General features: G+C 41.6%; 1 protein-coding gene across 1 annotated transcript; it reads left to right on the forward strand.

The window, feature by feature from the left end:
- Window positions 1-24,179: 24,179 nt before the first annotated feature.
- LOC145613354 (adenylate kinase-like) lies at window positions 24,180-35,998 on the forward strand. Its single transcript, XM_081668449.1, has 4 exons — window positions 24,180-24,601; window positions 33,031-33,171; window positions 34,637-34,909; window positions 35,549-35,998. The coding sequence occupies exons 1-4, from the start codon at window positions 24,308-24,310 to the stop codon at window positions 35,690-35,692; spliced, it is 852 nt and encodes a 283-aa protein (XP_081524575.1). The 5' UTR covers window positions 24,180-24,307; the 3' UTR covers window positions 35,693-35,998.
- The last annotated feature ends 18,094 nt before the right edge of the window (window positions 35,999-54,092 follow it).

Below are 54,092 nucleotides of genomic sequence, written 5' to 3' on the forward strand. Positions count from 1 at the left end.
CTCGTCATATTTCTTTTGAAGTTCCTTTATAGCCTTGAGAGTTTCACGTAGCAAATGCAATCCTTCCATCATAGACAATGTGAGCGATTGTATGTCCTCTTTACTTGCTGGTTCTGGAAGGTTATCCATGGCGTTGAAAAAGATCTCCTCCTCTTCTTCGATGGCATGGATTTCTTTGACAGGTTTAATGAGAGACGAGGGGTCAACCTTGTTTTCCTCATCAGAGATAGCCAAGGCATGAGCGAGAGGTGCATTATCAATACTTGGCTTCTTACTGGCAGGGGGCAACGGCAGCTTGTTGTTATCGATTAAGTCTTGGATAGCTTCTTTAAGCTTCCAACAGTTCTCGGTAAGATGGCCCCTACCTTGGTGATACTTGCAATGTGCATTGGGGTTCTAGTTAGCCGACCTCTTTTCGACTGGTGGGTCCCCAAATGGTCCAATGGGAGTTATAAGACCTTTTGCATTTAATCGATCAAATGCGGTGTCATAACTCATTCCAATAGGAGTAAAGTTCCTCCTAAATGGTTTCTTTTGTCCTTGATTATTCATAGCAAGGACTTCACTTAGGTTAAAAGTGCTAACATTATTTGAGTGGGTGGTTTTGGAAGAAGAAGGATTGTCGTTCTTCTTTCCTTTCCAGCCACTGTTGGAGTTATTGTTGGCAGCTTTCAACTTAGCCAGGTCGTCTTCAATATTGATTCCAATGTCGTAGACGGCCTTGAAGGTATGGAGATTATTTTTATACTTGAGATGCTTGGAGTATTTTTCTTGAAGGTTTTTGATGAATAACCTTACAGACTCTTTTTCACTTGGCACCTCAATCATCTTAGCCTAGGTTTCTCTCCATTTGTTAAAGAAGGAGGTGAAGCCTTCGTTATCCTTCTGCTTGAGGATTTTAAGTTCCCTATGGTCAGTCTCAACTTGAATGTTGCACTTGTATCTATCAACGAAAGCGTTTGCTATGGACTCCCAGGTGGAGGTCTTTTCTTTCTCGAGAGAAAAGAACCATTGTTGGCAAACGGTCTCGAGAGATAGTGAGAACAGAGAGGGGAACACCTTTTTGTCGATACCCTTAATACTCATTATTGTCTCGAAGGCTCTCAAATGAAAATAAGGGTTATCGATTGCTTTGAATTTCGGGATGTCGTTGGCATTGAATTTCTGCGGAAGAAGATCTTTGTCCACTGAGACCCTTGTGAACTAATCTCTTGAAAATTGTAGTCGCTATATAGCTTGCTTAGACTCTCTTGCATGAGTTCCATCTGTTGTTGTTTCACGGGATCATCAATCTTAAGCGTTAGGAGCTTCAGTGCCTCAGTCATGGTAACCTGTTGGTTCCTAAGCTCATTGACTTCTTCTTGTGTTGCCATTACTGTCCTAGCTTTCCTCTTACAGCTATGGGTTTGTCGAAAATTGGACTTGTACGAAAAGGTTGTCTTTGATTAACCGTCCTTCCTTTCTTGACCACGCGCTGTAATTTAAACCATTTTGCGTTTTATTTACTTGACTCAAATCGACTTGACTTTATGGTTTTAAAGAGGAAAAAATAAAAAAAATTGGTGCATATTTTTTGGCAAAAATAATGCATATATTTTTAGGGAACTAAGTATGGTATTTAAATTGGAGGATTAATATCCGACTTACCCCTCTAAAAAAATGACGGAAAAAACGCGCATACAAGACTCTCTTAGACATGGTCAAAGTATTTATTGGTGTGTGCGTTGAGTGTAAGTGACATGCTTTGACTCTTGTGTAAGACCATGGGACTTAGTGCCTAGACTCAATTAATTACTTGACAGAGTATTATTGACAGTAAAATTTAACCGAATTAATTAGTAAACTGGTTAATTAGACATAAGGTGATGACTCGATCAATAATCCGAACTGTCGTCAAAACGACAGGACTGGCGCCTCTCTTTGCAGTGTAGCGCCAGACGACAGAGCTGTCACCAGGCGCCACACTCCACAGAGTGGCGCTACAGTTCAGACTTTGGCGCCATTGCTGGAGCTTCAATCTGAAACTGTTTACGATGTTATTAATCAGCAGGGGTATGCCTAAAGTCGTACTAGGTCAATTCTGGTTAAGATATTAGACTTTATTTACTCAAATTAATTAATTAATTAATTAGGCAAAGTTCTTTTAGTCATTAATTTATTTAATCTCAGCACAAGTCAACAAACGGTTAAGAAAACATCGTATATGCACAACAAATAATGTACAATTAGTCAAGTAAGCACGATATGATGCAATGAGTTCGCAACCTAACCATGGCTCTAGTTCTCTAAAGTTCGGGATATGGGTTAGTCAATAGAGGGTCCATGGTTAACTGTCCGGATGCACCGCGCGGAAGCCTTACCGTGAAGGGTTGGCGCGAGTGGATGGGACACCGCGAATTTAGAAAAACTCGCTTCCATGGTTTGGTGAATTCAACATTCTCGGATGTACCCTTTGTTGCTCAGAACGTTCAATCAGGTAAATGGAGCATGAATTCCCATAGGGTTATGTCCATATGTAGAACACATATGGGTTTCAGAATAGTGAGAAAAACTCAATCAGGAAGTAGGATCGAGCAAACAATGCGAAAAACTGGTCGAAATTAGAACGCATATTTATGGCTCAGTATTGGAAGAATTTGGCGCCAGCAAACAGAGATTGGCGCCAGATTTTGGCTGTAGCGCCTGGCGACAGAACTGTCGTCTGGCGCTACAGTCAAATTTCTGGCGCTAATATTTTGTTCGCTGACGATAATTCCTACATGCCTCAGCAGCTTTCTGTGCTCGATAAAATTTTCCAGTTTTCGTGCAGTGTTATTTCGATCCTAGTTGTGAAAGATATTTCTCAAATTTCCTACGTGTAAAATCCTATGTTTTAACTCATTACGGATGGTCTTTCCAATGAGATCTTTTTTAAGCATATGACAATAATGAATCAAAATTACGCACATGAAATACTTAGAACATTTCGAGTCTCATCCACTCATTCTAAATCATTGCCGAAACAAATTAAGGAATTAAAATAGAAATCCTCCCCAGTGAAGTCGCCAAAAACTGTAGGGAATATTTCAAGCGTTAATCCCCTAGCTTGAACCCCACTGTGATCATACACTAAAGTACGGTGGCGTCCAAAGGGAAAGAAGATAGAGCAAAAGAGTCGCCAACAAGTTTTTTAGGAACTTGCAAACCGTTCACGAGGTGAAGGTTACACCCCTTAACCATCCATGAGATCGTCAACTCCATAAGGTCTTGAACCAAATAGGGTTCGGGGATGAAGGTACAAATCCAACCTAAAAGAGATTGAACCTGCCCTAATAATAGGCCTCTACTTTATTCTGATCGTATTCATGTGCGCTTTCTGACTAACATGCAATCAATAGGATTACCCTAAACCTGTTTATCTATGTTGGTTGAATATTAATGCACAAATAAAACTATTATTGGCGATCACTTGAATTATAATCAAAATTAACCCTAAACAAGATTATTAATTATCTTATTAAGCGTGATTACAAGTACCAATTCCCTTTAAATATGCATAAAAGGCGTGATCAAGCAATAACAATAAATATCAAGCAACATAATAAATAATCATCATAAATAATAATAACCATAATCATAAAAATAATCATAATCATGTTAAAGCATAATAAAAATAGCAAGATCCTAGGCATGATACTAACAAGATTAATAACAAACCCTAGCATGTCACTAAGCAATAAAAATCAAAGCTTTAACCCAACATGATACTAACAATCATAAATATTAGGAAGAACATAAAAGGCATCATACTTTTAATCATACTTAATATTAAAGTTACCCTAGACATGACACTAGGAAGATCAAAACACTCTAACATGACATTAGGAATCATAATAACAACCTAAGCATGATTTCTATATCATAATATCAATAAATCAATTAAAAGCACTTACTTGGATGCCTCGTACCTCTTTCTAATAACAAAATACACACGTTAGTAACTTCCAGGAAAATAATAAACAAACAATTAAATTAAATAACTAAATAATTGAAAGAGAGATTTGGGACCAAACCCTCAGAAATTAAACCTTTCACGTCTAGCGCGAAGGCAACTTCGAATATGGCTAGGTGTTTCTAAATCTAATGAGTGCGGAATTTTATATTTGAGAAAAGGTATTTTAGAAAAAGAGAGAGAGTAATCAAGAAAATCTTGATGAGAGTTGGTGAGAATTGGTGAATGAAAACGGGGTTTTTAGGAAGCTATTTATAGAAAAAATCAGCCAAAAAGATAAAACATCAAAAACAGAGTTCTGACGCGTAAAACCAGGTTAGCGCCAAATGTTGACGTTAGCGCCAAACGCTAAGGCTAGCGCCAGGCGCCAAGCGTAGCGTCAGGTGCTACAGCTGGCGTTTGGCGCTGACTAAGAAATTAACGCGTTTTCTTAAAATCAGATAGAAATTGCCGTACAGGAGGATAAAATCGTATTTTCCTCAAAAAGTTCTTTTATTCTGATTAAAACTCTAAAAATTCAACAAAAGTCAATTTATCAATGCTAATTGAATTAGGAATGAAAAGAACCTTCTAGAAGACTAAAAACATTCCTAACTGCATTAGGAACGATAAATCTACATTAGGCCATCCTCTAGATCATTGGGTCGCATATAAGGCTCAAACCAGGCCCAGTTCAGTAATTTAGCCATAACTTCCTCAATATTCATCGGAATTGGGCTTATAATATATCGTTAGAAAGCTCTTTTCAAACCATATCCAACTACACTACTATTGGACCCATATCATGGACCAACCAAACTGGATTATATTGGTTGTTTTCTTAAAATAGGTTTTCAAAAACACATAGAAGAGAAAAGAAATTAAAACTATCCGCAACACTAAACTTTCCACACTTTCATTTTATTCGATTATGATTCGACGCAAAAGGTACTCATTGCCGGGGTTTGGTTTGGGGAGACACAAATGGGCGTCTACAATAGGGTCATTGGAGGACGTGCCCTTTCTAGGTCATTTGACCTAGATTTGGTGGGCTGCGTCGTTTTACGACGTTCTTGGGAATTGGGCCTTAAAGGCCGCAATTTCTGGAAAGCATCTGAGGCCGACATGTGTCAGCTGGCAACTGGCCCAAATGGGCTTGCCAAGGTTTGACACGTGGCCCTCTCTGATTGGTCCACGTGGATAGGGTAATTTTACCCAAAACAATAAGAGTATTCTTTTTTATTATTATTATAGATGACGATTTATGGATGAGTTTTTGAATGAACTATTATGAATGATGTGTTGGGGTTGTTTTTTTTCCTTTTGAAAAAATAAAAGAAAAAAAATAAAAGGAAAATGATTTATATATTCATTAACGTGTAAATTGTTTAAATAATAACTTGTTCGTTACAAACTTCAAGTACGGTGAAGCTATATTAGATATGTTTATAACTTTATGTAATGTGAATAGTTAATGTTGACTTAATGTTTTGTTTACTTTTTTTTTTTGACATGAATTAAACTATTATAATTGTATGTAATTTTAACATGTAAATTGTTTGATTAATTATCCGTCGTTTCAGATGCTTAGTAATTGAATATTTGTTAAAATAGATAGTACAAGAAAGAAGAAGATCAATAGTCGAGATAAGAGCGGTCAGAATAGCTATCGCCCGAATATTGGGTAGCTGTTGTCAAACCAGGTCGAATACTTAAAAGAGTATTATTACAGAAAGTGAATTTTGGTTTTCTTTTTGGAAAAAAAATTACTTATTTTTAATTGTTGTTTTCTATGCAAGATCAATTAATTTGGCGGCAGAGTTGAGTGTGAAAGGTGAAAGATGTCCCTATTACTTTACAACCTTTGGTCTTCCTCCAATCTCTGCTTCCAATTCTCTGAACCTTTCATTCCATTCTTTTTTTGCTTATAAAAGTTGATTTGCTCCGCCTGTTTCAGTTCCACGATTTAGATTCAAGTTCATTTATTGTACATTGAAATTATGCAACATCTTCAGAATACCTAGCCAATCTATTAGCTCTTTTTACCTCCTATATCTTCCGAGTGTATGGTCACTTGAGCCCATCAACCCTTAGTATAGCCTGTAGACACAAACAGTGTGAAAAATACAGGCAAAAGTATCCTTGCCATTTCAAAAAAGAAAGTCATACCTCAGATAGGAGGGTTAAGATGCGTTCTAGGTTGAACGTCTCTATGCCCGGAATGGCATCCTTCTCCTTCTTGGAGACAGCTACAAGCATGGCCTTGGCATGCGCCTGCACGTCTGGCCATCGGGGGGATTGATCTGCACCATATGAAATAGTGGGTGAGTGAGCTATATAGGATGCACCAGCTTGTTGCCGGCTGTCCGACGAAGAGGTTTGTTGATCAGAGTGAGATTTCACTCGCAAGGGATAGCCAAGCTCAGGCGGTGTTTCAAAAGTATTATATATACCTTCAGAAGCCTGCAGGTTTGCATCACCTACAAGCGTAGAGAGGCCGGATGGAGTTAGAGACCCCTGGCCAAGTCCGAAGCCTCCAAGTGTAATGTTTTCCCCCCGATGCACAGATAATTTTTCCAGACGAAGCATCTAGAGCCGTCTAACCGGACGAAGTCTTGATAGACTTAGAAGGGGTGGAGGCGGTGTCGTCTCATCCCCACTTAAACAACCTGCTGAAGGATTTGGGAACCTCCCCACCCTGCAAATGAAATTGTTTATCAAACATACAACCGACAAATCTTCTCTAGTGAATGTCGAAACAAAGGGCTAGACGGGTTCTTACCTTAGCCTTTATTTCAGCTACTTTAGCCTCCGCCAGATCTTTGCAAATTTGGGCGGCGGATTATTTGGGGGTCTTTTCTTCAGGAAGCATCCTCAAAGCCTCTTCTACAAAAACAAACAAACAAACTCAGTTCAATAGCACAATAAACTGGCAGAGCAATAGTACAAACGACATTTTGCTGGATGTGCAGTAAACATACGCTTTGTGAACATTGTGCTCAACCCGCAGGCGGACAAGAACGCCTCGTCTCTCAGCCACATACACATGGGTATCCAATTCTTTGGAACCTCTATTATGTCCCCGGTTGAGAGAGTCTTAGTGTTAAGCTTAAAGAACCCCGATTCTATGATTTTCTCATAATTGTCCTCTGGAATCCGGGGGAGGGCACATTTCTTACTAAGAAGGTCAGGCTTCTTATTATACCGGCGAAGTTTAAGATTTTCACGACGGGTGGGGGCAGGCAGTAGATAGAACCGGGGCTTCCAGTTGTCATATTTGGACACCTTGTCTAGGGTCATTTGATATTTGGGGTAAGTGGTCAGAGTATACCACCCCCTCCAACCGACTAGGCTGCGGCTAAGATAGTGCATGTGTGCAAAAGCCTCCTAGCTGGGATTCAGACCCTACATTTTGCAGGCGGCGATGTATCCAAGGATGTTAGCCCACAAGTTTGGGATTAACTGCCAGACGCCTAGGCCATAACCTCTCAGGATGGATTTCACAGCATCATGGAGGGGGAACCGAAGGCCAGCCAGAAACGCCGCCTCATAATAGCCAAAGTAGGCATTGGCGTTCTCCTGATCGTTTTTCCAAGAGACGGTGCCTAACTCAGGCGGCACCCGGATCGTATATCCTTCCCCCATGGGCCGTTTCAGTTTAAAATTTTCAAGCCCCTTCACCATGCTTTCTCTCTCTTTGGCAGAGACGTGGATTTCGAAGGGGTCTGCCTTCTTTTCCTATTTTTTCCTCTACTCAACCTCACTATCCTCAAGCGAGGATAGAGGAGCATCGCTACTATCCTTAGAACTAGACCCTGAGGCGGTGTTCCCCGCGTCTTTCTCCTGAGAGACTTCTTCGCCATCCTACCCTGAGTTAGACGCAGATCCCTCCCCGTCTCCGTCTTCGGAGCCAACTTCCTCAAGTTCAACTTGGGAGACAGCTTCCTTACCGTCTCTATCCTCAGCTTCACCTAATATTGTATCACTAGGGTTCTTAGGGATCCCAAACGGAAAGTACTCTCTTGAATCATTTTGCATCTCTTCCCTCTCAACCGAGGTCACTTCATCAGACGGCACAGGCACTTCCAATGTACAGTCTCTCCTTCGCCGTCTGGTGGCTGTTTGTTTGGTACTAGCCATTGCGTCCTACACAGACACACAGAGACGGTCGGTTGGGGGGATGTACAAAATTGCTCCATGCACCCAGAGCCGGCACTCCTAGTCCTAGATTCAGCCGTACCAGGAGATCGGCTAATTACTGACCTAGGTTGTGCCGTGTGTGTTGGTGATAAATCCATTTATTGAATGAAATTATACGAATGAAAAAGTAAGAATGAGCTAAAGGGGGTAGAGACGGTACCTTTAGAATCTGACTCTGAAGGGGACAAGCGTTGACCGGCTGCAGTAAGCTGGTTGAAGGTGATCTTGCTTGTATATGGCATAAGCGGTTACTAAACCGGCTGGCAGGCAGAAAAGAAACGAAGTTTGTGTTTTAACACTGACGGTAGTCAGACTCTCTCTCTCTCTAAGAATTTTTTGACTTTCTCTCTCTAAAAAGCTTTGGAAACGTCCAAAATAAGGAGGGTAAAACCTGTATTTATAGAGGGGTAAATATAGGGGCATTCTTGTAATTTCCCCGGAATGTGAAAAGTTAAATTTCACAGTAAAAAAAAAGGGGTGGCTGAGTGACACGTGTCACAGATGCCACATGTCACATATGCCACGCGCCACGTCACATTTGTGAGGGGCAAATATTTTGGGTAATTTTACCCATGCCACGTGGCCCACTAGGGGGCGACACGTGTCAGATCTAAATTCGTCCAAATTGAACCAATCCCCATTTGGCACGTGTCATTCTTAGAATTTGGGAGAAAAGGCGGCCTTTAGGGCCCAAATCCCAAGAAAGCCGTAATTCGGCGCAGTCTTACAGAATTAGGTCAGAGCAGGGACACATTTTTTAATGACCCTATAAATAGGGAGATTCCCCCCATTTTGGAGACATCTACAATTTATTACAGCGTACCCTACCTTCTATCACATCAGAGAAAACACCTGATCTCGGAATCTGAGAAGATCCCACTTCACTTTCCGCACCTTTTTCACATTCTCCAACGCGTTCTAATTTGATCGTCGGAGGCAGAGCTCCAACCAATCGGAGTCTCCGTTGTTTTGCAAGTACAGGCGGCGCCGGACAAGTCTTGGAGTTGTAACTCTCCCGAGGGACAAAAACACCCAAAATAATTACTACTACTACTACTACCACTACCACTACCACTACCACTACTACTACTAATAATAATAATATTAATTATTATTATTATTATTAATTATTATTTTTAAATACTATTAAAAATTAATAATTAATATATTATTATCTTTAAATACTTCCTCCGATTCTATATAGTTGACGCGTTTGATTTAGGCACATATATTAAGGAAAGGAGAGAGAGTGAGAGAGAATGAAAAATTGAGTGAGGTATCTTGTGAATGCAAGGTAAAAATTTACCCCAAAAGGAAACGTGTCAACTAAAAAAAACTTCCTAAAAAGGAATACATGTCAACTAAAAAGAAACGGAGGTAGTATTAGTTATTATTTTTAAAATATCAATTTTTATTATAAAAATCAATTATTATTATTATTACTATTACTATTTCGGGGGTTTTTGTCCCTTGGGAGAGTTACAACACTGAGACTGGATTCAACAAAGGACGCCTGCACCTGCAAAGCAAACGGACCGCCGGATGGTCGGTGGTCCGCCTCCGAAGATTAAGTTAGTAAGCGTTCGGTAATAAAATGTGCGGAAGTAAAGTTTATCTGCTCGGATTCCAAGCTCAGGTAAAGTGTTGTGTGTTCCTTGAAAACGACAGCTCTGTGGTAAGTGACGTGTTGTCTCGTATTGCGTGTATATTCTCTGTCTTGTCATAAATGTAAGAATGTCCCTATTTATAGGGTCCTTTTGGAAAGTGTGCCCTCCCTAGGATCTGGTGACCTAGGGATTAGGGCACGCCATTTTTTAAGGGCCCCTTGGGATTTGGGCCTTGAAAGCCGCCAATCCCAGGGGGCAATATCTGCTCGACACGTGTCACCATCTGGATGGTCCAAATTTTTAGGGTTTTAGCCCCCTATAAATAGTAAGGTTTGACCCCCCCCCCCCCTTAGATTCACACCTTTGCGAATCTTTGGAGAATCTTGGACTTTTTGACTTAAAGAATCTCAAAATTCCCTAAGTGTTAACTTTTCAAGCATCCGACACTCGGCCAACTGTCCGACCGTTCTTCAGCCAACCAAGCGTCTTTCACCCTTCTTCTAAAGGTAACGCCTGTTTTTTCTTCATTTTACTCTTCATTTTCTCTCTCTCTTTTTTTTCGAAAAAATGGTTTCCCAATCGCATGCGGCACGGCATAGGATAGTGATCAGCCGGTGCCGAATGCTTGGCCAAAGACCCTGCTTTGCGAACTTCTCCGAATCCGACAGTTTCCGTGTCTGTGCAGGACACTATGGCCAGAACTAAAAGAACAGCAAGACAATATAGCTCCGATGGAACTTTCTAGCATTCGGATGGGTCGACTGTATATTCAGACGGCTCAATAAGAGTACCTCGAAGTGAGGTGTCGGAGCATCCTAACAGCCCTTCTTATCTTCCTCCAACCCCCCCTATTACCATTCGCCCACATCTAGTGGAACTCATAGTGATGGAATCCTGGAGGAGGCGGATGAACAATATCAACCCGGGCCTTCTGGACAGGCGCCGAAAGAGAGTCTGGGGGAGGACCCCGCTGGCACCAGTCGACGGTCCCCTAGTTCTGATGAGAGGTCTGATGACGAGTCGGCCTCGTCATCTTCTTCAGAGAACGCCTCCATAACTTCGGATGAGGCAAGAACGAAAATAGATTCTGCCAGGGAGTCCCTGGCAGTGGATAAGGGGGAAAGTTGGGCCGAGCCGAGCGCTTCCAGGCGCTTGGAGAGAGCCCCCTACTATCATCATGTTTCGCACAGCAGGCGGAACTCCATGGAATCCGGCCTTGCCAATTTTAGGCGCAAGGTCGTTCTGGGCTATGGCTATACTTTGTCGGTCCCTAACAAGGACGACACCATTACCTGACCGAGCCTGGCCAGCTATGAAGCGGCCTTCCAAGCTGGCCTCCGCTTCCCTCTCCATCCGGCCGTGGAGAGGATCTTGGATGGATACCAACTGGGTATCTGGCAACTTGTACCCAACTCCTGGATTAATATTCTGGGGTACGTTGCCGCCTGTGAGATGCTGCAGGTGGAGGCGAGCTTTGAAGCGTTCGCCCACATGCACTATCTGAGCAGGACGCCTGCTAGGGGCGGTGAGGGCTGGTACACCTTGACCACTTGCAAGGGGTACATGATGGCTGTTGGTAAAGAGAACAAGTGGAAAGACTGGAGGACTAAGTTTTACATAGTCAAGTCTGCCGACAGCCGCCTGAACCAAAAGTATAACAGGTGGAATAAGAATCCACCTCTCCTAGCAGGCAGGAGTGCATTGCCGCCTCTTCCTAGGCGGGCAAAGGAGGAGATCATGGACAAAGGGTTGTTTACCGTGTCCGTGAGGACGAATGATGAGGGGGACAAGGAGGTCACCCCTCAATGCTATCTCCCTTTGTACAAATGGTTTGATGAGGGAAAGTTCTTAGCCGCCTGTGGGCTAAGCTCTGAAATGCCGAGAGGTAGTCGGCCGTCTGTTTAATATGCAATTTCATTTTGCTTTTCAATACTTGTTTGATGGTGCTAACACTTGTTCATTTTTGCAGAAAAGGCAATGGAGAAGCTTTCGGCCTCAAGGAAGCCGGCTGTATCTGCTGCTTGATACAAATCAAATGTCCTAAACAGGGCAGAGGCAACCACCCACATCAAGGTGGATGAGCAGAAAACTGGCGGCACCCCCAAGGTGAGAACTTGTTATGCTTGCCATTTCTGACTAATGCTAAATTTATTTGAATGATTTCTGACTTGTTTTATCTTGTGTTGATGTAGGGTGCCCCTACCAAATCTCTCTCAAAACCATCCGACCCTAAAATCCAAAAGACAAGGGCGGGTGATGTGAGCGCATCCGGCAAGGGCGGCCGGAAGCACATTGCTCAGAAGCCCAAGAGAGGCCTAGACGCCTCTTCTCTCGAAGCTGATAGGGGGATCAGCAAACCGGATGTCCAGAGGACATCGAAGGGTGGCTTCAAGCAACCCACCACTGCTGTCGGCTCAGCAGGAGAGAGGAAGGGTCTGGGGAAAGAGGAGGAACCACAGGACGACGGTAAAAACCATTCGCCTTTTTTATTCTTCCATTAAGATGTATTTGTGTTATTTTTCTAACTCTCTTTCCTTCTCAGTCCCTGTGCTGAGGCCGACTGTAATCCAGATGGCCAAGTCCATGCTGAGGGCGGTTGATCCTGACGACAAAACATCTATCAGAGGGGTCGGCACTCTGGACTTGGATGGCATCTTGGGGAACCTCTGCGAGGTATGAGTCTTAACTTGAGCAATTCTTCTCTTTTTTTTTTGTTTTTTTTTTGCTCGTCTTTATCCGCCTGGTTTTAACCATTCGGCTCTTTTTGCAGGCCATGTTGCGCGTCCAAGGGCTCAGGCAACCCCTCAAGGACAAGTCCAAAGAGGTAACAGCCGCTAAAGCTCGGGCCGAGTCCGCCTTGGATCGAGCTCAATTTGATATTGCTCAAAATGAGCTTCTGACGCTTGATATGATGTATTCGCAGGCGGAATCCAACATGCAGGTGAAGAAGGATCTGGACTCGGCCCGCCTGCACATCACTTCCCTTAAGAAAGAAATCACAAGTCTTAAGGAGAAGCTCGAGCCTCTTCAGGATGCCAAGGAAGAGGCCGAGAGAGCCAAGCAAAGGGTGGGCCGCCTAGAGCAGCGCCTCACCAACCAGGAGCATCAGCTGAAGACCAAGTTTGAGTCCGTAGCTGAACAAGAGAGATAAGCTCTTGTTAAGCAAATGATGAGCGACTATGATGCCATCATGCGGGACACTTGGGCGGTTGTGCAGCCGAACTCGGACTATCAGACTTGGAAATCCAAGTTTGATGAAGCCAGCAAAGCATACGACGCTCGCCTTCTTGACGAGGCTGAGAATGAAGCTAGGGCTGCTGCTGAGGCCGAGGAAAGCTCTGGGTCCGACTCTTCTGGGGAGTCGTCCTCTGGCGGAGAGGAGGAAGATCAAGTGGAGGAGCGAGAGAAAAATGATGAAGAGCAGCCGAAGGGCAACAGGCCGGCTGCCAATGAAGAGACTCTCCCCTGATCACTTAAGCTTTTTATTTTTTCTGCGACCGAATGGCCATGTACTTGCTTTTCCGGCCTGTGTTCCGAGTATGTTTCTTTACCAACCAAGGGGTCGGGTACTTTGACAATTTCTCTGGCTTTGCCAGAAAACAGTCTTAACCAGTCGTCTGATGGCGATTGGTCTTTTTAATTTAAATCATTCGGCCATTTGGCTGAAGTTATTCATATTGTTGTCCTTTGCATTTTTGAATATTTCATTGCATGTTTTTGGCTAAGTATTATAGCATGTATACCATGCGAATGTTCTTGCCCCTGGACGGATGTCGAGTGGTTTCGGTTTATTGGATTGATTGACTTAGAAATTATTGATACTTAGAAGAGTATTCATGGTTTCTGAGTCAATCAATCACTATAGTGATTTCCCCAAACCACTCGGCAGACGTCCATCCAGAATTGGCAACTTAAAGTTTTCATTCGGCCATTGGCTCAAACAAAACTCAAATTTCCAACTTAGCAAATTTTGCTAGGGGAAAACTTCCGCCTGTTTTGCCCCGTGAGCTAAAAACAGGCGCATCCAGCCATAGGCCTCTTTGAGATAAGATAAGTTTATAACTTAGCAAATGGTCTTTAAAAAGAATTGTCCGCCAGTCTTGCCCCAAAAGCAAAGAACATGCGTCATCCGGTCAAAAGCCTCATTAGGTGCTTAAGTAGTTAATTTGTATATTAACAAGAATGTTCCGCCTGCTTTGCCCCTGGGCAAAAACAGGTGCATCCGGCTTAATGCCTCTTTAGCCTCTACTTATGAAACAGTGACCATTTTTTAGCTGTGCTAGAACAGTTAGAAAATTCAGGCCTTTTAGATTTCACTTTCGATTAAAACAAATGACTCCGAATGCTGCCTTAGCATTCGGTAGGGCCGCTTGTTATATTTGTAGAGCAATGTGCCACCCAAATGGGAGATGCTTCTCCTCGACGAATTCGCCCGAATGGACGTCGCCGGTTATCTGACTCATGTTGGAGCAGACGGTCATACTCATGTTGGAGCAGACTGTGACCATTCGGTCTCTTTTTGTTTATTAATATTCGGCCATGGGCCTCATCATTATTTTATCTGGCCTTAGGCCTCTTAAATGGTTGAGTAAATATTTGTTAAGTGTCGATATTAACTTAATGAATTTCGTAGGAGCGACTGTTCTAAAGCAATCGGCTCCTTCCGAAGGATTGGGGCGTCTGCTGTTGGGACAGACGCTTTCCAAACGCATTGGACGTCTGTACTTTGTACAGGCGACACTAAGAAACTTAAATAAAAAGACTAGGAAATGAAGGCATATTCTCATTAACAAAACTTGAGATAACAAAATTGAAGTCTTTACATTCGTACTTAGAAGTAGTACTTTTTCAAGTTGTCTACATTCCAAGTTCTAGGCAGCTGCCTGCCGTCTGGGTCTTCCAGGAAGTAGGTGCCGTCTCTTACTTCCTCATAAATTCGGTAGGGGCCTTCCCAATTTGGGGTTAGCTTTACCTGTTCATTCGCCCTACCGACTGCCTCCATTTTCCGTTGCACAAAGTCCCCCATTTTGAGAGGACGCTTGTGTACTCTCTTGTTGTAAGCTCGAGTCATTCTCAGACGGTATATCTCATGACGCAAGGCAGCATTGCCCCTGCGCTCCGGAAGTGAGTCCAATGCTAGGCGCATGGCCTCCCAGTTCGCCTCTTCATCATACAGCATGATTCGAAGAGTTGGCTCATAGTGCTCAATGGGCAGAACAACTTTTTCTCCATACACCATGAGAAACGGGGTTTCTCCAGTTGCCCCTTTAGCAGTCGTTCTGATGGACCAGAGGACGTGTGGTAATTCATCCGCCCAGAGACCACCAGCCCGTTCAATTTTCTTTTTAATCCCGTCTGAGATTAACTTGTTGAAGGCTTCGACCTGGCCGTTTGCTGGAGGCCGGACGACTGATGCAAAGAAGCTTGAGACCCCTTGCTCTCCTAACCAAGTCTTGAGTTGAGGCGTCTCAAATTGAGGACCATTGTCAAAAACCATAGACATGGGCACCCCAAAGCGAGTGATAATGTTCCTCCAGATGAAGGAAATGACATCTTTTGTCTTGATGTTTTTGACTGCCTCCGCCTCTACCCACTTGGTAAAGTAATCCACAGCCACTAGTATATAGCGCTTGCCGCCTGGTGCAGCTGTATATGGCCCCAGAATGTCCATGCCCCATTTGGCAAAAGGTATTGGGCTGTGGATGGCCGTCAGGTCTGTGGCCGGACGATGGATGAGCTTGCCAAATTTTTGGCACTTGTCACATTTTTTACCATTTCCATTGCATCCGACTCCAGAGTTGGCCAGAAGTAAAGCCGCCTGGCCTTGGCAGCGAGGGACCTGCCGCCTATATGGGAGGCGCAGAATCCCGAATGCAACTCTTCGAGGACTTCCTTACCCTTCTCAGGGGTTACACACTTCAACAGGGGTTTCAGAAAACCAGCCCTGAAGAGTTCTCCTTGTCGCAACTCGAATTTAGCCGCTCGTTTTTTCAGAACAACCGCCTCTTGTGGTGAGTCAAGGAGCGTGTCGTCTACAAGATAGGCCCGGATGTTGTCCATCCAGGTTGAGCTTCGGTCAAGAATTCCAATGGGGTCTTCCTCAGATATACTTCTTCTTTCCATGACCTCCCAGAAAACTGACCGAGGCGTTTCATAGGAGGCGGATGATGCCAGCTTGGACAGAGCATCCGCCTGATTGTTTGAAGACCTGGGCACTTGACTTAGATTGAACTCTTCAAGTATCCCAACTTCATTCTTGACCGCCTGCAAGCATTTAATCATGGCCGGATGAGTGGCCTCATACGTCCCATTGACTTGGAGTACGACCAGTTGTGAATCCGAGCAGCGTCAATTTTCTTTGCCCCTGCTGCCTTACAGTACCGAATGCCGGCAACCAAGGCTTCATACTCGGCCTCATTGTTAGAGACCTGGAACTTGAACCATAGTGCATACTCGTATTTGTCTCCTTCAGGAGACTGACAGATAATTCCTGCACCACAGCCGTTCGTAGTGGAGCTCCCATCCACATACACTTTCCAAACCTGACTAGTATCATCCGGAGCAACCGGCCTTGTCATTTCCACAATAAAGTCGGCGAATGCTTGCCCCTTTATTGCTTTCCTTGGTTCGTAAGTGATTTCCAATCCTTGCATTTCAATCTCCCATTTGAGCATTCGTCCAGAAGACTCCAAGGTTGTGAGTGGCCGTTTGATCGGTTGGTCAGTATAGACTTCTACCGCATGCGCCAAGAAGTAGGGTTTAAGCTTCTTGATGGCCATGTAAAGGGCAAGGTCGAATTTCTCAACCATGGGGTACCGAAGCTCCGCATTTCTCAGAACATGGCTAATGAAATACATCGGGAGCTGGATGCCGTCTCTTTTAGCTAAGAGAATGGCACTGAGGGCATGATCAGAGATGGCTAAGTACATGAAGAGCTTCTCTTTTGGCAAAGGGCTGACAAGCCTCGGCAAAGAATGCAGATGAGTTTTCAGCTTTTGAAAGGCCGCCTCTGCATCATCCCCCCATTCAAAGTTTGTCTTCTTTTTTATTGCCTGGAAAAAATAGAGGCACTTGTCGCCTGACCGACTGAGGACTCTCCCCAAGGCCGCCAGACAACCTGTTAGTTTTTGCACTTCCTTTACAGTACGGGGCGACTGCATGTCGATTACCGCCTGTATTTTCTCAGGGTTGGCCTCTATTCCCCTTTGGTCAATAAAAAATCCGAGAAACTTCCCAGACTCAACACCAAAGACACACTTTTTTAGGTTTAGCATGACCTTGTGCCGCCTCAGTGTGGCGAATGTTTCTCGGAGATCAGCAAGATGATCCGCCTGTTGTTTGGATTTGACTATCATGTCATCAATGTACGCCTCTACATTCCTTCCGATTAGATTAATGAAGACCGTGTTAATCATTCGTTGGAAAGTAGCAGGCGCATTCTTCAAACCAAACGGCATCACCGTATAACAGAACAACCCCTGATCAGTGACGAATGCCGTCTTTTCTTGATCTTTTTTCCACAGGGGGATCTGATGGAAACCTAAATAGGCGTCCATAAAACTCATCAAGGCATGTCCGGCTGTTGAGTCGACCAGACTGTCGATCTTAGGCAATGGATAACTATCCTTTGGACATGCCTTGTTGAGGTCTGTGTAGTCAACACACATCCGCCAAGTTCCATTCGGCTTTTTTACTAACACAACGTTAGCTACCCACTCAGGGAAATTGCACGGCTGAATGAACTTGGCATCTAACAACTTTTTTATTTCGGCAGCTGCCGCCTGACTTCTTTCTTCGCCGTGGTTTCTTTTCTTTTGCCGGATGGGCTTCTTTTTAGGATCTACGGCGAGTTTGTGGACGGCGAGATCCGGGCTGATGCCTGACATCTCCTCCACTTCAAAGGCAAAGATGTCTTTGAATTCTCTGAGTAGCTGGTGAAGGCTTTCACCCAGCTTTGCAAATGCAACCGTCCCCACCTTAACAGTCTGTTCTGGACGGCTGTCGTCCAGAGGGATATCAATGTGTTCACCAGTAGGCTGGGGACGGAGGTCATCCGACCGTTCCCCGGTCAGTGATTGCTATTGTTTTTCTTTTTTGACCACTACCAGCTGATCAGTCTTTCTTTTCTTTCCGGCTGGTGGGGCCGACTGTTCTTCCTCGACATCGTCGAGGTCGATTGTTTGCTTGCCCCGACCGGATGCTACGGCCGCGGGCTTGACGTCCGAGAGGTAACACTCTCGAGCCGTCCGACTGTTCCATCATCCTTCTCATACTTGAGTAGCATGAGAGCAGGGATGATGACGACCTTACACTCGTTAAGAGTGGGACGACCAAAGATGAGGTTGTAAGCTGTGAGCTCTTCAACCACTAGGAAACGGATGGTCATGTGCCGACCGTCTCCCCTGCTTCCCAGGCGGACAGGTAGGTCAATTCGTCCGACTGGGTGCACAAGTCCTCCCCCAAACCCAACAAGGGTGTGGGAGACCTCCATCATGCTATCCGGTTTGTACTTGAGATTGGATAAGCATTTGAGGCTGATGAGGTCAGAGGAGCTTCCTGTGTCAATTAGAATTCGGCCAACCAACTGGTTGGCGACCTTGCACTCAATGACAACAGGGTTATCATGCGGCCGACGGACTTTGCCTCTGTCCTGCTCGGTGATGACAACTTTAGGGAAGGTGGATGTGTCTACCGCATCCCCTTCCTCAACAGAGTTGACCATCTTTCTCATATGGTCCTTGGTGCCCCGAATGGTCGGGCCACCACCGGCAAATCCTCCTGCTATGGTGTATACCGGATCTTCATCAGTTTCGGCACTCACAGCAGGCTGGGGAGTCTTTTTCTTGGACTTCCCCGGATTTGCCTTTGAAGTCACTTTGGACTTCACATAGGACTTCAGCTGTCCTTTGTCGGCCAGACGGTCGAGCTCCCGCTTGAGACTAAAGCAGTCGTTCGTGTCATGGCCAACATCCTCATGGAAATGGCAATGCTTGTTTTTGTTCCGATTTTCAACGGAACCTTTCATAGGAGTCGGCTTTTCAAGAGTCAGCCGATCCTTAATTTCCAAGAGGATGGAGCAGCAGTCCTTGTGGAATTTGTACCTTGGAACGTACGGTTTCCACTCCTTTTTCTTCTTCTGGGCCGGTTGATCAGAGTTATCAATGGCCCAGACTTGCTTTTTCTTTTTGCTCTCTTCTGGCTTAGGAGCCGGCTGAGCAGGCCGACTCTCTTTCTGCCGGTCGGACTTCTTATGGTCCGACTGCTTATTGGAGGAGCAAAGTTCGGTCGCCTGTATATAGGCTTCCGCCTCTCGCAAGGCTCCTTGCAGAGTAAAGATTTGTTTGCGGACGAGTTCGTACTTAAAAGTAGACCCGTCCTTCAGACCCTTGAAGAAGTCTGTGAAAGCGACCTCATCAGACAGCCCATGAATCTGGATTCGGACCAGATTGAACCGCCTGACGTAGGAACGCAAGCCTTCTCTATCTCCCTGCTGTACATTGCCCAAGTCAAGACTTGTCTTTTTGGCAAGGATGTTCATAGAGAAGTTTGAAGCAAACAAGATCGCAAGCGTCTTGAAGCTATTAATGCAGCCAGCCGGCAGATTGCCAAACCACTGCTGGGCTATGCCCTTCAGGGTGGCTGGAAAGCAACGACACCATGCGGCATCATCCAACCCCTGTAAATACATGAGGTGGGAGTATGCTAGCAGGTGGTCTTCTGGGTTGGAGGTCCCGTCATAGGCTCCAACCAGAACAGTTTTAACTTTAGCCTGCTGTACGGCTTCAGTTATTTCCCTGGAGAAAGCAGAGGGTTGATCTCCAAGGTGTTGCAGCCTAAGCTGCCAGTCCATCGGCTGATAGCCGTATGCCGCATGTCCTCCAAAGAGGGCAGGTTGCATGTAAGGTAAAACTGGCGCCTGGTACAATGGTTGTGCCATGTACTGGGCCGACTGAATCATATGAGGACCAGACTGAACCCGTTGGCTGCTTGCTGGAGTCTCATGTACAGATTGGGAACACCTCACAGAGGTATTCCGAAAGCTATCATGATAAGTCGACGTTGAAGCCGACTCTGATAGCTGGGTTCTCTTCTCCTCAATGTATTGCCGAGCGTCAGAGAACGTTTTCTTGCTACCATCCGGCTGTATGTGCCGGATGGCTTTTCTTGTGCCCATTTTTGGGAAACGGAGCCGAGTAAGGTCAAACTGGGGCCGGGCCTTCTCCTTAGGGGCAGGATGAGGAGTTGGCTGACGGTCCCTGACCGACTTCTGTTTGCCAGCTTGGGCTGGCTTCTTAGCCGACTGCTCCTTTCTAGGAGCAAGCAACTTCTTTGAGGCGAGTTGTTTGATTTCACCCCTGAGGCTGCTCAGGAGTGTCATTAGTTCATCTCGAGTGACGGGAGTCGATCTTGCCGCCTGGGAAGGATCAACTGGCCGCCCCGAGGGCTTCTTTGGCTGACCAGCAGTTTTGCTTGGGCCTGCCTGGTCATGGTGGCGCTCCCGCCTCTCCTTACTGCGGATGCGTTTAGAGATGAGGGATCCATTTGGATCCACATAGGTTTCGACATCAGCGTCGTCACCTGAGTCATGATTCGTTTGGACCTCTACGTCTTCTGGAGGCCGATTGGCCTCTGGGTTCGGTACAGGTGCTTGTGAAGCCATTTCAGAGGTACTCTCCCCACAGACGGCGCCAAATGTTTCGGGGGTTTTTGTCCCTTGGGAGAGTTACAACACTGAGACTGGATTCAACAAAGGACGCCTGCACCTGCAAAGCAAACGGACCGCCGGGTGGTCGGTGGTCCGCCTCCGAAGATTAAGTTTGTAAGCGTTCGGTAATAAAACGTGCGGAAGTAAAGTTTATCTGCTCGGATTCCAAGCTCAGGTAAAGTGTTGTGTGTTCCTTGAAAACGACAGCTCTGTGGTAAGTGACGTGTTGTCTCGTATTGCGTGTATATTCTCTGTCTTGTCATAAATGTAAGAATGTCCCTATTTATAGGGTCCTTTTGGAAAGTGTGCCCTCCCTAGGATCTGGTGACCAAGGGATTAGGGCACGCCGTTTTTTAAGGGCCCCTTGGGATTTGGGCCTTGAAAGCCGCCAATCCCAGGGGGCAATATCTGCTCGACACGTGTCACCATCTGGATGGTCCAACTAAGTGCCCCTTCCAGTGACATGTGTCATGCTCTGATTAGGCCACTTGGCAGGGTATAAAATACCCAAATCAATTACTATTATTAAATATTATTTATTATTATTAAATATTACTTATTATTAATATTATAATTATTAAATATTATTTATTTATTATTATTAATATTATTATTATAATTCCTATATTACTTATTATTATAATTATTAAATATTATTTATTTATTATTATTATTAATTATTTTTTATTGTTATTATTAAATATTAAATATTTATTATAATTATTAAATATTAAATATTTATTATAATTATTAAATATTAATTATTTATTTTAATTATTAAATATAAATTATTATTATAATAATTTAATATTAAGTATTATTTTAAACGAGAGTGAAGAATATCTCAAGTGATTAGAGCTTCACTCAAAATTATACGAAATAGGAGATACTGGGATTAATTCTCACCCAGGTTCATAGACCGATTAAAAATAAAAAAAATAAAAAAATTTGTTTATCAAATAATATTCCTCAACACCAAGTACATATCCCAAAGAGGAGAATGCGAATAAGACCCCTCAGAGATGCGAACAAGACTTTTATTTGCCTAATTCCTAAAGAGGAGAATGCGAATAGGGTAGACCTCTTCAGGCCTATCGGGCTGTGTAACACGATCTACAAAGTGATTTCCAAGTGCTTGGTGAACAGACTAAAGCCAATTATGGGAGATCTCATCAGTGAATTCCAGAATGCTTTTGTCCTAGGGAGGCTGATGACGGATAGTGCAATTTTGGGGCATGAGTTGATTCAGTATGTGAAGGGAAGGAGGAAAAAAATGGAATATATGCAGGGGTCATGAAGGTGGATCTGAACAAAGCGTATGACAGAATCAAGTGGGAATTCATCAATAAGATTCTCAGGCAGATGGCATTTCCGGAGAGGTGGATTCAATGGATAAACCAGTGTATAACCACAGTTAAATATGTTGTCTTAGTCAATGGAGAGCAGACAGAATGGTTTACCCCAAGGGCAGCGCTTCGGCAGGGAGATCACCTGTCACCTTATCTGTTTATCCTATGTATGGAAGCCCTATCGAGAAGATTAGATTGGCTCCAGGTGCATGGGAGAATTGTGGGCCTTAGAGCCGCGAGGAGGAGCCCCGAGATCACTCATTTATTTTTTGCTGATGATGCCCTGCTGTTTTTTAGGCCGAGCCCAGACGTGTGTAAGGAACTTCGTATAGCTCTTGATGACTTCTGTAGGGTCTCTGGAGAAGTAGTAAGTTCTAAGTAATATTTTGTTATGTTCAACCCAAACACTCCTTCAACTTTTGTCAGGTTTCTCAGAAAGGTCTTGGGCACCTCGAGCAAGAATGAATTTGGAAAGTACTTAGGGTGTCCAATGGAGGTGGATGGGAGGAATCGTTCACAGTTCAGTTGGATAGTGGAAAAGGTCTATCAGAAGATGCTGTCTTGGAAGTTCAGCGCCTTGTCACAGGCAGGGAGGTTGATCTTAATAAATTCTATCTTGGTGGCTATGGCTTCGCACGTTCTTGCTCTTTTTCTACTGCCGAAGAATATTTTGCGAAAAATAAGCTCCTTGTGCTTGAGGTTTTTTTGGGCAGGAGTGAAGGACAGGAGGCCTGTTTACTGGGTCAAAAAGGAAATCCTTGAAAGGCACAAGGCAGAAGGGGGCTTGGGACTACGAAATGTGCATAAACTCAACCGAGCACTCATCGCAAAACAGGCATGGAGAATCCATAGTCAAAGGGACCTTTTAGTGAGCAGACTCTTAATTGGGAAATATGGCCACTCACCGATGGAGAAAGCGGCAATGGATAAGACCCCTCAGAGATGCTCGTGGATTTATCGGGGAATGATCAGGGTGACAAGTCAATTGAAAGGTGCTTTTTGGTACAGAGTAGGGAATGGTAAGGGTGTGGAGACTGAAAACGACAGGTGGACAGCCTCAGGGTTGGTCAGGATGGATCCTAGTGTTTCTGCGGAGGATAAAAATAGATACAAAATGGTTAAGGATCTACTTAATGACAAAGGGGAGTGGAGGGTTAGGGAGATCTGGAACCTGTTTAACTTCAATGATGCACATAAGATCTTAAGTGTAGAACCGAGAGTTGGGAGGAAAGATGAACTTTTATGGGGAGAGACGGAAAATGGGGAGTACACGGTCAAGTCGGGGTACAATTGGTTGAGGAGGGGACCAAGTGCAGATAGAGGGTGTAGATTTTGGAAAGAATATTGGAAGATAGACATTAAACCCTCCTGGTTGATGCTCGGTTGGAGAATTATGAATGGTGCATGCAGTAGTAAGGCTGAGCTTCTGAGGCGGGGAATGAATGTGAACCCGTTATGTGTTCTTTGTATGAAAGACCTGGAGACTACAGGACACCTTTTTAGGGACTGCCAAATATCTAGAAGAATTTGGTCGAGTTGCCAATTAGGAATTAGAATCCAAGAGGAACGACAGGATATCAGGGTTTGGTTGCGTAACTTCTTATGGTACGCCATGAGGATGAAGCCTGTGAATCCTATTCTTGCAGGCTCATTTCTAGCAGTAATATGGAACTTATGGATACACAGAAATGAAGTCATCTTCGGAGGGGAGTTTGCTCTCCTAGCCAGATAATGAAATCCTGCAGTATGAGTCTTACTGCAGTTTGCAAGGACCGGAAAAGAAAAAGGAAGATGAGCACATGCAGCCTAACAAGGTTCTTGGGTCCGAGGACTTAAACTACTGGCACAGAGGAACGCATGAATCCAGTCAAGTAATCATTGTGGCTGTGGATGGAGCGTGGAAGAAAACGCTTGGGAAGCAGGTTGAAGTAGCAATTGGATGGGTAATGGAGAAGGACAGATGGGTTCTCGGCAAAGGGAGCAAGCAAGTTTTGGGTTCATCCGCATTGCATTGCGAGTTATTAGCAATAAAAGAAGGGATTGTTGAAGCAAGTGCAAGGTTCAACCAGATCGAGGTCAGAACTGATAGCAAGCTGGCGGTTATGATAACCAGAAACCCGAAATCAAGCCCAAAAGAATTGAGGACTCTAGTGGAGGATATCCTTTTGCTGATTGAGAATTTTTCGTATTTTTGTTGTTGCTATGTTTCGAGGAGTGGTGTCTCTAAAGCCCATGACCTGGCTACTAGGGCCAGGAGGAGGGTGTAGGAGATCAGTCATCTCTCTTTTGTTTTCCCGCTGTCAAAAAAAAAAAAGAAAAAAAAAAAGAAAAGGTACATCCCAAAACTTCCTCAACAATTCCAAAAATAGCAAGTACACATTAACCTGTAAAATCCAGGACTAGGAGAAAAGGACGCGCCATTACCCTTTTCTCTTCCCACCATTCTCACCTTCATTCTCTCTCACTCACCTCAACAATGGCCGCCATTACTCGCCTTGCTAACCATTCAAGGTCATCCACCTTCCCCTCTATTTGGAAGGCCATGATTACGACATCCGCTTCCGCCTCCGCCTCCGCCTCCGCCTCATCCTCTCCGTCATCTGGGTCAGATCTGAGCTCCAGAAACGTGCAGTGGGTGTTCTTGGGTTGTCCTGGCGTCGGAAAAGGCACATATGCTAGTCGCCTTTCTAGTCTCCTCGGCGTCCCTCATATCGCCACCGGTGACCTCGTCCGACATGAGCTCTCTTCCAATGGCCCTCTTTCTCATCAGGTCCAACTTTTCTCCCTTAATTTATATTTCATTCTAACTGATTTGATATTGAATCTCGAAATCAATGTGATATTGAAACAATTTTTATTTTTTGAGTTGTAAATTTGTGCTTTTCGTGCATTTTCGGATGGAATTGATGATATGCTTCGCTAACTGAATCGATTTGATGATGTAGGATTAGGGTTATGTTAATAAAAATTTAGTGAATTCATAGGTAGTTTTCATGGGTTTTCGGAATTAGTATGGAATTTTAATTTTACTCTTGTACAGAAATAGAATTTGGGCTCTTAGTCTGTAATTTTTGTACAATTTAAAGTCCATTTAATCAGTTTAATTGTTTTCATTAGCAAAAGAATCATTTGCAAATGATTATGAAAATACAGAAATTGCATTTTATTTTTTGAGTGATTATTAACAATCTATCTATTTGGAATATACAAAATGGGTTTATTTGGCTGCTTGGAGCAAAGGGAGTTACTTGATTGGATACAAGCTTTTTGCATTATTGGTTTGGGTCATTTTTTACTCACAAGATTTGGGAATCCAGTTTTTGGGTCATTTTAATTTTCCCATTTCCTTTGCCTTATTGTTTCCTCCACTCCTTTCTACAATAATTCCCCACTGCCCAAGCGTTTCATTATAATATAATGGCTCATTTGACATTGACCACCGCCAAGACCTACAATACCACCCGACTGCTCAATGGCCTACCCAACGAGAGATTGTTATACGCACCCAAGTGTACGGTATGTGTTTGTTCATTTGATGATTAAATGAGCAATAATCATCTAAATGAGCAAAAACTACTCTTGGGTGCACCGTGTACCCGAGTGTATAAAACAATTCTACAACCCAACCCTAGCCTCCCCACCTCTAACTCAATCCAGGCTGCCAACCACCCTGCTGTCAGCCTGTCACCCCATCATTGACACCACCCTTCTACCCTGCAGGTTCGCAAAACTCTAGATACCTTGCAGCCAAACCACATTGCTGCCAACTAGTTACCCCATCCCCGACTTCACCTACCCATTAAACCACCTCAACCAACCCAAAACCAACCAATGCCAACCACTTCAAGTTCAAATCAAGATATCTATTAAAAAATAGAACCTAATTTCTTATATATAGAATTTACACTTTCATGGAAATTAATGCCACAGATTATTATCCAAAAAACAATCCCAGCTGTTCTCATGGACAAGGTATAATATAAAGAGCTCAGAACTGGAGTTCCATAAAGTCCAAGTAAATAAGAGATAAGCAACCAATGTCTATATATTGTATTATTGTAGTTCCTTATTCCAAACAAGTCCACCAGGTTCTTGGGTATATTAAGAACAAAAAAAAAAAAAGAGATATAATGTTCTTAGGTGGCCTCTACCCCTCTATCCTTCCTTGCCCATTGTTCTCTGCATGTAGTTGCAATTTTCTATCTCCTCTCTCCACTCTCCACCGTAACAGTTTTCACTTTAGAAATATAAGAAGAGATGAAGTTCTTAGACCATTCCATTCTTATATAAACCTATTTCTAAACAGAATATATCCTATCCATCCCCAAACAATAGTCATGGTATCCTACAATCGACAAAAACAAGCACAATCTCTATATATGCACCGTATAATAAAATAGAATTTGTTTAAAAAGCATTTAACAGAAAATTAAGAAATTAGAAATCACTGGCTGAATTGTTCACATTGAAAAAGAGGTAGCTGAGCCTAAATATGATGATATGTTCAGGCTTTATTTTTTCCCAGAACTGACATAGAAATCAAGCATAGCTTAAAATGAGAATTAGCTGCCTCATTAACAAAATTGTTTACAAAAACTTATAAATCAACTTGGCTCTAAATTCATAAATGTTGCTCAACTTTATAAGTTCCCAATAAAAAAATAAAAAAGACCATAACAGAACATCCCATCTAAACAGTTACATTCCTCTCTAACAGCCCCGCGCCTTGTTCTTTAGAGAATGGATTAACTCCGCTTAAAATACAACTCACATAAGTACACTATCTCTAGACATCCAACTCAATCACATCAAATCAATACCAACACGATGACAATTGGAACAAACAATTTCTTCTTACAGAAAACTTGTAAACTCAATTCACATCCTCAGAAAATCAACGAACATATATGAACAATAAATAGCAATAAAATCTCAGTAAACTTGATATTAATCCAATAAATAGCATCATATAATTCAGCAGTAAAATACCAAAGTCCAATACTCATCTCATCAATCAATAGAAGAAAAACACTGCATAGATTCATCCATTGCAAGAGATCGAAAGTGAAAAAAAAAATTAAAAATTCAGCATAAATAAAATTAATTAATTTAAACGGACACTAAAATTTCATAAGAACATACCCTCCTTGGGTTTGCCGAAAATACTCGCAAACATGATTAACTATGGCGGTTTGATCCCTAACAATCAACTAAAGACACCCAGAAAAGGAGAACAAGATTTAGAGCGGGAGGAAACTGTGTAAAATTGAGAAAATGGGGCTGGATAAAAAAAATGATTGATTTGATCAGTTAAGAGAATTAATTTCCTTGACAATATGCATCTTGAATAGTAGCAAATCAATCAATCAATCAATCAATCAAAGCCTTAATCCCAAAAGTGGGGTCGGCTAACATGAACCAAATTTGATTATTCCGTGTAGTCATCCACATAAATCTTTCTCCTCCATCCCTTACGATCCAAAACTTCATCCTCACGTAAATCCATGCACTTCATATCCTTCCTCACTCCTTCCAACCAAGTCATCTTTGGTCTCCCTCTTCCTCGTTTAATCCCTCCATGGTCCCACTCTTCCACTCTTCGCACCGGTGCACCCTCGGGTCTCCGTCTTACATGTCCAAACCAACGCAGACGATTTTCCCTTAATTTATCTACAATGCCCGCCACACCTACTTTCTTGCGAATAACCTCATTTCTGATTCTATCTCTTAAAGTGTTTCCACACATCCACCTTAACATGCGCATTTCCGTAACCTCCATCTTTTTAATATGCTCTTTCTTAGAAGCCCAACATTCTGTACCATAGAGCAACACTGGTCTTATGGCAGTCCTGTAGAATTTTCCCTTCAACTTTAAGGGAATGCTGCGGTCGCATAGCACTCCCGTGGCCGCTCTCCATTTAAGCCACCCTGACTTAATCCTGTGGGTCACGTCTTGATCAATGTCACCATTCTTCTGGATGATCGACCCTAGGTACTTAAAACATTCACTCATGGTCAAATCCTTTCCATCCAAACTCACCACTTCATTGCTTGTCCCCCTCTGAGTGCCAAAACGACATACCAAATATTCAGTCTTACTCCGACTTAGCTTAAACCCTCTAGATTCCAACCTTTGCCTCCATTGCTCCAACTTGACATTAACCCCATCCTTAGTCTCATCCACCAAAACGATATCATCTGCGAACAGCATACACCATGGAACCTCATCTTGAATTGGTCTAGTTAATTCGTCTAGAACCGTTGCAAAAAGAAAAGGGCTTAATGCAGACCCTTGATGCAATCCGATTGTAATAGGGAAATCTTTTGTCAACCCTCCGCATGTCCTCACATTTGTTGACACATCCCGATACATATCCTTAACTAGGTCTACATACCTTCGTGGGATACCTTTCTTCAACATTGCCCACCAAAGTATCTCTCTTGGCACCTTGTCATATGCCTTCTCTAAATCAATAAAGACCATATGAAGATCTTTCTTCTTTACCCTATAAAACTCCATCATTTGTCTTATCAAATGGATTGCCTCCATAGTAGATCTCCCAGGCATAAAACCAAATTGGTTATCTGAAATGCTTGTGCATGCCCTCAACCTTTGTTCAATCACCCTTTCCCACAACTTCATAGTATGGCTCATAAGCTTAATTCCTCGATAGTTAGAACAATCTTGAGCGTCTCCTTTGTTTTTATAAACCGGGACCAAGGTGCTCTTCCTCCAATCTTGTGGGATCCTTGTAGCCGTCCATATCTTATCCTTGAATAGTAGCAAATGATAGTTAAAAAGGTTTGAGAGGAATTTCAATTGTGGAAAGATAAGAAGCTAACAAAAAAAGCACAAATCTGGAAATTTCGTCAACTTCAATGCAACAACAATGAAAACCCCAAATCAATCCAAATCAAATCAAGCAACAAATCAATCCAAATTTAGGATTCTTAAAATCATCGCAAAAATCAGTTGTTTTCCTCTAAATTCAAACACAAAAAAGGCTTTTATTTGGGGAAAATCGGAAATTAGGGCACCTAAATCTATGAAATTGAGGCAAGTCCTCAAAAACTGTATATTAAAGAAAGGAATAGCTGTTGTAGCTACCGCTTTCTAAGAAGTGAGTGAGACCGGGGAGGGCTCACGAACGTTTAAGTATAAGCTTGAAAGAACTAAGCTGGGAGTTCGTTTTGTGTCAATAAGTCGAGGAAGGATTATGTTATGAGCCACTTCTCATTGGATTTCACGAGCCCGGTCGCTTGTTTCAACTTTATGAGAAACGTACCTGTAATTGTTCGACGGTATAAGGTTTAAAGAAATGGGCACCTCGATTTTGCTTCCAATTGAAAAAAATTTAATCACCTTGATCTTAATCTCCTCTCAAATCCCCAAAGTAAACCATATCATTTTTAAGAAAATCGGCGAAATGGGTAGCTCTATTTTGCATCCTATTTGATAATACTTTGAATTACCAGCTCGATAATTGAGAAAAATAAAAGAGGAATCTAGGGTTAAGACATGAATATAAAATCTGGGTTTTAGGAATTTGCCAGTCATCGTTTTTTTTTTTTTTTTTTTTTTTTTTTTTTTTTTTTTTTTAAATTTTTCCTGAATAATCAAAAAAATTGGGAATTGGGTTTAATAGGAAAGATAAGTGCTTTTCATTAACAACAAAGAAGAAAGGGGTTAAAAAAAAAAAGTAATAAAAATGGGTTTCTAGGATTGGATTTGAGCTACGCCCAAAGACATAGTCAAAGAAGTGAAAATGAGGGAAATTTGTTTTAATGGAAGTGAGAAAACCAAGCGTATTCTTCAATGGAAGATAGAGATGAAGAGAGTAAAGAAAGCAGTAGGTGGAACCATGGAAGCCAACTCATTGCATTGTTTGCAATGGCAAAAAAGGCAGTTCACTATTCATTTTCAACGGCGAATTGTGAATACTGATCATAAGACAGTAGCAATTGTTTGCAAATTTTATAAAAGAGTTTTAGATATCCACTTTTTATATTTTTACAATGTCGAGAATTAAAGATATTAATTTTTAAAATAGTGCTTTGGCAAGCGTGAAAAGAGAATGATGTCAACTAAATAAAAATGGAGGTAGTTTTATTTTTTAAGGTGAAGTGAACAGGACCTAACACTTAATGACGTTAATACATCTCTTATCCCTTCTAACACTTATTTTTTTCACTAATATTTCCCCATCAATCACATCCACTTTAGCATAACGCCTTAAACTCCAATATCCTTTCTCCTTTAACATCCAAACTCTCTTAATTAGAAGTCAAAAATAATTTAACAAAACCTTTAAAGGCAGTGTTTGGGAGTCAACATTTCATTTCAAATTCTTCATTTCAATGCGGGGAATTATACTGTTTGAAACACCATAGAATTTTAATTTCATATAATGTTTTTCTATGTTGTTTGGTAAAATCATGGAAGTCCAATTCCAATATAGCAAAATATGAACATTTTGATTAATTTTTTTTGAAAAAGTGATGAACCCTATATTTAGAATCCCAAAATAATTTATTTATTTATTTATCTATTTTTTTTAAAACAAGGTACCAAATCCAATCGAGATTTTGTATGTACATCTATTTTGAGGTATCATCCCTCAAATTCCTCTGATTAAAGTGCGTCGGTTATAGTGGAAGATTGGTGGCTTGAATGCGACGGCGGCAGACATTGATGTTGTGGTGGTGGTTGCTAAAACTAATGTCATCGTGGTGGTGGAGTTATGATGGTGGTTTTGGAGGAAAGAGATTAGTAGAGTAGAATGAGAGATTGAAGAGAGAGAAAGAGCACAAATTGCAAATACTATCTTTTAGAAGGAAGAAACAATCAATGTATGAGAGCAGGGACCTCATGGAATTCAAATGATTGGTTTTTATTTGTCATTTCCATTTAATCTTTTATAAGCTATTTCTGATTACCTTAGAATTTGAACTAATCCTATCATTTCAAATTCTTGGCTCTCCAAACAATGGAATTAGCCCAATTCCAGAATTTGAAATGAAATCAAATCCAAACAGAGCATAAATGAATTCAAAGTTTCAAACATAAATCTTGAAATGTTAAATCAAAATTCAATTTATATCTTACCCACTAAACCCTACAATAGAGTCTATCAATCAAGGATGCCACCATTTCAAAAATTCTAACAGTTTCCATGGCGTCTTTCATCTTTCCCTCTTTACTCCTTACCCTATATTCCATTCCTTCCTCCCCCCCCCCCCTTTCTCTCTCTCTCTCTCTCTCTCTCTCTCTCTCTCTCTCTCCATTCAACCCCACTTTATCTTTCCTCTTGCTAAAAACGACCATGGTAGGAACATCTTATCCGGTAGTCCTCAGATCTACATTACCAAAGCCTTAATTTCTCAAATTTCCCTTCAAAGTCTCTATCAATTCATCAATGACAACACCTATAACAATCACACAATGCATTGGGGAAGGATAACAATTGCTCAATGGATTGGGGAAGGATAAGGTTGGTGGTGGTTCCATTGAGAGGGTATACAACATGGAGGATGAACAGGCAATGCATAGATAAATTTTCGGGAGAAGAGATATGATTTTGGTGTTTTTATTTTTTAAATCGGTATCGTGTTTGGTTGGTTGTTACTTGGCAGATTCTAGCCAATTGTCAGCGAGAAGTGGCGGCATCATGGTGATCCAAAAACATAGAAGATAATCGGAGAAATTGCAATTGAGCGGGAGAGAAGTAACATTTGAATTGGTGAAATTGAAGAGAATTCGAGAATTGGAAGCATATCGTGGTTCTCTTTCAACAGTAGAGGGAGATAATGATTTATAACAGTAGTGGCGATTCTGGGCGTATGTGATTGGTATAGTGGTAGTGGTCATGTGGAGAGAGATGGGAGCGAAGGGAAGGAGAAAGATTAGGGGACGGATTAGTGGTTTATTACTTTATTCTAGGATTCAGGTCACCTGGAAGCATATTTAGGCTACAATACAACAAATAAAGAAAGAGGGGGGAATAGTTAGTATTGATTGATGAGTGTAATCTTCTCAATACACCCTTTCATTCGAGTGGAAAGGAGCTCTCCAACTAAGCAAAAGCTTAACAATGTTTTATCATGATTATTACAATAGATGAATAGAATATCCTCCCTTAAATACACTTAGCCTGCTAACAACTTGCTAACAGATTCTTCTCTCTCTATACCAAACTCTTTAACAGAATTATTAATATTAATGACTCCCTTGCCCTTGCATCATTAGTTGATTTTACTGCCCTTGCCATGCTTCTTACATGCATAAGTGATCACCATTTGGAGGTCTAGGAACATCTCTAGCAGTTTAACTAGGGATTTGTGGGGATAGTTAGAGATTTATGGATTGATTATGGGCTATAGCTAACAAAGTTAATGTCCATTGTCCATTAAGGGTATGTGATGTGTTTTTGTAAAATTGAGTGCCATATGGTTAATTTGAAAAAGTTGCGCGTATATTGTGAATAAATCGAAAAATTTAGGCTTATATACTGAAAACATTGAAAAATTTAAGATTGCATGTTGTAAACCAAAAGTTCAGCAACCATACCCATTTTCTCCACAATAGAGGGGAGACCATGGACAAAGGGGTTAAGGGGGAGGGAGAAGAGGAGGAGGAGGAGGAAAATGTATGCCACTAAATCCAACAACTTTAGGTGTTGTAAGCAGAGGGAAATTGAGAGGAGATGGAATATAAAAAGGGTAAAAAGGGTGGTGGTGTGGGTGTTTGAAGAATTCACTTTCTCAACCTATCACTTTATATTAGGTTTGACTTTTTACGTATCTGCCATTATAGGCTTAAAAGTCTGAAACCAAAAACCATATGATTTGTTTTAAAGGAATAGTTAGATGCTTTATTTCATATCATGGGTGTACTACTCTCTGCTATTGCAAGATAGTTATTTTTGATGTACTTCTGTAATATGTTACAATTACTCAATAAAAATTGGTTTGTTAAATTAAGCACCTGCTATGGAGAGTTACCATCACTTAGCTACATCCCCCATCAAATATATATATAAACCGTATTCTATTATAGACACACAACAATTGACTATTAATGACTACGTATAGCCCCCCCCCCCCCCCCCCCCCCCCCCCCCCCCAAAAAAAAAAAAAAAAAAAAAACGCCCAGGCTTTTCGTCTTCCTAACATTTATATTTTGTTCATTCTGACTTCCAGCTTGCTGAAATTGTCAACCAAGGTAAACTAGTATCCGATGAAATAATAATTTCTCTGTTATCAAAGAGGCTTGAGACTGGAGAAACAAGAGGTGAATCAGGTTTCATTCTTGACGGATTTCCACGTACTATTAGACAAGCAGTAAGTTTCTTTTTATTGTTGGAGCAAACCTTTTTATACAATATTGTATCAGATATAAACATGTGGGTTAATTTGTTTCCTATTTGAGTTACAATGCCAGGCTTTATTTTTTTTCAAATGCTATATTTATTTATTTAATTATTTCTGTTCCTCACATGTTATCAGATTTTTGTTGCTCTCTTTAGTTTAAACAAAACATCCTACTTCATTATGTAGGTTTTTAAATTTCTATATATTGTTAAATTCTATGATGTATTGTCTTGAGATGTAAACCACTCTAAAAGTTTGATTTTTTTTGGGTTGCAATACCTTCATTGGTTCTTGTATTATAGAATAGCTGCGTAGTTGTATCTGTATCTCCTTGTAGCATATTGTACTAACTTTATTCACAATCTACTTCTTGAGAGGTAAACATTGTATACCACTATAAAGGTTTAATTTTTTTTTTTTTTGGTTTATGCAATACCGTAAATGGTTCTAGTATTATAGAGTAGCTGTATAAATGTATTTGTAACCCCTTGTAGCATATTGTATTAGCTTTGTACATGATCTAGTTTTCTTAAATATTTATTCTCAAGTGACCTGATGTGAATTATTGATCCGAAAATCAACAAAACACAAGGGATATGTTTAAGTCTAATTCTATACAGGAAATCCACCAAGAATTAAACAAAAACTAAGATTAATCAATTAAGAATCCACCTAATTAATCAATCCAAACGAATGTTTTAACTAAAACAAGCAAAACAGCAATTGATCACAATCAACAAAAACTCAAGTATGCAACTTAAGAAATAAATCTGAATATTAATCTCTGTGTTTATTCGTGTGTTTTACAGCCCTATTTATAAGACTTAGTTTACCTAGGAAGATTAGGACAAGTTCCTAATTCAATCCTAATTAAACTAGAATTCTAACTTGCTTGAAGAGCAAGCACCTTGGCGCACAAGCATACACCAAACTCCTTGGAGAACAAGCACACGCCTAAACTGATTTATTTTGCTAACTAACTGATTTTTAAAGCAACTAAATAAATAAATAAATAAAAATTAAAGAACTAAATAAAGATTAAAGATCCTAATGCTTGAACCAAGAAAAACCCTTTCAAGTGAAAGGTAAAAACTTGTAAGCAAAAATCTAAGTAAAGAAAATTCAAGAAAGTTCAAGAAAGTGAACTAGACTCCAAGAAAAACCTCTAAGCAAACCGTGGCTTTGCTTTGATATCCAAGAAAGTGTCCATGCAATGCTTGGCTTGAATCAATGTTTAGGGATAAACTATCTTGATGCATGATAAGCAAATCTTCGAAGTTCTCCATGCTTAGACTTGCATCATGACCTTATTCTACTTTTGTAGTTGTGAAAATTTGTTTGATGCCTCTTTGTTTTGCATATTAGAATGAGTATCATGTATTATTATTTTTGTTTTTTTCCTTGGGGTCTGCTCACACCTTGGTTCTGATTTCAGGAAATATTGGAAGGAGTTGCTGATATAGATTTGGTGGTTAATTTGAGATTACCTGAGAAAGCTTTAATAGAGAAATGCCTTGGTAGAAGGATCTGTGGCCAGTGTGGTAAAAACTTTAATGTCGCCTCTATTAATATCAAGGGTGAGAATGGAATGCCTGACATAAGTATGGCTCCACTGATGCCCCCTTTGCAGTGTGCTTCCAAACTGATCACCCGAGCTGATGATACTGAAGCAGTTGTGAAAGAAAGGCTTCTTGTATACAGTGAAAAGGTAATTACTACAATCATAGTTTGTTGAATTTCTTAAGGTTTTTATCGATAGTTTCATCATATATGAAGCGTTATCTAGCAAAAACTGAGGGAGTAATAGTCATTTTTTCTTTCTTTCTGATTAGCATGCTTTTGTTATTTACTTTCTCTTAGTTTTCTCTTTTGTGAACAGAATTGTTAAAGAACAGTTGAAGAGTGCTTCTTATACTTTCAAATTATATAAATTATTGAAGAATCTGGCTGTGGCTATAATTTACTGCCAAGAGCATAACTTTCTTTTTTTCCCATGTAAAGATCCTTGTCTAATACTCATCTTCCAATAGCAAGTTGGTCTAGTATTTTTGTAAATGAACTGAAGTCTGGGATGATCAAGCTGGTTTATCAGAGCAGAAAGGATTTCAGGCTTGTTACTCAAACTTGTATTATAGAAAGAGGAATGAATGGGGTATTAGGGAATTAGAAAATATGAAACTAGGGATTAATTATAACTGCCTTGGCCTCAAATAGGATTTCTCAATAGGACCTGATATTTTATAGCATTTGCCTTCCTTTTCTCTCGTATGTACCTTTTTTTTTTCATCCTCTTTGAATATGATAAATTTACCTATCTGACATAATAGCATTTGAAATATGATTGCAGAGTCAGCCACTAGAAGAGTTTTATCGCAATCGTGCCAAATTATTGGAATTTGACCTCCCTGGGGGCATCCCAGAATCCTGGCCTAAGTTGCTGGAAGCTCTTAATCTTGATGAGCATGAAGAAAAGCTCTCTGCCGCAGCATGATTTTCCATACCATGAAAGTTTGTTATTTTTTGCATGTTCTTGAAGCATGCCAAACAATTTTGTTAGTGGTAACAGAATTTAATTAGTTGCAATAAGTAACTCATACGTGCAATGTGATCATGGCGGATGCCTGGAAAGTTCCTGTACCTTAAAGGTGAAAGAGTTAGACAAGCATTGTTACATAGCCAATCATTTTTTCTTCAGGTCCGTTGTTGCAGGAATGGGTATGTAATTGTTATGATTATTGAGTGTTGCGTTAAATAATGATTGTTAGTTTTGATTGATTATAATTGTCTTTGTTGAGTACTGTTTTGTAATGCTTATGTTCTTATTTGGTCTTGATGTGCACTGTTTCCAAGGGAATTGGCAGTTTGGAGTGTTGAACTGTAGACGTGGTGAGTAGGCACCCGAAAAAAAGGGGCAAAGTTTGCCTCAACAACATAAATTTTTAACAAGGTCCATATAACAATATGACAGCATGAATAGTAGCCAAAACAGGATCAACTTCATCATCGGGTGCCTAAAATATCAATGAAGCTTAGCACCGGAAATTTTGTCAAAGACGTTGAATCTTTAATATTTTATCAACTTTTTGAATATTTTGACATCACATATAGTCTTTAACTAGATCAGTGCCCGTGCATCGCACCCCAATAATAATTTTTTTCCATAATTAATTTGTGATATAATATAAAAGTATGAGGCAATTAATATGAAATATACAAATGTAATGTATATAAGAAATTGAAATAATAAGGCCAAATTATTAAAATTTGTTTGGGGTAATTTTACCCTAACGTGTGGTCCATTCAGAGCGTGACACGTGTCACCCTAGGGTTAATCCAAAATGGACCAACCCCTGTTTGACACGTGTCATCCCAAAGAAATGGGAAAAAAGGCGGCCTTCATGGCCCAAATCTCGAGAAAGCCGCAATGCGGTGCAGCCCACCAATGATTAGGGCTTGATGACCTAATCAAGGGCACAATTCCTGAGAACCCTATAAATAGGGAGATTTTCTCCATTTGGAGACACGTTTTTACCATTTAATACACATTTTACTCTTCGAAAGAGACATCTTGAGCTTGGAATCCGAGCAGATACCCACCTAAATTTCCGCACCTTTTCTGCTCCTATTCAAGTTACTAACTTGATCGTCGGAGGCGGAGCTCCAACCACCCGGAGTCTCCGTTGTTTTGCAGGTATAGCTCACGCCTGGACAAACTTTGTGACGTAACTCTCCCGAGGGACAAAAACACCCAAAACATTTGGCGCCGTCTGTGGGGAGAGTATCTCAAAGATGGTTTAAGAGTCTGTACCACCTCCTGAGCGTCCGGTAGACGAACCAGAAGTTTTTACTGACCAGGAGGATGATGATCCTCAGGTCGAAACCTACATAGCCAGTGATGGCTCTCTGATAACCAAACGCGTCTGGCCCAGAGACACTCTGGAGCGGGGTGCCAGCCAGGCGGGTACAAATCGACCCCCTGGACAGCTAGAAGGGGAAACCCATATGACCAGTGGATCAGCTCCTGTCACTCGAGACGAACTCATGAAATTCATGACAAGTTTCAAGGGTGAAATTAAAGATCTGATCACGAACAGCCGGGCATGCCCAAGCAGGGGTCAGTCGGCAAGAAAGACTCCTCTGGAGAAGGGGAAGTCAGTCAGAGATCGATAGCCAACTCCTCATCCAAAGGAGAAGGCAGCCGGGACCATTGATTGGTCCAAGATTCTTCTGCCTCAGAGGAATACCAACAATCCCTGCCGGACTCAACAGCCGGTGGGAAACAAAAAATCAACTCTTGACGCCTGGGAGATCATCACACGCAAGAGGAATCAGCAGCTGTTTGAGTCAGCTTCTACATCAAGCTTTCCAGACAGCTTCAAGAATACATCTGCAGGGAATGTGCTTTCCTTGCATGAGAGCCATACAGGCGGCAATACCGTATTCTGGCCCTCAGATGATTGGGAATGCACCGTATGTACCACCTCTGGTTTACGGTCCGTATTCTCCTCATTTCATGCAACCAGTCCTCTTCGGAGGTCAGGCGGCATACAGCAATGTCCAGCCACTAGACTAGCAGCTTCGTCTGCTCCGCTTGGGTGAACAACCTTCTGCGTTCACCCAGGAAATAACCGAGGCGGCACAGCCAGTCAAGGTTAAAAATGTGTTGGTAGGTACCTATGACGGTACCTCCAACCCGGAAGATCATCTCATGGCTTACACCAACCTCATGCATTTACAGGGGTTGGATGATACCACCTGGTGTCGATGCTTGATAGGTTGTCGTACACCTGTCAAAAATAAATTCCTAACAAAACCAACTAACAATGTAGTAGGGTAAGTAGGGTCGAATCCACAGAGAGATGGTTATTCAATCTAACTTCTAAGGTATGGAAAAACTAAACTATGTCACGAAATTGGGATAGAAAAATAGTCTAAATTAAAAGAGGGATAAAATAATTAATAAAAAGACCTAGGGTTATGGTTCACCATGTTTATAGTTCTAAATCTATCAAATATCAATAAAAATTAAATCAATCAATAATCTAGAGCAATTGCTAAGCCTACGGTCGGGTCTTAACGCTCTCAATTCAACATATGTAGTTCGGTCGTTAACATAATCAGAATTGCTAATTGTAGGGAAGCCTCTAAAAGTAAGATCTTTCGATTCAAACTCTTATATATTAACATGAATTAATCAAACAATTGATCAGGTTGCAAGATTAACAATAAAACACTATCAATTAGAGAAATTAATAATCAAAATATTAAAAACATCAATCAAGATTCATTGTATAAACATGGATTCCCAAACCCTAGAAATAAACTACTCTAGCATGAAATAAATGATAAAAACTAAATCTAATGAAGAAAGCATAATTAAAAGCAAGAAAATAGAAATAAAATACCTCAATGAATTAAAATAGTAAACCCAAGAATCATCCATGGAAGAATCCATGGAGATGCCATGAAAAACTAGGGTTCAAAAGAGAAAACTCAAAAGAACGTAAAATAATAAAAGATATAAAGTGCATAAGGGAAAAATAATATTCCTTGGAGTAATTATATTATCCTAAAACTAATCTAAAGATAAATAAAGAAAAAAAAATAAGAAAATAAAAAATACATAAGCTGCATTACTATTGGACCATAGATGATGACGTGGCACGAAGATGATCGATGCAAAAGGGACGAGTGAAGACGTGACAGCGAAAAAGCCTCGTGGCTACTGTTCACTCGCCAAAACCTGCAGGCGCAGGTCAGCCCCGCGCCATGGCAGTAGCTACGAAGCCTCGATTGGGCGCGGGGTATGGTCGCAGGCTACCTAGCTCGGATTTAAACGGCCATAACTTCTGTTTTAGGAGGCTTCTTGGGCCATGTGACCTATAATTGGAAATCTCTTCAAGTCTAGTTTCCAACGCAATATGAATCGTATGAATCCGATCTGTAGAACTCAAGTTATGATCAAAAGAGTGGACAAAGGTTAGTTTTGCCACTTTGTAAAATATCGTTTAACTTCGTTTCTAACTCAAATTCAATTCCGAAAATTGCATAACAACCCTTGTGGATTCTATATTCATTTCTCATGCATATAAATCTCAAAATCAACATTCACGAACATGTTATCTACGATTAATAAGCTCGATTCGTTGGCTTCTGTCTAAATATTATTCGAATCAACTCCAAACACTTCGAAAGCGTCCAAATGACTATAAAATCACCTGAAACATCAAAACAAACACAAACGGATTGAATAGAGCACAAAAAAACAACTTATGCATTTGCGTCCTAAAAAGCAACAAAAGACCTAAAAAGCTACTATAAACTTAGCATAAACGTGCCTATAAACTCTATATAAATATGACTCATCAATGCTTTCCGGCTACATTGAAGGGCATTGCCCAAGAATGCTTTGGCAACTTGCCAGCCGGGTCCATCGATAGTTTCAGAAAGCTTGCATTCCTGTTTGCTTCCAACTTCTCGATGAACATCCCTGCGAAGAAAACAAGTCTTGACTTAAGCACCATTAAGTAGGGAGAGAGAGAAGGATTGCGCTCCTATGTCAGGCAGTTCAATCTGATCAGAATTCAGATTCAAGGACTGTCTGATGAGGTAGCTTTTATAGACTTTTTTAAGGGTTTGAGAGACGGGTCGACCTAGTCAGAAAAGGGGCTTTCACTTTACAGGCGGCCCTGAGGGAGGCGGAAAGCTATATCCAAGCAACCGACCTTTGCTCGCCTGGTAACCAGTCAGACTCCAAGAAGTCTGACAGGCAGAAAGACAGTCGGCCTACTCAGCTGGCCAAGAAAAAAGAAGAGAGAAAAAAGAGAAAAGAAGTCTGGACGGTTAGTGATTCTGACCAGCCGTCCCAGAAGAAAGAGAAAGAATTTAAACCATACGTTCCTAGGTATGAGTTTAACAAAGACTGCAACTTTATCCTCATGGAGATCAAGGACCGGGTGTCTCTAGAGAAGCCGAATCCAATGAAAAGTTCTATTCAATCAAGGAACAAAAATAAATTCTGCCAATACCACGAGGAAGTTGGCCATGACACCAACGACTGCTTCAGCCTTCAACGGGCGTTGGACCATCTAGCTGACAAGGGGATGTTAAAGTCCTACATTTCCAAGTCCAAAAGGACTAATAAGAAGAACCCGGGGCAGTCATCTAAGACACCCCAGCCTGCTAGTAGTTCGGACACTGATAAGGAGCCGGTCTACACCATAGCAGGCTGGTTCTCATGCGGTGGCCCTACCATCCGGGGCACCAAGAGCCATCTTCGAATGGACAATGATGATGATGATTAGGCGGCAGGAAGCTCCTCATTCCTAGACGTTCTGATCACTGAGAAGGATAGGGGCACTGTCCATCGTCCCCATGACGACCCAGTTGTCATTGAATGTAAGGTCGCCAACCAGCTGGTAGGTCGAATCCTTATTGACACCGGCAGCTCGTCGGACATCATCAGTCTCCGGTGCCTGCAGAAGCTGAAATACAACCTCAGCAGCATGCATCCGGTTACCCACCCCTTGGTTGGCTTTGGGGGTGGGACGGTTTACCCAGTCGGTAGGATTGATTTACCAATCCGGCTGGGTGAAAAAGGAAAAGGACGACACCTGGTCGTCAAGTTCTTGGTCGTTGAGGAACTGACCGCCTATTACATTATCCTAGGCTGGCCAACCCTCAACGAAGCCAAGGTTGTAATCATCCCTTCTCTCATGCTCATTAAGTATGAGAGGGATGACGGCTCTATTGGTTCCTTGAATGGGGATCAAAAGACGGTCCGGGAGTGCTACCTCTCAGCCGTCAAGGATACTGTACCCCAGGCGGCCAAGGCCCGGAACCAATAGACCTTGACAACGTCAAGGATGCCGCCCCAGCCCCACCAGCAGCCGGGAAGAAAAGAAAGGCCCCTCTGCTGGTGGAGGTAAAGAAAGAGAAAAAATAGCAATCACTGACCGAGGAACGATCAGATGAGCTCTGTCCCCAGCCGGCTGGAGACTATATTGATATACCTCTGAACGACAGCCGTCCAGAGCGTACTGTTAAGGTTGGGACGGCTGATTATGCTAAGTTGGGTGCAGACTTGCACCTATTGCTGAAGGAATTCAAAGACATTTTTGCCTTTGAAGTGGAAGAGATGCCAGGCGTCAGCCCGGATCTTGCTGTCCACAAACTCGCCGTGGATCCAAAAAAGAAGCCCATCCGGCAAAAGAAAAGAAATCACGGCGAGGAAAGAAGTCAGGCGGCAGCTGCCGAAGTTAAAAAGCTGTTGGACGCTGGGTTCATTCGGCCATGCAATTTCCCCGACTAGGTGGCCAATGTTGTGCTTGTAAAGAAGCCGAATGGTACCTGGCGTATGTGTGTTGACTACACAGACCTCAACAAGGCGTGTCCCAAGGCAGTTTTTCGCTTTTAAAGATCGACAGTCTGGTCGACTCTACAGCCGACCACGCCTTGATGAGCTTTATGGATGCCTATTCCGGCTTCCATCAGAATCCCCTGTGGAAGAAAGATCAAGAGAAGACGGCCTTCGTCACTGATTCCTTAGCCGGTCAGGCGACAAATGCCTTTACTTCTTCCAAGCAATCAGGAAGAAGACCAGATTTGAATGGGGGATGCTGAGGTGGCCTTTTAAAAGCTAAAAGAACACTTGCACTCCTTGTCAAGCCTCGTTAGTCCTTTGCCCAGAGAGACGCTGTACATATACTTAGCCGTCTTGGATCATGCCCTCAGTGCCGTTGTCCTTGCTGAAAGAGACGGCGTCCAGCTCCCGGTCTATTTCATTAGCCATGTACTCAAAAATGCTGAACTCCGGTACCCCATGGTTGAAAAATTTGGCCTTGCTTTGTATATGGAATTCAAGAAGTTGAAGCCTTATTTTCTAGCACATCCAGTGGTGATATACACCGACCAGCCACTCAAACGGCCAATGTCTACCTTGGAGTCATCCGGCAGAATGCTTAAATGGGCTATTGAAATGCAAAGTCTTGAAATCACTTTCGAACCAAGGAAGGCAGTGATAGGTCAGGCTTTTGCCGACTTTATTGTTGAAATGACTCGTCCGATGGCTCTGGATAATCTTGATTAGGTTTGGAAAGTGTATGTAGACAGGAGCTCAACAAAGAACGGCTGTGGTGCAGGCGTCATCTATGAATCTCCGGAAGGAGACAAATATGAGTATGCACTACGGTTCAAATTTCAGGCCTCAAATAATGAGGCGGAGTACGAAGCCCTGCTATCTGGAATCCGCATGTGTAAGGCAGCAGGGGCAACCAAAGTTGACGCCTACTCTGATTCTCAATTGGTCGTTAGCTAGTACGAAGGTACATATGAGGCTACCCATCCGACAATGATCAAATATCTTCAGGCGGTCAAAGAAGAGGCTGGGACACTTGAAGGGTTCACTCTAAGCTAAGTGCCCAGGTCCGATAACAACCAGGCGGATGCCTTGTCCAAATTAGCATCCTCCGCCTGTTGTGATACGCATCGGTCAGCCTTTTGGGAAGTTCTGGAAAAAAGAAGCATATATGAAGAGCCCATTGGAATTCTGGACCGAAGCTCTACCTGGATGGATGGCATCCGGGCTTACTTGACAGACGGCACGCTCCCTGATTCGCCATAGGAGGCTGCCGTCATGAAAAAGAGAGCGGCAAGCTTCGAGATAAGAAACGGAGAACTCTTCAAGGTGGGGTTTCTGAAGCCTCTTCTAAAGTGTGTTACCCCAATAAAGGGGAAGGAAGTTCTCGAGGAGTTGCACGCGGGGTACTGCGCCTCCCACATAAGCGGCATATCCCTCGCCGTTAGAGCCAGACGACACTACTTTTGGCCGACCCTTCAGGCAGACGCCAAAGAGCTGGTGAGGAAATGTGACAAATGTCAGAAATTTGGCAAACTTATTCACTGCCCGGCTACTGATCTGACGGCCATCCACAGCCCAGTCCCATTTGCAAAATGGGGCATGGACATTTAGGTCCTTATATGCCTGCGCCAGGCGGAAAGCGCTACATTCTAGTGGCTGAGGATTACGTCACCAAATGGGTGGAGGCGGAGGCGGTCAGGAACATCAAGACAAAGGATGTCATCTCTTTTATTTGGAAGAACATCATCATCCGTTTTGGGGTACCTATGTCTATGGTGTTTGATAATGGCCCTCAGTTTGAGACGCCTCAGCTCAAGACTTGGTTGGGGGATCAAGGGATCTCCAACTTTTTTGCATCAGTCGGCCGACCCCAAGCAAACGGACAGGTTGAAGCCTTCAACAAACTCATCTTAGACGGCATAAAAAAGAAAATTGAAAGGGCCGGTGGCTTATGGGCAGAGGAGTTAGTTGATTCATGTCCTATGGGCCATCCGGACAATAGCCAAAGGGGCAACCGGTGAAACCCCATTTCTCATGGTTTACGGTGCTGAAGCCGTCCTGCCCATTGAACATTACGAGACGACTCTCAGAGTTATGCTTTATGATGAAGAGGCAAATTGGGAGGCCATGCGTCTGGCATTGGACTCACTCCCAGAACGCAGGGGCAATGCCGCCTTGCGTCATGAGATATACCGTCTGAGAATGACAAGAGCCTACAACAAGAAAGTGCACAAGCGCCCTTTGAAAGTGGGCAACTTCGTGTTACGGAAAATGGAGGCAACCGGTACGACCAATGAACTTGGAAAGCTGACTCCAAATTGGGAAGGGCCTTACCGGATCTATGAAGAAGTCAGGGATGACACCTACCGTTTGGAAACTCTAGACGGCAGACGCTTGCCTCGAACTTGGAATGTAGATAACTTAAAAAAGTACTACTTCTGAGGAATGTAAATTTTTTATAAGCAGCGAGTCTATCAATGAGAAATCAGGCTTTGTTTGCGAAATTATTTTGTTCTTTATAATTACTTATCCGTCTGGGTTATACTCAGACGGAACTTTTGCTTAACTATCTAAGTTTGATACTTAGTATAAATTCAAGGTCATAATTACTTGTCCGCCTGGGTAATACTCAGACGGACTATTTGTTTAACCCACTAACTTTGATAATTAGTGTAATTTAATGATTAAATTACTTGTCCGCCTGGGTAATACCCAGACGGACTAATTGCTTAACCAACTAAATTCGACATTTAGTGTAAATTCAATGTTATAATACCGCGTGGCCAATGGCCAGATTGAAAAAACTAAGCACAAAAACGCTTAGTGGCTATACAACCGGTCTTAAACAAGACCAAAGGCCAATGGCCGAATGGTTGCTTATTTTATAAAACCGCCTGTCCCAACATGGACAATGGCGTCCAGCGACACCCCTCCGGGTGCAATCGTCGCAGAGAGCAGAGTCTTCGTCAGTTCTACGTACCTATGCAGATGGCAAAGATTGAACGACCAAATTGGTCAACTCATAGCCGTCTGACCAGAAAAGTTTAAAGAACGATTAAGTTTTCGACATACCGGTGTCCCAATACATCAGTCGGTGACCGACCGAAGTTCTTAAGATTTTCATTCCAAAGTTGCACAGACTCTCCCATTGGGACAAAAAGGGTTGTGCAACGGCTACGCAACCGTCTTTTAAGGACATGAGGCCGATGGCCGGATGGTTATTCGAATTTCGCCTGCTCCAATAAGTAATATGGCGACCGGAAACACCCTCCCCCGGGTGCAATCATCACAAGCACTACCAAAAAGTGCATCTATACATACAGACGGCATGATTCAACTAATTTTCGCCTGACCTTGGTAATCTGAATTACCCTTTAAAATTATACGTCCTCCAAATGGGGTCAAGGACATGGAAAGTAAAATTGGATTGCAAACCCCTCAGGTGGCCATTTGCCCCCGTCTTATGATAGGATAGGCGACTTTTCGCCTTTTGTTTGATCCCCAGACGACCTTTTTCCGTATGATACTCAGCGCTTGAGGGGCTGATCGGCCTTTTTCCGGAACGCCTGTCATATGAGCGGTTGTGTACTTGGTTTGGGGCAATCACCGTTGTGATTGATTGACTTGCAAACCTATCATGCTCTTTAAAGCATCAGACGTTTCCAAGTCAATCAATCGATTTAAAGGTGAAACCAACCACACAACCGCCCAGGGGCAAGAGTAGCCGGGCTATCAATTGCCGCATGCTTTTTATAAGTTAGGCAAAAGTGAAAATATCAAGCATACTTGAAAAACTAAAAATGCAAAACTTAAGCGCAAAATAATCAAAACCGACTCAGTCGGCACATTCATTAAAAAACTACTCAACCAAACGGTTGTGGTAGAACATTGTTAACTAGACCCCGTCCGGGAAATTGATGCAAATTGTTAATTAACCCGGCTCCCCAGCTGGTAAAGATAACATATACTCGGCACGTAGGCCGGAAAGAAAGTAATTTGACATACAACCGCTGAATTAGAAAAAAAAAAATAATAAAAATGGCATACTACCGCAGAGAATCATTGCTGAGCTGCAGACGGGTCCACCTGGTCATTACCCCCTTCATCTTCTTTGTTAGAAGGAACCTCATGCGCTTGACGTTGGACAGGGTGCCCAGGTTCCGGCAGCTCAGCGTGAGCTCAGGCTTCAAACGACTTCGGCTCTGGCTCGCCTTTCTCCCTTTAGAATACAATCTCTTCAGCATATTTGTGAGCCAGTGCCTAGACGCCGTACTCCTTGTTTGGATACAAGGCGTTCCAGGCAATCTTCATCCGGGCATCGTTGCCTTAGAGTTCAGTTGCGCCTGGGCAGCCGCCTCCTCCAGCTCTTTGACCTTGGCCTTGAGGTCGGTGTTCTCTTGGGAGACTCCCTTGAGAGTCCAGCTCCTCCTTAGCCTTGCCAAGCTCCTCTTAAGCTTTTTTGAGCGCCGTCTCAGCATCCCCGGCTTTCTGCTTGAACGCCTCCAGGTCCTTCTCGAGCTGCTCAATCTTCGACGCATGCGTCATTACTGTGGCTTTAGTCTCAAGTTCATTTATTGTACAAGAGTATAGAGCAACGTTTTCAGCCTCTCTGGCTGATTGGTTGGCTCTCTTTACCTCTTCCCGCTTGCGGGAGTATGGACGTTTGAGACCGTCTACCCGCAAAAGAGCCTGCATAGAACGAATCAAGTTAGATCTGCAGGCGGAATAAGACTTGAAGTTTATTTCCTTTACTTTCTTTACACCTCACCTCAGCCAGAAGGGATAGAATGCGTTCCAGATTGAACGTCTCTATCCCAAGGATGTTATCTTTATCCCTCTTCCGGACGGTGTCAAGCATGGCTTGGCATGCTTTTGGACGTCTGGCCAGCGGGGAGAGACATCTGCACCACAATCAACATTTGATGAGTGCGAAATACAGGCGGCACCAATCTGTTGCCGACCGTCTGAGGAAGAAGTCTTTTGGGAGTGGGATTTCACTCTCAAAGGCCACCCTAACTCAAGCGGGGACTCAAATGGGTAAGCCTTACCTTTAGAGGCGGCGTGGCGAGAACCACCCGCAGGCGCTGTAACACCTCCGCCAATAGATAAGGGGTTGACAAGGTCAAGGCCGAAGTAGCCGTCTACCTCCTGCATCTTCCCCCCTAGCGCATATGAGTCTTCCCGGCTTTGGCTCCAGGAGTCAAAGAGGAGCCAGACTTCTTGTTTTTGGAGGGGGTAGAGGCGAATTCATCCCTATCCCGTTTGAGAGACTTCTCAAATATTTTTGGGATTTCGCCTCCCTGCAAAGCGGACTCAAGTTAGTTATGCATCCGGAAATGAAACTTGCGAAGTAAAAGAAAAGGGGTCAGGCGTCTTACCTTGGCCCTGATTGCAGCCGCCTGCTTTTCTGCAATATCTCTGCGGATGGCGGCGGAAGACCGTTTGGGTATCTTCTCGTCTGGGAGCATGGCTAAAGCTTCTTCTGCAAAAAAGAGCAAAAATATCAGTATTTGCCAATTTGACATGGAAATACCCCAGACGGTCTTAAGGTCAGGCGCATATGTTTGGTAAACATTGTGATGAGCCCGCAGGCGGATAAAAAGGCCTCGTCTCTGAACCAGGCGCTTTTTGGAATCCAGTTCTTTGGAACTTTTATTGTTTCCCTGGTTGACAGGGTAGCATTCTCAAGACCAAAAAAGTTGGTCTCAATTATTTTGTCGTAGTCCTCATTCGGAATCCGGGGAAGACAACACTTCCGGCCCAAAAGGTCGGGCTTCTTATTATACCAGCGCAGTTCAAAATTTTCTCGCCGACTAGGTGCAGACATCAAGTAGAAGCGGTGCTTCCAACCGTCGAATTTGGACACCTTGTCCAAAGTCATCATTTATTGAGGGAGTGTGGTCAACGTATACCACGCCCTCCAGCCACCTGGGTTGTGACTCAGGTAATGCATATGGGCAAAGGCCTCCCAGCCGGGATGCAGCCCCTGGAACTCACAGGCGGCAACATACCCCAAAATGTTATCCCAAGAATTGGGGGTAAGTTGCCAGACTCCAAGGCCATAGCCTCTTAGAATTGCCTTCACCACCTCGTGAAGTGGAAATCTCAGCCCGACTAGGAACACCACCTCATAACAGCCAAATTAGGCATTGGCATTCCTCTCATCATCTTTCCAAGAGATGGTGCCCTCTGCAGGCGGTACCCGGATGCTATAATTACCGGCTAGGAGGGCATTAGTTTGAAATTCTCTAAGTCTTTGTCCATGATTGTCCTATCTTTGGCAGAGACGTGGATCTTGAAGGGGTCGTCCTTCTCACTCCATTTTTCCCTCTCCTCCACCTCACTATCCTCAAGCGGTGACATAGGTTCGTCACTGCTCTCGGAGCTGGAGGCGGAGCTTTCTCCGGATGACTCCTCATCCTGCGAGCAGGGCTTAGAGACGGCCTCCTCACCATCTCCCTGGTCGCATTCATCAAGGAAAGAATCTCAAGGGGTTGAAGGGGCACGCGAAGGAGACTTCTCACCAGCCGTCGGGTTTTCCCTACCTGACGTCTCCCCCTTAGGCGGTTACCCGCCTGAGCCCTCGCTCCTATAGTCGGGATCTATGGCCGTCTGCATTATCCGAGTCATTGTGTCCTGCACAGACACATAGACAGTCAGATTCCAAGAATAAGGGTGGTCCCAACACCCCGAGGTGGCACTCCCAGTCCTAGACTCAGCCGTACCTGGAGACCGGCTGGACTCTAACCTAGGTTGTGCCGTGTGTGTTGGTGATGCATCCATTTATTGCAAAGAATATATACAAGCGGAAAAAATGAAAAGAGCTGATAGAGACAGAGGCAGTGCCTTTAGAATTAATATCTGAAGGTAAGACGGAACCGGCTGGGGAAAACGGGAACGAGCTTGTTTGCTTGCGCTTGACACAGACGTAAAAGCAGACTCTCTCTCTCTCTAAGTTTATCTCTCTTAAAGTTTTTGCAAACGTACAAAATAATGAGGGTAAACGACTACATATAGGGGTAAATTCAGGGGTACCTCCGTAATTTCCGCGGAAGGTCAACAGTAAAAAATTGGCAGTAAAATCACCCCCTAATGGAAGAGTGACACCTGTCACAGATGCCACGTCACATCTGTAAGGGGCAAATGTTTGGGGTAATTTTACCCTAACGCGTGGTCCATTCAGAGCGTGACACGTGTCACCCTAGGGTTAATCCAAAATGGACTAACCCCTGTTTGACATGTGTCATCCCTAAGAAATGGGAAAAAAGGTGGCCTTCATGACCCAAATCCCGAGAAAGCCGCAATGCGGCGCAGCCCACCAATGATTAGGGCTTGATGACCTAATCAAGGGCACAATTCCCGAGGACCCTATAAATAGAGAGATTTCCTCCATTTGGAGACACGTGTTTACCATTTAATACACATTTTACTCTTCGAAAGAGACATCTTGAGCTTGGAATCCGAGCAGATACCCACCTAAATTTCTGCACCTTTTCTACTCCTATTCAAGTTACTAACTTGATCGTCGGAGGCGGAGCTCCAACCATCCGGAGTCTCCGTTGTTTTGCAGGTACAGCTCACGCCGGGCCTGACTTTGTGACGTAACTCTCCCGAGGGACAAAAACACCCAAAAAAAATTAAATTGAGAAAAAAATTATTATTGATTAGTTGTGTTGAAAATATTTAAAAGTATTAAACATTATATTGCAGCCATTAATGATGCATGTTTTTTTTTCCAAAAATAACAATTTAAAATAATTTTAGAAAATACGCTAAGTAATAAAATAACAAAAACCAAAAAAAAAAAAAAACAATGACATCACATATTGTTTTGGCGGGAAAATTTTTTAATGATAGTTTGACATGTGTTAAAAATAATATACGCATGTTCTGTTTTAGTATTAGTTAATAGAGTTCCAAAGTGGTTCGATTTTTGTAAATTTTTGCTAGACCCGTGAACTGTCCTCCCAACACTTTTTTTTTAAATATTAAAGATTCCCTGTGTGCTACATTTATGATATTTGGTGACTAGTCTGGGCTAGTGGTTATGGTGAAGATGTCGACGAGGGTGACTAGTGTTTCGAGCCGGAGCGATAAGTATGAAAGTTGGGTATTTCAATTAAATTACATGATAGCATTGTAGAAAAAAAAAATGAAATTTTAATTTTTATCACCAAGAAATAAACCCGATAATTGGTTTTACCACCTTTTTTTTTTGTTTTATTACCACTACAAAAATTTCAAAAATTAGATTTCACCACCACTTAATGGATTCCATCCAAGATTCATTAGTGGGGCCATCATGTAAACGTGTCACTTGGATTAAAAAAAAAAACGATTAAAAAAAAAGAAAAAAATCTTAAACCCTAACCTTTACATTAGTCAAGTTGCAGCCTTGCTAGTTCATCATAGCGGGCCATCATGTAAACGTGTCACTTGGATAAAAAAAAAAGATTAAAAAAAAAGAAAAAAATCTTAAACCCTAACCTTTACATTAGTCAAGTTGCAGTCTTGCTAGTTCATCATAGTCAACACTTAGCGGCTAGAGGGGGTGAGCTAGGTTGTCAAGTTGCAACCTTGCTACTCCGTAGTTTATCATAGTCAATACTTAGTGGGCAGGGAGGAAGAGATAGGGAGGGAGGCTGACGACAGTGGGGGGTTAGGTTGCCGGTTTGTGGTGGTGGTGGCTGGGTTAGGGTTTAGGGGGTTTTTTTATCCAATAAATAACTGTACGTGTATTTAATAATATAACTAAGGTCAAATTAGTGCTTTGACATGTTTGTTATGTTGGTCAATTATTCAAGAATACATAGGGAGTTAGATATGATCACTACTACAAAAATGGCCAAAGAGACCCATCCAAATTGGCCAAAGAGACTGCTTTAGAGGCAGTCTCTAGCTATGTGGTCTCTTTGGCAAAGAGACTGCTTTAGAGGCGGTCTCTAGCTAAGTGGTGTCTTTGGCAAAGAGACTGCTTTAGTAAAAGTCGTCTCTAGAATGGAGAAACTGAGACCGCCTATCTGAGATAGGCAGTCTTAGTTTATAGAAAACTACGACCACCTATTTAAGATAAGGAGTCTCTTTTTTTAGAAAAAATACGACCGCTTATTTAACTAAAGCAGTCTCTTTGGCCTCATTTATTTTTTTTTTTAAAAAAAATCATCAAAAAAATTTACTGTATTAACGGAGTAATTTTATTTCTTTTTTATATTATCAAATATGGAGTACAAATAATTCTTAAATTTCATATATACGTCAAAATTACAAACATAATACGAGTACAAGTATAAATAAATCAAGTACCAAAAAAAAAAAAAAAAAAAACTAACTTCAACTCTTCAAGCTTCAAAGATCTTCATTCACTTCAAACTTGAAACGTATACATCTTTACCTACAACCACAAATATAAACATTTCAAAAAATAAAATAAAAATAGAAATTAACCTCCACAACATTAAATCAAACACTTATAATAGAATAAAAAAGAAAAAAAAGAAATTAAATTTAACAAAAAAAAAAAAATTAAAAAAAAGAAATTAAACTACACTAAAAACTAAGAACAGAGTTCTTATAGTTAATGAAATAAGAGATCTAGAATAAAATTCGTTCAAAATGATGACTAAACACAAAATCAAAGTAGAATCCTCACTTGTTAGTTACTCGTAAGTTACAGCCCTAACTCAAAAACCCCAAGAGCAAAAAAAAAAAAAAAAAGAAAAAAGAATATTCTAAAAAAAATTAAAGATAAGACTAAAAAATTAAAGGATTTCCATTATCAACTGATGAAATAAGATCTACCAGCAAAACGTGAACAAATATTAAAATAAAAGTTGAATTTAAAGATGAAAAGTTGAGAAAAAAACGGAAGATGTTGATTAATTTTTATAGATCTTGAATCGACATGAAAATTCAAGAACACTATAAGAACGAAATTAAAATATAAAAAGAAATAGAAGAGGAGGAACCAACCTTCACTATTGCCCATGCTCATTCTAATCGGTTTAACAGAAGAGATAACAAAATCAAAGAAATTGAGTTTTTTAACATAATCGCACCGAGGAGAATTGATTATTTTCAAACCAAAGAAAACCGAACGAAGAGATTAAGTTTTCGAACCAAAATCAAATTGAATGGAACAAATTCAAACAAAATTATAGTAGAAATTGGGGAATAATTAAATGAGAGTGGAGGAAAGATCATCTACAAAAAACCCCTAGAAATCTATAGATGATGTGCTATGTGTTTACAGGAATTGGATTCTAAAATATGAAAGAAAATAGGAAAGAGAGGGCGAGGATGAAGAAGAGAAGAAAAAGAGGGAGAAAATCATAAAAGAAAGAAGGGAGGAGAACAAAATAACAAATGGAGGCGTGGAAATGTTGTGATTGAAGAGAGGTGAATCAATTAGGTTTTTTTTTTTTTTTTTATTTTTTTTATTTTGTAAATACGGGAGACCTGTTAAGTGGTATAACAGGTCTCTCCATATATATATATTTTAAAAAGAGAAAATCACGGGTCTCTAACTATTCTTTTTTAAAAAAAAAAAATGCAAGAGACCGGTTATCTTAGATAACATGTCTTTCGCATATTTTTACTATCAAAATTTTCAAGTTTGAGACCCGTTATTAAAAATAAACGATCTCTAGGACCAAAGAGACCTGTTATGTGTAGATAAAAAGTCTTTTATATTGGGTCTCTTTGGCTATTTTTGTAGTAGTGGATGAATGTTTGACAAGCATAATTTATTTATTAATATTGTTAGGACAAGGATGTTAGTGTGCAAATTAAAAAACATTGGAGCATGTTAGCAATTAAGTGGTGAGAGGGTGAGAACTATATGTACATTGTTTTACTTCTTATATCATATCACAGTATTTTAGATTTTGGTTTTGGGTTGTTGTTGGTTTTAGTTGTAGTAGTTGATTTTAATTTGATATTTAGTTTGAAGTTATTTATTTGGAAATTTTGTCTAGAACTACCCAATAGATAGGATCATTTGTGAACAACTATCTATTTTTTTTATTTGTTTAGAACTACCCAGAAGTTACAATACTTTTGGATAGCACTACTCATTAACGTTTTTCGTCTAATTAAGACGTTATTGGGACCACTTTTTCACTTTTCTCACTCAATTAACTCTCCTAGTTACCTCTGTTAAAAAAAAATTAATAATAAAAAAACTCTCCTAGTTACCTTTTCTCTCCTCCCTAATTAACTTTCACTCCATTCTCACTCAGAAATCTAAGAGAACATACTCAATCAATTGAACACAAATCCTCAATTATTCAAGTAATGTTTCACACTTTTCTTTTAATTTATTGTTTATTGTATTTGTTTGCAAGTTTTATTTGAACGCAATTAACATAATTAGGGTGTAAGTTAGTGATTCAGATTAGGGTTTATGGGTTCAAATAAATTTGAGGTTTTGATTTCTAGGGTTTATGGGTTCAATTGAATTCTAGGTTTCGGTTATTTTGATTTTGAGATTGAATTCAATTGTATTTTAATTACTAATTGGCCATTGTAATTGTAGGATGTCTTATTGGCCATTGTAATTGATAGGATGTCTAAATTTGGGGGTTTTAATTTCTAGGGTTTAGGGGAAGTTAATTAAGGAGGAAAGAGAAGGTAATTAGGAGAGCTAATTTAGTGGGAAAAGTGAAAAGGTGAGCCCCATTAATGTTTTTTTGAACGGAAAATGTTAATGGGTAATGCTATCCAAACTTTTCTTAATTTCTGGGTAGTTCTTACAAAAATTTTAAAAAAGGATAGTTATTCACAATTGACCTTATCTTTAGGGTAGTTCTAGACAAAATTTCCTATTTATTTTGATGTTTAATTTAAAGTACTTTTTAAAAAGTAAAGTCTTCTGTGTCTTTGATAAACAAATTTAAGCCGTGATCATGATTGTGGTAATATTTTAGTTGGTAAGGGGATTTATAAAATAGAGGAATTTCTAGGGTGTTAAAAAAAAATTAAAAGGTCAAAACGAAAACACAACCATAGGTTCAAATATTATCCATTCTCTTATTTTAAGTAGAATATTTTGGGTTTAGTTTGGAACATAAATTTTTTATTAAGTTGATCGTTTTATAAAACTAAATTAAATGATAATTCTGTAGGGTTTTAGGTACTCTAAGAAGAATTTCATGAACCTCATTCATACGCACCTAAACAGGATCTCATGCATATACAAATAAAGGATCACATAATAGTTTAGAATTAACCTTTGATGCGTGAATTCCCAAGCTTTCTTTTACCTTCTTGTGGAGATTAGAGCCCCAATTGTTGCTCCTCTAATATTGGTCCACAAGGTAGATCGAACCTCCACCAATGCTAGTTGGACGGGAGAGATTAATCTCCTCTTCTATGGAGAACCTCTAACTGATTGTAGAGAGAGAGGAAGGAAAAATATTACGTTGTTTCTTTTTGAAAGATGAACGTTTGTATTATTTTTCCTCAAGCCCTTTATTATATATATAATCATATTATCTAATTAGGTCAAGACTTATTCCTATCTTACTCCTTATGG

The sequence above is a fragment of the Chenopodium album genome, chromosome 3 (genome assembly GCF_948465745.1).
Source record: "Chenopodium album chromosome 3, dcCheAlbu1.1, whole genome shotgun sequence".
Lineage (NCBI taxonomy): Eukaryota > Viridiplantae > Streptophyta > Magnoliopsida > Caryophyllales > Amaranthaceae > Chenopodium > Chenopodium album.

Bases quoted from the DNA above. Each gene is read 5' to 3' on its own strand.
- LOC145613354 (XM_081668449.1), top strand. From the start codon at position 24,308: ATGGCCGCCATTACTCGCCTTGCTAACCATTCAAGGTCATCCACCTTC. The intron at 33,172-34,636 runs GTAAGTTTCTTT...TTCTGATTTCAG, and splicing joins CACGTACTATTAGACAAGCA to GAAATATTGGAAGGAGTTGC. The intron at 34,910-35,548 runs GTAATTACTACA...ATATGATTGCAG, and splicing joins TTCTTGTATACAGTGAAAAG to AGTCAGCCACTAGAAGAGTT.